The following is a 64,472-nucleotide window of genomic DNA, read 5'->3' on the forward strand; positions in this document are numbered from 1 at the left end:
TGCTGTCGTTAAACAGGCTCACTCTAAAAGGACTTGAACCAGAGTGCCAGGAAAATGCCCCAGCTGTCTCTCACAAAGGCAGCCGGCCAAAGAATCTATAAAGAATGTGGCACATGTGGGTAGCATCCATTCTGCCTCTGCAAAAATGTCGCCTCATTGTGAAGTTTCTGCTATGCTGATGTCAGGGTATAAAGGCAACCCTCTGCTTCTGAGTCAGACAAAAGGATAAACCATGGCCATAAGTTGAACGGTCAGGGCTTTGAGAAACCCAAGAAATCTGTCTGCTTGATACTTCCTGGATTACTGGTAAAACACCCCGCCCTTTTTTTCATTTTGTTTTGATTTCATTCCTTCATCCATTATGGTGCATTTAAGATGACTCAAGCTATGACTAGCTATTAGTGAGGACACTCGTATAAAATGGTGGAAATAGTCTACCAGCCATGTGGGACTTCTCAGGTCCATTATCCTGGAAAAATTATTTGTGCCTCCAGAGAACTCACACGTATTCCCTCTGGACTTTGAACAGCTGCAGATGGATTTTATTCAGTTGCTACCTAGTATGGGTTATCAATATGTTCCTGTTATTGTATGTATATGTTTGTAATAGGTTGAAGATTTCCTCTGCTGCAAGGCTGATGCCCTCATGGTGGCAAAGCAACTATTAGAAAATGTGTTTGCTACTTGCAATATAGCTTCCACAATCTCTGGTGATCAATCAGCTGCTTCCTTGGATAAATGATATTAGCCTTAACAAAACCTTGCAAACTTCTTGGAATCGTCACTGGTCCTATCACTCACAACTATGATGCAAGTTTCAGAGATCTAACGGAAATGTCAAACTTAAAAATTATAAACCCGTCCAAACTACTGGGTTTGCCTGCCCTAAGGGATTGCCTTTGGACATATGATCACTCAGTAAGCCACTTGTTTTAAAAGAGATAACTCCTTCAGCAGGGTCTTTCTTTGACATATTTAATTTTGATTCCTTAGTCTTGGATACCATGGCTTCAAACTGAACTCTAACATTTATCCTATAATTAGGAACCTTATGCCGCCTAGAAAACCCGCAATAATCTGACAGGTACATTGTCTTCTCTCCACATTTTCAGTGAATATTCAGGGAACTAACCACTAAGCAAATAATCTCCCTGAGGCTGGAACATCAGAGAAGGAATGAAAAGCATGGATGATCCAAAAATTGTGAACCTGAAATCATCACCTGTGAGCATCATAGAGGGTAAGCAAAAACATGATGACATATGACTATCACGCAAGGGATCAACAAAAGCTGCGAGAAGCACTGAACAGTAGCTGGAAGTGGCCCCAGTTGCTTACACTTTGATCACATCTCCAAGTTCAGCTGAGAGTTGATCAAGAGGGGGGAACTGTGACACAGGGCCACAGGGTCACAGGGCCATAGCAGGCCTCTTAAGTTAAGGCTTTGACTCCTCAAACAAAGACCTACTATGGAACCTAACTACAGTTTAATCCTCCATGAATGTATCCTGGAGCCAGTCACCATTGGAATTGCCTGATCAGCATGAAGAAATTAGCTGATAGACCCTTTCCCTTCCCTTTGGCGGAGTGATTTTGATGGAAACAGTGTATTCTTTACTGATGATTTCTTTCTCTCTTCCTCTAAAAACATGTCCATTCCTACAGCTCAGTGGAGCTCTTACTCTTCGCTAGATAAGATGCTGCAGAACTCAGGAGTCATTTAATAAAAACCAACCAGCTCTTTAAAATTTTCAGTTGAATTTTTTTAAAAACAGATAATATGCATTGTCTTTGCAGTGAAAGGTATTTAGGCATGAGATGTGGGTTGTCTGATACAGAAGTTCTTGGGGAAAGCCCTAATCCACTGACATCCCTGACAATCACATAATCCTTCTGTGTTCACAGGAATAAAGTTTGTTCTCCAACTGCCCTCTGAAAATGTCCCAAATAGTTAAATTCTCCAACTGGATCACAGTCATCCTTAGAAATCTGCCCCTCAGGCTATCAAGTCCACATCACCCAAAATAAGCATCTAGTCTCTTCCAGCCTTAGATATACAAATCTGTAATTCTGTTTTTAGATCTGTACTCAATCCACAGTGGTGTCTTGCTTACCAGCTCCTGGAGGAAAAGAGACTCCTGGTGTCAGAGTTGAGCTCTGAATTGTATCCCCTGGCAGCTCAGGAAATTCTGGGACTGGCTGAAGAGCTCCTTGCAGCCCACAGCGGGAGCACTGCTCTGCTCAGACTAGCCTTGCACTGGAACAGGTCCTGTGTGCTGGTATGATCACCGCAGAGATAAAGAGCTGATGGTCACCCCAAATGTCTAAACTGTGTTTGAGAAGCAGGCAGGATTTAAGTAATCTCTGGCTTCTGCTCCACCCTCACAGGAATCTGGCCACAGTAAAGAAGCAGCCAGCAGATGCAGGGCTCTACATTGGCAGGAACAGAAAGTGAAACAAAGAGCTGCAGGCTCCTTTTCTGAGAAACGCAGCCATTTTGCTGGAAAGGGATAGTAAAAGGCACCATGGCCATTGATTTTGTGTGTTTTTGGCATCATGAGTGAGAGGAGGGAATAGGACCCCAGGCAGGAGGCCTCTCAGTAACCCCCAAAGGACACCCTAATCAGGGCCTGGGCTTCAGGCGAGGTAGAATTTGAATCCACAGTCAGAGAATATAGGCCTGAATCCTGGGAAAATGAACCTTGTGCTTTCTCTCTTAACCTTGGACAGCCCACACCGTATGTGGAGTGAAGCCTAATAAAGATTCTATCTAGCCTTGTCCTTGGCTCCTGCCACAGAGGTTCAAAGACCCTGGGAATTTCCTGGGTGACAGGAGCTGACTTTGTTATGTTAATGAAGTGATTCCAGGCAGGATCTTAGATAGCTTCAGGTCAATGGCTGGTCACCAGGAAGACTAACCATGGGAATAGAGGGTGGAGAGTTTGGGTCAGCTGAACCTCTGGGGATAAGGGAGGTGAGAAGGGAGTACTCAGTCAAGTAGCCCATGATTTGATCAATCATATCTATGTACTGAAATCCCAATCAAAACTCTGCTAGGGTCAGTGGACTTCTTGGTTGATGTTTGCTTTGATGTTTGGGAAGGTGATGTGTCCTATTCTATGGGGAGAGACATGGAAGCTGAGTACTTGCTCCCAGACCTCACCCTGTGTATTTCCTTTTAGATAAAACTCTACTCCTATGTGTAAAACTTTCTTGACTCATATGAATCATTGCCATGTATTAGCAAGCCTGAGAGGCTTATGGGAACTCTCAGATTTGTAGACTGTGGGTTCGAGATTCTAATAACCTAGTGAATTTGGCCAAGTTCAGCTGGTGTCTGAAGTGAGAGTAGTCTTCTGAAACCTGGTGGGTTTTTGCTTACTCTGGGTGATTAGTGCAGGAAGAAAAAGGCAGTATAACCAGTTGGGTTGGAAAGTGAATAGGCAGTAAACTTGTGTCCCGGGGAGCCATATTATGGCTTTAGCTTTTACTTTTTTCATTTAGTTTTTGAATAAAAGGTCACTATATAGTTTGACAGTTTATAATTCAAGAGTTCTAAGGTTTATGCAATGCTGTGTCCCCCTCCACACAATGGCCCTTTGTCACGTTTCTGTACCAGAGGAGACCGTGTCATTCTTATGAGTGTGTTGAGCAAATATGTACTATCTATAGTCTGCTTTTACCAAAAATGACAGCATTGCATGAACAGTGTCCTGTACCCTCGGCTCTTTATTTGCTATTTGGTAATTGTTCTAGATGAACACACTCAAAGCTCTTCCTGCCTCTGGGCAAAATATTTTTATTAATGAGTTTTCAAGCAACTTTCTATTTTAGTGACAAGTAATTCAAGAAATAAGGCCTATGTGATCTACAGCTCAATAATACTTTCAATTTATAATATGAAAACCTGGTAAGCTCTGGTGAGTTTATAGGAATCCCTCTCCAACATGGAGTTTATTCCCCTCCTCACACCATTTTTTTTTGGAAGCAAATTAACATTAAATATTCCATTAGTGTTAGGGGCACAACATCCTGATTTGCAATGATGTGGACAGAGATAGAGTGTATTATGCTAAGGGAAATACATCAGTCAGAGGAAGTCAAACACCATAAGATTTCACTTAGATGTGGAATTTAAGAAACAAAACAGAGGGGCAGGGGAAGAGAAAAAAGAAAAAAAGAGAGGGAGGCGAACCATAAATGACTCAATGATACAGAAGAAACTGAGCATTGTTGGAAGGGAGTTGTTTGTGAGATGGGCTCAGTGGGTGTTGGGTATTAAAGAGGGCTCTTGTTATGATGAACACTGATGTAGTATGCACTTAGATCCCTAAATTCTACTCCTGAAACCAATATTATACTATATGTGAACAGAGTAGAAATTAAATAAAAACTTGAAACAAAAAGCCAAAACCATTATATACATTACTCAAAGCTCAACACATCATGTGCAGTAACCTTTCGTCACCATACAACATCGTTCCAGTATCGTTGACCACATTCTCTGTGTTGTACTATTCTCTCTGTGACTGAATATTCTTTATAACTGGAAGTTTGTACCTCTTAATTTCCTTTATTTATTTCACCTTTGCCCCCACCCACCTCCCCTGTTTCAACTACCAGTTTGTTCTCTGTATTTAACAGTCTGTTTTGTTGTTGTTTGCTTGTTCAGGCGTCACATATAAGTCAATTTATGCAGTATTTGTCTTTTTCTTTCTGACTTATTTCATTTCCTCTAAACCACCCATGTTGTCGCAAAAGCAAGCTGTCATTTTTTTTATGCTTTAGAAATAATACATTGTGTATGTAAATATATATATATATATATATATATCACATCTTGTGTATCATCTATCAATACATGTGTTGCTTCCATATCTTGACTATTGTAAATAATGCTGCAATAAACTTAAGAGTTGCAGATGCCATTTTGAATTAGTGTTTTTGTTTTCTTTCAGTAAATGCACAGTGGTGGAATTACTAGATTATATCGTGTTTCTGTTCTTAATCTTTTGAGGAATTTCCATACAGCTTTCCACAATGGCTGGATGAATTCAGTTCCCTTTGTTCCACATCTTCACTAGTTGTTATTTTTTATCTTTTTAATATTCTCCATTCGGACTGGTGTGAAATATCTCACTGTGGTTTTGATTTTCATTTCCTTAGTGATTAGGGATGTTCATCAACTTTTCATATCTATTGATAATTTGTATGCTTTTGGGTTTGTTATTGTTTTTGGACAGGAGTAATGTCTAATCAGGTCCCCTGTCCATTTTTAAATCAGATTTTTTTTTTTTCGGTGCTGAGTTGGGTAAGTTCTTCTTACATTTTCTATATTAACCCCTTATCAGATATTTTATTTACAAATACCTTCTCCCATTTACTGGGTTGCATTATATTTTGTTTCTAGTTTCCTTCCCTGTGTGAAAGCTTCTTATTTCATTATAGGGACAATAGTTTACTTTTGCTTTTCTTTACCCTGACTGGAAAGACATATTCTCCAAGTATGTTGCTAAGGGAGATCTCCAAGAGCTTACTGCATATAATTTTTTAGGAGTTTTATGGTTTCAGAAATCACATTTTGGTTTCTAAACCATTTTTAGTTTATTTTTGTGTATGTTGTATAAAGTGGTCCAGTTTCATTCTTTTGCCTGTAGCTGTCTGGTTTTCCTAATACAATTTATTGAAAAAACTGCTTTTTCTTGGGGCGCCTGGGTGGCTCAGTGGGTTAAGCTGCTGCCTTCGGCTCAGGTCATGATCTCAGGGTCCTGGGATCGAGTCCCGCATCGGGCTCTCTGCTCGGTGGGGAGCCTGCTTCCCTCTCTCTCTCTGCCTGCCTCTCCATCTGCTTGTGATTTCTCTTTGTCAGGTAAATACATAAAATCTTAAAAAAAACCCTGCTTTTTCTCTTTGCACAGTCTTGCTTCCTTTGTTGTATATTAATTGACCATATACCTGTGGGTGTATTTCTGGGCTTTCAATTCTGTTTCATTTATCTCCTTTCTATTTTTTGTGCCAATACTATTTTAATTACTACTGCTGTAAAACTTGGCATCTGGAGTTGTGATGCCTCCAGCTTCATTTTTTTTTTTCAAGATTGCTTTGGCCATTGAGGTCTTTGTGGTTCCATACAAATTTTAGTCTTGTTTGTTCCAGTTCTGTGAAAAATGCTGTTGGTATTTTGTTAGGGGATTGTATTAAATCTGTTTGTTGCAATGCATTGTATAGATGTTTTAACAGTGTTTGTTCTTCCGATGCACGAGAATGGAATATCTTTCCATTTTTATGTGTCATCTTCATTCTTTCATCAATTTTTCATAGTTTCCAGGGTGCAGATCTTTCACCTCTGTAGTTTATTCCTAGGTATTTTTATCATTTTTGGTGCAATTGTAAGTGGGATTGTTTTTTATAATTTCCTTTCTGCTGTCTTATTATTATTTTATATAAATGCAATGGACGTCTGTACATTGACTTTGCATCCTGCCACTTTAGTCTTTTATTCCTTTTTCTTGTCTGATTGCTGTGGCTGGGACTTGCAGTACTATGTTGAATAAATGTGATGAGAGTGGACAATCTTGTCTTCTTCCTGACCTTAGGGGAAATGTTCTCAGTTTTTCATGATTGAGAATGATGTTTGCTGTTTGTTTTTCCATATATGGGCTTTATGATGTTGATGTTTGCTCCCTCTAAGCCTACTTTGTCAATGATTTTTATATCAATCAGTGTTGTACTTTGTCAGTGTTTTTTTTTTTTCTTTTTGCATGTACTGAAAATGATCCTATGGTTTTTATTCTTTCTCTTATTCATGTGACATATTACAATGATTGATTTATTTTGAATTATTTGAATATATTGAACCCCACTTGCATGGGGAATAGATCCCACTTGATCATGGTGAACAATTTTTGTAATGAACTCTTGTATTTGGCTTCCTAATATTTTGTGAGGGTTTTGCATGTAATGTTCATCAAAGATATTGGCCTGCAGCTCTCTCTCTCTCTCTTTTATTTTTGTTTTTATTTTATCTGATTTTGGTGTCAGGTTAATGAGGGTTTTACAGTATGAATCTGGCAGTTTACCTTCTTCCATTTTTTTGGAATTGTTTGATGAGAACAGGTATTAGCTCTTCTCTAAATACTTGCAAAACTTCACCTGTGAAGCTGTCTTGTCCTGACTTTGGTTTTGGGGAGTTTTTTGAGAAATGATTCAATTTCATGGCTGGGAATTGGTCTGTTCAAATTTTCTAATTTTTCTTTCCTGATTAAGTTTTAGGAGGTCACATGTTTCTAAGTATTCATCCATTTCTTCTCTGTTATCCAATTTCTTGGTATATAATTTTCATAATATTCTCTTGCAATCCTTTGCATTTCTGTGGTGTCACCTGCTATTTCTCCTCTTTTAGTTCTGATTTTGTTTCTGGGAGGCTCTCTCCTCTCTCCCTCTCTCCCACACTCCCTCTTTTTATGATTCTGGCTAGAGGCTTATCAATTTTGCTGATCTTTTCAGAGTGACTTCTCCTGGTTTCATTGATCTTTTCTATTGACTTTGGAGTTGTAGTTCATATATTTCTGTAATCTATATTATTTCCACCTTTCTGCTTTTTGGGGGGTTTTGCTTGCTCTTCATTTTCTAACTCCTGTAGGTACAAGGTGAAGTTGTTTATTTGATATTTTTCTTGCTTCTTGAGGTAGACCTGTATTGGTATAAACTTAAGTCTTAGAACTGCTTTCACTGTATCTCAAAGATTTGGGACCACTGTGTATTCATCTTCATGTCTCCATGTATTTTCTGATTTCTTCTTTGATTTCTAGGTTTACCCCTTCATTGTGTAGTACCATGTTATGTAACCCCCACGTGCTTGTGCTCTTTCCAAAGTTTTTTCTTCTGGTTGCCTTCTAATTTCATAGCATTTTGGTCCAAAAAGGTGCATGGTATAAATTTGGTCTTTTAAAATTGGTTGAGGTTTGTTTTGTGGCCTAAAATCTGATCCATTCTGGAAAATGTTCCCTGTGCACCCAAAAGGAATGTGTATTCTAATATTTTAAGATGAAATGTTCTGGATATATCAGTTAAATCCGTTTGGTCCAATGTATCATTCAAAGCCATAATTTCTGTAGTGACATTCTGTTTTGATGATCCATCAATTGAGAAAGTAGGGTGTTAAAGTTTCCCATTATTATTGTATTATTACTAAGTAATCTATTACTTCCTTTATATTTGTTTTTAGCTGCTTTATGTATTGGGGTGTTCTCCAATACAATTTTTTTATCTCCTTGTTGAATTCTTTTGTTTTTGATCAGGGAGTGTTCTTTCTCTCTTGTTATAATCTTTGTTTTAAAGTATCTTTTGACTATAAATGTATTGCTACAGAAGCTTTCTATTTGTATCAGTGTTCATGATAAATGCTTCTCCATCTCTCTCTTTCTTTCTTTTTTAAATATTGTATTTATTTGTTTTAGAGAGAGAGTGTGCAAGCAGGAACAGAGGAGAGAGGTGGAGGGAAAGGGAGAAGCAGACTCCCCATTGAGCAGGGGGGCTGATATGGGGCTTGATCCCAGGATCTGGGATGAAATCAGATATTTAACCAACTGAGCCATTCAGGCATCCTTCAATCCCCCATTTTCAATCTGCATATGTATTTAAGTATGTAAAGATTCTCTTGAGAGCAGTGTATAGATGACTCTTTCATTTTTTTTAAAAGATTTTATTTATTTATTTATTTGTCAGAGAGAGAGAGAGAGAGAGAGCACAGGCAGAGTAGCAGGCAGAGTCAGAGGGAGAGGCAGGCTCCTTGCGGGGCAAGGAGCCTGATGTGGGACTCGATCCCAGGATGCTGGGATCATGACCTGAGCCGAAGGCAGTTGCTTAACCAACTGAGCCACCCAGGCGTCCCTGACTCTTTCATTTTTATCCATTCTGTCACCCTATATCTATTGATGGGAACATTAGTCCATTTTATTCAAAGTAATTAATGAAACCAGGAGGAAGCTTTTGAAAGGAAAATAAGAAATATATACATATCAAACAACTTGCTCCTATACAACCAAGGGACCAAAAGGAAATTAAAAGGGAAATGAAAAATACCTTGCAGAGGAGAGGAGTCAAGATGGCAGAGAAGTAGCAGGCTGAGACTACTTCAGCTAGCAGGAGATCAGCTAGATAGTTTATCTAAAGATTGCAAACACCTGCAAATCCATCGGCAGATCTAAGAGAAGAAGAACAGCAATTCTGGAAACCGAAAAAAAACCACTTTCTGAAAGGTAGGACAGGTGGAGAAGTGAATCCAAAGCTACGGGAAGATAGACCCTGGGGGGAGGGGCCAGCTCCTGGCAAGTGACGGAGCAACAGAGCACAAAATCAGGACTTTTAGAAATCTGTTCCGCTGAGGGACATCACTCCAGAGGCTTAACCGCGGCGAAGCCCAGGCAGGGTCAGCATGGCCTCAGGTCCCGCAGAGTCACAGAAGGATCAGGGGTGTCTGAGTGTTGCAGAGCTTGCAGGTATTGGAATGGGAAAACCGGCTACAGAGAGAGAGCCGACAGTAAGCTCACAGCTCGGGGTTACCTTGAACCAGCCACAGGCTCAGTGAGCTCGGAGTGCAGCTGGAGGTCAGGCAGATGGGAGTAACTGGGCGCTATTCTCTGAGGACACACTGAGGAGTGGGGCCCCGGGCTCTCAGCTCCTCTGGGCGGGAGACCAGGAGGCCGCATTTGTATTCATATCCTCCGGACTCTAGGGAAAGCGCTCATGGAACAAAGGCTCCTGAAAGCAAACCCAAGTGGATTACTCAGCCGAGCCCCTGGTAAGAGCAGTGCAATTCCACCTGGGGCAAAGACACTTGAGAATCACTAGACCAGGCCCCTCCCCCAGAAGATCAACAAGAAATCCAGCCAAGACTAAGTTCACCTACCAAGTAGTGTGGTTTCAATACCAAGGAGAGCAGCAGAATTCCAGAGGAGGAGAAAACAAAGCATGGAACTCATGGCTTTCTCCCTGTGTGTGTGTGTGTTTTTTTTAAAGCATTTATGATAACCTATGAACTATTAGTACCTAGGATGTTCTTCATTTTTTAAAAAATTTATTTGACAGAGGTCACAAGTAGGCAGAGAGGCAGGCAAAGAGAGAGGAAGGAAAGCAGGCTCCCTGCCGAACAGAGAGTCCGATGCGGGGCTCAATCCCAGGACCCTGGGATCATGATCTGAGCCGAAAGCAGAGGCTTTAACACACTGAGCCACCCAGGCGCCCCATCCCTTGATTTTTTTAGTCTTGCAGTTAATTTAATTTTTTTCTTTTTCATTTTTTTATCTTCTTCTGCTAAATTTTTTTTTTAACTTTTTATTTTTTATAAACATATATTTTTATCCCCAGGGGTACAGGTCTGTGAATCACCAGGTTTACACACTTCACAGCACTCACCAAAGCACATACCCTCCCCAATGTCCATAATCCCACCCCCTTCTCCCAAACCCCCTCCCCCCAGCAACCCTCAGTTTGTTTTGTGAGATTAAGAGTCACTTATGGTTTGTCTCCCTCCCAATCCCATCTTGTTTCATTTATTCTTCTCCTACCCACTTAAGCCTCCATGTTGCATCACCACTTCCTCATATCAGGGAGATCATATGATAGTTGTCTTTCTCTGCTTGACTTATTTCGCTAAGCATGATACGCTCTAGTTCCATCCACGTTGTCGCAAATGGCAAGATTTCATTTCTTTTGATGGCTGCATAGTATTCCATTGTGTATATATACCACATCTTCTTGATCCATTCATCTGTGGATGGACATCTAGGTTCTTTCCATAGTTTGGCTATTGTGGACATTGCTGCTATAAACATGGCAGAGGACATGAACAGACATTTCTTCTGCTAAATTTTTAAAAAATTTTATCCTTTTCTTTTTTAACTAGTTTATCTAATATATATATTTTTTCTCTTTTATATTTTTCTTTATTAGTTTTCTTTTTTTAAAAATTCTTTTCTATTCTTTTTTTTTATTTTTTTCTTTTTGAACCTCTTTTTATCCCCTTTCTCCCCCCTCATGATTTGGGAACCTTCTGATTTGGTTAAAGCATATTTTCCTGTGGTTGTTGCAACCCTTTTAGTATTTTATTTGCTCCTTCATATACTCTTATCTGGACAAAATGACAAGGTGGAAAAAATTCACCACAAAAAAAAAGAACAAGAGGCAGTACCAAAGGCTAGGGACCTAATCAATACAAACATTGGTAATATGTCAGATCTAGAGTTCAGAATGACAATTCTCAAGGTTCTAGCCGGGCTCGAAAAAGGCATGGAAGTTATTAGAAAAACCCTCTCAGGAGACATAAAAGCCCTTTCTGGAGAAATAAAAGAACTAAAATCTAACCAAGTTGAAATCAAAAAAGCTATTCATGAGGTGCAATAAAAAATGGAGGCTCTCACTGCTAGGATAAATGAGGCAGAAGAAGGAATTAGCGATATAGAAGATCAAATGACAGAAAATAAAGACGCTGAGCAAAAGAGGGACAAACAGCTACTGGACCATGAGGGGAGAATTCCAGAGATAAGTGACACCATAAGACGAAACAACATTAGAATAATTGGGATTCCAGAAGAAGAAAGAGAGAGGGGAGCAGAAGGTATAATGGAGAGAATTATTGGGGAGATTTTCCCCAATATGGCAAATGGAACAAGCATCAAAATTCAGGAGGTTCAGAGAATGCCCCTCAAAATCAATAAGAATAGGCCCACACCCTGTCACCTAATAGGAAAATTTACAAGTCTCAGTGACAAAGAGAAAATCCTGAAAGCAGCCCAGGACAAGAAGTCTGTAACATACAATGGTAAAAATATTAGATTGGCAGCGGACTAATCCACAGAGACCTGGCAGGCCAGAAAGAGCTGGCATGATATTTTCAGAGCACTTAACGAGAAAAACATGCAGCCAAGAATACTATATCCAGCTAGGCTATCATTGAAAATAGAAGGAGAGAATAAAAGCTTCCAGGACAGGGACACCTGGGTGGCTCAGTTGGTTGTACAACTGCCTTCGGCTCAGGTCATGATCCCAGAGTCCCGGTATCGAGTCCCACATCAGGCTCCCAGCTCCTTGGGGAGTCTGCTTCCCCCTCTGACTTTCTCCTCGCTCATGCTCTCTCTCACTGTCTCTCTCTCGAATAAATAAATAAAACCTTAAAAGAAAATGACAACAGAACCCATTGCTAAAAAAAAAAAAAAAAAAAAAAAAAAATTCCAGGATAAAAAAAACTGAAAGAATTTGCAAACACCAAACCAGCTCTACAGATAATATTGAAAGGGGTCTTCTAAGCAAAGAGAGAGCCTACAAGTGGTAGATCAGTAAGGAACAGAGACCATATAAAGTAACAGTCACCTTACAGGCACAATGGCACAAAATTCATATCTCTCAATAGTTATCCTGAATATTAATGGGCTAAATGCCCCAATCAAAAGACACAGGGTATCAGAATGGATAAAAAAACAAAACTCATCGATATGTTGCCTACAAGAAACTAATTTTAAGCCTGAAGACATCTCCAGATTTAAAGTGAGGGGGTGGAAAAGAATTTACCATGCTAATGGTCATCAGAAGAAAGCAGGAGTGGCAATCCTTATATCAGATCAATAGATTTTAAGCCAAAGACTATAATAAGAGATGAGGAAGGACACTATATCATATTCCAAGGATCTGTCCAACAAGAAGATCTAACAATTTTAAATATCTATGCCCCTAATGTGGGAGCAGCCAAGTATATAAACCAATAAATAACAAAATCAAAGAAACACATCAACAATAATACAATAATAGTAGGGGACTTTAACACTCCCCCTCACTGAAATGGACAGATCATCCAAGCAAAAGATCAACAAGGAAATAAAGGCCTTAAATGACACACTGGATCAGATGGACATCACAGATATATTCAGAACATTTCATCCCAAAGCAACAGAATACACATTCTTCTCTAGTGCACATGGAACATTCTCCAGAATAGATCACATCCTCGGTCCTAAATCAGGACTCAACTGGTATCAAAAGATTGGGATCATTCCCTGCATATTTTCAGACCACAATGCTCTGAAGCTGAACTCAACCACAAAAGGAAGTTTGGAAAGAACCCAAATACATGGAGACTAAACAGCATCCTTCTAAAGAATGAATGGGTCAACCAGGAAATTAAAGAAGAATTGATAAAAATCATGGAAACAAATGATAATGAAATTACAACCATTCAAAATCTGTGGGACACAACAAAGGCAGTTCTGAGAGGAAAATATAGAGCGGTACAAGCCTTTCTCAAGAAACAAGAAAGGTCTCAGGTACACACCCTAACCCTACACCTAAAGGAGGGGGAGAAAGAACAAGAAAGAAACCCTAAGCCCAGCAGGAGAAGAGAAATCATAAAGATCAGAGCAGAAATCAATGAAATAGAAACCAAAAAAACAGTAGAACAATCAACGAAGCTAGGACCTGGTTCTTTGAAAGAATTAATAAAATTGATAAACCCATGGCCAGACTTATCAAAAAGGAAAGAGAAAGGACCCAAATAAATAAAATCATGAATGAAAGAGGAGAGATCACAACTAACACCAAAGAAATACAAACTATTATAAGAACATACTATGAGCAACTCTACGCCAATAAATTTGACAATCTGGAAGAAATGGATGCATTCCTAGAAACATATAAACTACCACAACTGATCCAGGACGAAATAGAAAGCCTGAACAGACCCATAACCAGTAAGGAGGTTGAAACAGTCATTAAAAATCTCCAAACAAACCAAAGCCCAGGGCCAGACGGCTTCCCGGGGAAATTCTACCAAACATTTAAAGAAGAACTAATTCTTATTCTCCTGAAACTGTTCCAAAAAATAGAAATGGAAGGATAACTTCCAAACTCATTTTATGAGGCCAGAATCACCTTGATCCCAAAACCAGACAAGGATCCCATCAAAAAAGAGTGTTATAGACCAATATCCTTGATGAACACAGATGCGAGAATTCTCACCAAAATACTAGCCAATAGGATTCAACAGTACATTAAAAGGATTATTCACCACGACCAAGTGGGATTTATTCCAGGGCTGCAAGTTTGGTTCAACATCCGCAAATCAGTCAATGTGATACAACACATCAATAAAAGAAAGAACAAGAACCATAGGATACTCTCAATAGATGCTGAAAAAGCATTTGACAAAGTACAGCATCCCTTCCTGATCAAAACTCTTCAAAGTGTAGGGATAGAGGTCACATATCTCAATATCATCAAAGCCATCTATGAAAAACCCACCGCAAATATCATTCTCAATGGAGAAAAACTGAAAGCTTTTCCGCTAAGGTCAGGAACACGGCAGGGATGTCCATTATCACCACTGCTATTCAACATAGTACTAGAAGTCCTAGCCTCAACAATCAGACAACAAAAGGAAATTAAAGGCATCCAAATCGGCAAAGAAGAAGTCAAATTATCACTCTTCGCAGATGATATGATACTATATGTGGAAAACCCACAAGACTCCACTCCAAAACTGCTAGAACTTGTACAGGAATTCAGTAAAGTGTCAGGATATAAAATCAATGCACAGAAATCAGTTGCATTTCTCTACACCAACAGCAAGACAGAAGAAAGAGATATTAAGGAGTCAATCCCATTTACAATTGCACCCAAAACCATAAGATACCTAGGAATAAACCTAATCAAAGAAGCTAAGAACCTATACTCAGAAAACTATAAAGTACTCATGAAAGAAATTGAGGAAGACACAAAGAAATGGAAAAATGTTCCATGCTCCTGGATTGGAAGAATAAATATTGTGAAAATGTCTATGCTACCTAAAGCAATCTACACATTTAATGCAATTCCTATCAAAGTACCATCCAGGGCGCCTGGGTGGCTCAGGGGGATAGGCCGCTGCCTTTGGCTCGGGTCATGATCTCAGGGTCCTGGGATCAAGTCCCACATCGGGCTCTCTGCTCAGCAGGGAGTCTGCTTCCTCCTCTCTCTCTCTCTCTCTCTGCCTGCCTCTCTGCCTTCTTGTGATCTCTCTCTGTCAAATAAATAAATAATCTTAAAAAAAAAGTACCATCCATCTTTTTCAAAGAAATGGAACAAATAATTCTAAAATTTATATGGAACCAGAAAAAAACTCGAATAGCCAAAGGGATATTGAAAAAGAAAGCCAAAGTTGGTGGCATCACAATTCCGGACTTCAAGCTCTATTACAAAGGTGTCATCATCAAGGCAGCATGTTACTGGCACAAAAACAGACACATAGATCAATGGAACAGAATAGAGAGCCCAGAAATAGACCCTCAACTCTATGGTCAACTAATCTTTACAAAGCAGGAAAGAATGTCCAATGGAAAAAAGACAGCCTCTTCAATAAATGGTGTTGGGAAAATTGGATAGCCACATGCAGAAAAATGAAATTGGACCATTTCCTTACACCACACATGAAAATAGACTCAAAATGGATGAAGAACCTCAATGTGAGAAAGGAATCCATCAAAATCCTTGAGGAGAACACAGGCAGCAACCTCTTCGACCTCAGCCGCTGCAACATCTTCCTAGGAACATCGCCAAAGGCAAGGGAAGCAAGGGAAAAAATGAACTATTGGGATTTCATCAAGATCAAAAGCTTTTGCACAGCAAAGGAAACAGTTAACAAAATCAAAAGACAACTGACAGAATGGGAGAAGATATTTGCAAACGACATATCAGATAAAGGACTAGTGTCCAGAATCTATAAAGAACTTAGCAAACTCAACACCCAAAGAACAAATAATCCAATCAAGAAATGGGCAGAGGACATGAACAGACCTTTCTGCAAAGAAGACATCCAGATGGCCAACAGACACATGAAAAAGTGCTCCATATCACTCGGCATCAGGGAAATACAAATCAAAACCACAATGAGATATCACCTCACACCAGTCAGAATGGCTAAAATCAACAAGTCAGGAAATGAGAGATGCTGGCGAGGATGCGGAGAAAGGGAAACCCTCCTACACTGTTGGTGGGAATGCAAGCTGGTGCAACCACTCTGGAAAATAGCATGGAGGTTCATCAAAGTGTTGAAAATAGAACTGCCCTATGACCCAGCAATTGCACTACTGGGTATTTACCCTAAAGATACAAACGTAGTGATCCAAAGGGGCAGGCGCACCCGAATGTTTATAGCAGCAATGTCCACAATAGCCAAACTATGGAAAGAATCTAGATGTCCATCAACAGATGAAAGAAGAAGTGGTATATATACACAATGGAATACTATGCAGCCATCAAAAGAAATGAAATCTTGCCATTTGTGACAACATGGATGGAACTAGAGCATATCATGCTTAGCGAAATAAGTCAAGCAGAGAAAGACAACCATCATATGATCTCCCTGATATGAGGAAGTGGTGATGCAACATGAGGGCTTAATTGGCTAGGAGAAGAATCAATGAAACAAGATGGGATTGTAGGGAGACAAAACATAAGTGACTCTTAATCTCACCAAACAAACTGAGGGTTTCTGGGACGAGGGGGGTTGGGAGAAGGGAGGTGGGGTTATGGACATTGGGGAGGGTATGTGCTTTGGTGAGTGCTGTGAAGTGTGTAAACCTGGCAATTCACAGACCTGTACCCCTGGGGATAAAAATATATGTTTATAAAAAATAAAAAAATTAAAAAAATATCTTGCACAAACATAATGAACAAGCAACATGCCAAAATATATGTGTCACATAAAAAGCAGTTCAAAGAGGTTACAGTGATAATCCCTACATTAAGAAAAAGGAAAAAAAAATTTAAAAGAAATCCACACTTTACATCTCAAAGAAATAAAAAGGAAAAAAAACCCTAAGCCATGTGCAAGCAGAAGGAAGAAAATAAACCTTGAAACAGAAAGAGATAAAGACAAGAAAACAATAGAAAATATTGATGAAACTAAGGCTACTTTTCAAAAAAGATATTCAAAATTGACAAATTTTAATCTACACTGAGAAAAAAAGATAAGATACAAATAAATAAATTGAGAACTGGTAAAATAAAGGATTTTGTATTCCCCCAAACCTAGAAGAAATGGATGAATTCCTGGAAACACACAACTATCGAGACTGACTCAGGGAGAAAATGAAAAAATATCTGAGCAGATAATGATGAAAGAGTGAATCAGCAATTAAGACTCTGAATAAAGACTAATTCTACCAAATATTTAAAGAAGAACTTATACACATTTTTCTCCAACTTTTCTAAAAAATTAAATAGCAAGAGACACCCATTCTGCACGTTCAGAATTAGTTGTGGACTAAAGCCTGAGTGGACACTAGAAGAGAAAAAACATTATAGGCCAGTATCCTTAATGAGTATAGATACATTCCCCCCACCCCAAATGCTAATAAACCAAATACAACAGTATATCAAAAGGATCTTTCATCAGGATCAGGTGAGATTTATCCCTAGGAAGCAAGCATCTTTTCACATGTGTATAATAGATCACATAAACAGAATTAAGGATCAAAATTATATGGTCATCTCAGTTGAAGCAGAAAAAGCATTTGACAACATTAAATGTGTTTTCATGATAAAAATGTTCAAAACATTGTGTATGGAAGGAAGGGAACTCAACAAGCTCTCCTGCCCTAGTGTCAGGCTGTGTCTTTCATGTCTTTACATTAGCAGAGTTATTAGCCAAGTTGGGTTGTAGGAGCTCTCTCAGTCACCTGCTCCAAAAAACAGAAGGTGACCATGATCAGGCAGATATCAGTAGTCTCCTGGTAAGTTACCCCACCCTGGGGAAGGGGCCAGCAGAGACGGTTACCTCTGGGACCATCCTTAACTGGTTTCAGCCCAGGATGCTCCCAAAGGAAGGAAGCAAGATGTGTTGGGTTGTGGTTGTTTTAGGAAGATCCTAAAGAGAAGGTAGGAAGTGGTGCTGTGAAGGACAAGGAGATTTTGAGGGTATTCTTCTCTGGTGCTTTTCGTACTCAGACCTGTGTAATTTTCTCAAAATGGGGGTGAACCATCTTCAATTTCTTCATTCTGATGGGTAGGGCTCCTACAGCATTTGCCTGAGGATTATACAGGATTATTTTGAGGACTTTCAGTACAGAGTCCCAGAAGTGGATGGGGTGTTCTGAGACACATCCTGCTATATTCTACCTGGAGATGCTTCCTCTGATGTCAGTGCCCAGACCAGTGAGAAGTCCACATTCAGCAACTGAGTCTGGCCCCTAAGATGGGTGCAGACACTGCCTGAAAATTTGCTCCTTGTGGATGCCCAATGTGCCCAGCCCAGTGGCTAACTCACTTCCATCCATGGGGATCAGAGTGCAGATGCCATCTATGGTGGTGTTCTTGACCCAGCTGTGACCTTACCTGGTGTCAATTTACCTGTCTCAGCCAGGTGAGGGTGTGAGTCTCTGTGTGTTCACTACAGTCTGGGTGATTTGGGGTAGCCGCTTATCTCTTCAGTGATTGTCATGCCCTCATTATCATGAAGGAATAGAAGGAAAAGCAACCCAAGGTGATTGTGGTTGGGAGTGAGGCCCCAGGGAGGGCACTGTGTGACTGCCACAGAGTGATAAAGAAGGTCTGTTTTATAGTGATTCAAAGGGAGCAATGCCCCCCAATGTTTACATCAGCAATGTCCAAAATGCCCAAAATGTGGAATATATTTCAGCCAGCCAAAAATGGTGAACTCTTGCCATTTGCAATGATGTGCAAGGAACTAGAAGGTATTAAACCAAGTGAAATAAGTAGTCATAAAATATAATGATTTCAAATATATGATTTCACTCATATGTGGAAATTAAGAAATAAAACAGAGGATCATAAGGGAAGGGAGGGAAAAATAAAATAAGACAAAATCAGAGAGGGAGACAAACCATAAAAGACTGTTAATATAGGAAACAAATTGAAGGTTGCTGGAATGGAGGTGGGTCGGGGGATGTGGTAACTGGGTGATAGGAATTAAGGAAGGCACTTGATGTAATGAGTAGTGGGTGTTAAAGGCAACTGTTACATTACTAAATTCTATCTGTGAAATGAACAATACACTATACCTTAATTAGATTGACTTTAAATAAAAAAGGAAGATCTGTTTTCCAGTTTCCACCAATATTGCTATGCCCATAAAAAGTTATGAAATATTTCTCTGGCTAAGAGATTGTGAATTTGGCATTGCCATCCTTGAGTCCTCCCCTGGGGGAGAAAATGACAGCCGAAAGGTTGAGGAGAGGAAAGGCAAGGCTTATTTTAGTGAGCCTGTTTCAAGGGACATGGTCAACCATGAGGGCTGCACATGGTCTCCTTGCGTAGGATGAGGAGAAAAAGTTAGTGTAGGGTGGGAGGTTGGGGGACCGGGTGGTGGGTATTATGGAGGGCACATATTGCATGGAGCACTGGGTGTGGTGCATAAACAATGAATTCTGTTATGCTGAAAAGAAATTAATAAAAAATAAAGCTATCAGGAAAAAAAAAGTTAGGGTTGCCCTCCTGTGACCAACACCACGGAGGAGGTAGAAGTCTACGAAGTCTGGATTATTCCTGCCCCAAGATCCCAATGGGGGCATCAGCATGGGCCTTCCAGGGACCTTCTCCCTGAGAGACATTTACCACACCAGGATATCAGCTGGATTGCAAATGTCCTACCTGAGTGAGTCCTTTCCTACCTTTGTAGTTCTCCTATCCAAGTTTGTTCCTATAATGGGGGCAGTGGGAGGAAGAAAGAGAAAAGAAGCTGACTCTTTTCCTGTCCCTGCTTCAGGTGTCTCACTCGGCTGGAAGAGGAACTGAGCCAGGGCAGGGAAGATTTCTATTCTACAAAAGTCTGGAAATTGCATATTACACTAACTGGACTCTACTCATCTGAGTGGGACCAGGAGAAAGGGTATTTCTAAGGTCATTTATTTATGAAAAGAATTGATTTTCCTTTTCTGAAAAGAGGAAATATCCTCATAAATCATACCTCCTGACCTTTTAACATTGACTTAGGAGCAGCAAGTCTCACTCTGGACCCTGAGGTGGGCATACTAAGGCATCAGGCCCCCATCCACTGGTTGCCAAGGACACTGCAAACCAGAGCCAAATACACCACCAGTCCCAGAGTGATTCTCACACACTGCTGGAGAGCAGCCCACCCCAAGGATCCCCTGAGTGAGAGCTTTCTGCCACTACAAAGAACCCCATCACTGCCAGGGTACCTGAGCCTCAGAGGATTTTCCTACCTTACTACTGACAGCTGTAATTGGCTGGCTGTGTGTGCTCCTCTGCATCCATAGCCAGTTGTCAAGCTCATGTGTGAGCCTGCATCTTTGCCTTGCCATTCCTTTCACCTGGAATTTCAGTCTCTCTTGCCCAGTGCTTCCTCCCTGAATGATTTCTCAGTCTTTGTCCCATCATAGCAGTGATTGTCTCTGTATGTCAGATGTTGGACATTTCTCTGATGTCCCCAAAATATGGCAAGAGGGAGAGATTCAGGACCTAGTACATGCAGAAGAATATACACAGCAAAAATCTGGGAAGAACTGAGATATTTTTCTATTTTAAATCTTTTACTTTCTTGTGTAGTATAATGATCACCTATATACTGAAAAATCACCAGGAAAAAAAAACCAGGACATTTCTAATAACTCATACTGATCTCTGTGTTTCTATTCACTCCAGTTCTGTCCACAGCCTTTATGTATGAATTTCATGAAGCATGTGTTTATAACTGCTTTCTTTGACTTGTTATGTTACCACTTAGGTATGCTTACATATCATGTATGTTTAGTTTTCTTGAAGCTTTATTTAAGGGGTATTCTATGGGTTCTTAATATTTAATCTCAACTTATACTAAAAGAGTCATTCTTCATCATATCCCTATGTTCTTTCTTTCAACATTATGTACCTCAGCTTACTTATCCATTCTTTATTTTTTTTTAATTTTTTATTTTTTATAAACATATATTTTTATCCCCAGGGGTACAGGTCTGTGAATCACCAGGTTTACACACTTCACAGCACTCACCAAAGCACATACCCTCCCCAATGTCCATAATCCCACCCTCTTCTCCCAAACCCCCTCCCCCCAGCAACCCTCAGTTTGTTTTGTGAGATTAAGAGTCACTTATGGTTTGTCTCCCTCCCAATCCCATCTTGTTTCATTTATTCTTCTCCTACCCACTTAAGCCTCCATGTTGCATCACCACTTCCTCATATCAGGGAGATCATATGATAGTTGTCTTTCTCTGCTTGACTTATTTCGCTAAGCATGATATGCTCTAGTTCCATCCATGTTGTCGCAAATGGCAAGATTTCATTTCTTTTGATGGCTGCATAGTATTCCATTGTGTATATATACCACATCTTCTTGATCCATTCATCTGTTGATGGACATCTAGGTTCTTTCCATAGTTTGGCTATTGTGGACATTGCTGCTATAAACATTCGGGTGCATGTGCCCCTTTGGATCACTACATTTGTATCTTTAGGGTAAATACGCAATAGTGCAATTGCTGGGTCATAGGGCAGTTCTATTTTCAACATTTTGAGGAACCTCCATGCTGTTTTCCAGAGTGGCTGCACCAGCTTGCATTCCCACCAACAATGTAGGAGGGTTCCCCTTTCTCCACATCCTCGCCAGCATCTGTCATTTCCTGACTTGTTGATTTTAGCCATTCTGACTGGTGTGAGGTGATATCTCATTGTGGTTTTGATTTGTATTTCCCTGATGCCGAGTGATATGGAGCACTTTTTCATGTGTCTGTTGGCCATCTGGATGTCTTCTTTGCAGAAATGTCTGTTCATGTCCTCTGCCCATTTCTTGATTGGATTATTTGTTCTTTGGGTGTTGAGTTTGCTAAGTTCTTTATAGATTCTGGACACTAGTCCTTTATCTGATATGTCGTTTGCAAATATCTTCTCCCATTCTGTCAGTTGTCTTTTGATTTTGTTAACTGTTTCCTTTGCTGTGCAAAAGCTTTTGATCTTGATGAAATCCCAATAGTTCATTTTTTCCCTTGCTTCCCTTGCCTTTTGCGTTGTTCCTAGGAAGATGTTGCAGCGGCAGAGGTCGAAGAGGTTGCTGCCTGTGTTCTCCTCAAGGATTTTGATGGATTCCTTTCTCACATTGAGGTCCTTCATCTATTTTGAGTCTATTTTTGTGTGTGGTGTAAGGAAATGGTCCAATTTCATTTTTCTGCATGTGGCTGTCCAATTTTCCCAACACCATTTATTGAAGAGGCTGTCTTTTTTCCATTGGACATTCTTTCCTGCTTTGTCGAAGATTAATTGACCATAGAGTTGAGGGTCTATTTCTGGGCTCTCTATTCTGTTCCATTGATCTATGTGTCTGTTTTTGTGCCAGTACCATGCTGTCTTGATGATGACAGCTTTGTAATAGAGCTTGAAGTCCGGAATTGTGATGCCACCAACGTTGGCTTTCTTTTTCAATATCCCTTTGGCTATTCGAGGTCTTTTCTGGTTCCATATAAATTTTAGCATTATTTGTTCCATTTCTTTGAAAAAGATGGATGGTACTTTGATAGGAATTGCATTAAATGTGTAGATTGCTTTAGGTAGCATAGACATTTTCACAATATTTATTCTTCCAATCCAGGAGCATGGAACATTTTTCCATTTCTTTGTGTCTTCCTCAATTTCTTTCATGAGTACTTTATAGTTTTCTGAGTATAGATTCTGTGTCTCTTTGGTTAGGTTTATTCCTAGGTATCTTATGGTTTTGGATGCAATTGTAAATGGGATTGACTCCTTAATATCTCTTTCTTCTGTCTTGCTGTTGGTGTAGAGAAATGCAACTGATTTCTGTGCATTGATTTTATATCCTGACACTTTACTGAATTCCTGTACAAGTTCTAGCAGTTTTGGAGTGGAGTCTTTTGGGTTTTCCACATATAGTATCATATCATCTGCGAAGAGTGATAATTTGACTTCTTCTTTGCCGATTTGGATGCCTTTAATTTCCTTTTGTTGTCTGATTGCTGAGGCTAGGACCTCTAGTACTATGTTGAATAGCAGTGGTGATAATGGACATCCCTGCCGTGTTCCTGACCTTAGCGGAAAAGCTTTCAGTTTTTCTCCATTGAGAATGATATTTGCGGTGGGTTTTTCATAGATGGCTTTGATGATATTGAGGTATGTGCCCTCTATCCCTACACTTTGAAGAGTTTTGATCAGGAAGGGATGCTGTACTTTGTCAAATGCTTTTTCAGCATCTATTGAGAGTATCCTATGGTTCTTGTTCTTTCTTTTATTGATGTGTTGTATCACATTGACTGATTTGCGGATGTTGAACCAAACTTGCAGCCCTGGAATAAATCCCCTTGGTCGTGGTGAATAATCTTTTTAATGTACTGTTGAATCCTATTGGCTAGTATTTTGTTGAGTATTTTCGCATCTGTGTTCATCAAGGATATCGGTCTATAGCTCTCTTTTTTGGTGGGATCCTTGTCTGGTTTTGGGATCAAGGTGATGCTGGCCTCATAAAATGAGTTTGGAAGTTTTCCTTCCATTTCTATTTTTTGGAACAGTTTCAGGAGAATAGGAATTAGTTCTTCTTTAAATGTTTGGTAGAATTCCCCCGGGAAGCCGTCTGGCCCTGGGCTTTTGTTTGTTTGGAGATTTTTAATGACTGTTTCAATCTCCTTACTGGTTATGGGTCTGTTCAGGCTTTCTATTTCTTCCTGGTTCAGTTGTGGTAGTTTATATGTTTCTAGGAATGCATCCATTTCTTCCAGATTGTCAAATTTATTGGAGTAGAGTTGCTCGTAGTATGTTCTTATAATAGTTTGTATTTCTTTGGTGTTAGTTGTGATCTCTCCTCTTTCGTTCATGATTTTATTTATTTGTGTCCTTTCTCTTTTCTTTTTGATAAGTCGGGCCAGGCGTTTATCAATTTTATTAATTCTTTCAAAGAACCAGCTCCTAGTTTCGTTGATTTGTTCTATTGTTTTTTTGGTTTCTATTTCATTGATTTCTGCTCTGATCTTTATGATTTCTCTTCTCCTTCTGGGCTTAGGGTTTCTTTCTTGTTCTTTCTCCAGCTCCTTTAGGTGTAGGGTTAGGTTGTGTACCTGAGACCTTTCTTGTTTCTTGAGAAAGGCTTGTACCGCTCTATATTTTCCTCTCAGGACTGCCTTTGTTGTGTCCCACAGATTTTTCTTTTTTTAAAGATTTTATTTATTTATTTGACAGAAAGAGATCACAAGTAGGCAGAGAGGCAGGCAGAGAGAGAGAGAGGAGGAAGCAGGCTCCCTGCTGAGCAGAGAGCCCCATGCGGGACTCGATCCCAGGACCCTGAGATCATGACTTGAGCCGAAGGCAGCAGCTTAACCCACTGAGCCACCCAGGCGCCCCTGTCCCACAGATTTTGAACCGTTGTATTTTCATTATCATTTGTTTCCATGATTTTTTTCAATTTTCTTTACTTTCCCGGTTGACCCATTCATTCTTTAGAAGGATACTGTTTATTCTCCATGTATTTGGGTTCTTTCCAAACTTCCTTTTGTGGTTGAGTTCTAGCTTTAGAGCATTGTGGTCTGAAAATATGCAGGGAATGATCCCAATCTTTTGATACCGGTTGAGTCCTGATTTAGGACCGAGGATGTGATCTATTCTGGAGAATGTTCCATGTGCACTAGAGAAGAATGTGTATTCTGTTGCTTTGGGATGAAATGTTCTGAATATATCTGTGATGTCCATCTGGTCCAGTGGGTCGTTTAAGGCCTTTATTTCCTTGTTGATCTTTTGCTTGGATGACCTGTCCATTTCAGTGAGGGGAGTGTTAAAGTCCCCTACTATTATTGTATTATTGTTGATGTGTTTCTTTGATTTTGTTATTAATTGGTTTATATAGTTGGCTGCTCCCACGTTGGGGGCATAGATATTTAAAATTGTTAAATCTTCTTGTTGGACAGACCCTTTGAGTATGATATAGTGTCCTTCCTCATCTCTTATTATAGTCTTTGGCTTAAAATCTATTGATCTGATATAAGGATTGCCACTCCTGCTTTCTTCTGATGTCCATTAGCATGGTAAATTCTTTTCCACCCCCTCACTTTAAATCTGGAGGTGTCTTCGGGCTTAAAATGAGTTTCTTGGAGGCAACATATAGATGGGTTTTGTTTTTTTAATCCATTCTGATACCCTGTCTCTTTTGACAGGGGCATTTAGCCCATTCACATTCAGGGTAACTATTGAGAGATATGAATTTAGTGCCATTGTATTGTCTGTAAGGTGACTGTTACTGTATATCCTCTCTGTTCCTTTCTTATCTACCACTTGTAGGCTCTCTCTTTGCTTAGAGGACCCCTTTCAATATTTCCTGTAGAGCTGGTTTGGTATTTGCAAATTCTTTCAGTTTTTGTTTGTCCTGGAAGCTTTTAATCTCTCCTTCTATTTTCAATGATAGCCTAGCTGGATATAGTATTCTGGGCTGCATGTTTTTCTCGTTTAGTGCTCTAAAAATATCATGCCAGCTCTTTCTGGCCTGCCAGGTCTCTGTGGATAAGTCAGCTGCCAATCTAATATTTTTACCATTGTATGTTACAGACTTCTTTTCCCGGGCTGCTTTCAGAATTTTCTCTTTGTCACTAAGACTTGTAAATTTTACTATTAGGTGACGGGGTGTGGGCCTATTCTTATTGATTTTGAGGGGCGTTCTCTGAACCTCCTGAATTTTGATGCTCATTCCCTTTGCCATATTGGGGAAATTCTCCCCAATAATTCTCTCCAGTATACCTTCTGCTCCCCTCTCTCTTTCTTCTTCTTCTGTAATCCCAATTATTCTAATGTTGTTTCGTCTTATGGTGTCACTTATGTCTCGAATTCTCCCCTCGTGGTCCAGTAGCTGTTTGTCCCTCTTTTGCTCAGCTTCTTTATTCTCTGTCATTTGGTCTTCTATATCACTAATTCTTTCTTCTGCCTCATTTATCCTAGCAGTTAGAGCCTCCATGTTTGATTGCACCTCATTAATAGCTTTTTTGATTTCAACTTGGTTAGATTTTAGTTCTTTTATTTCTCCAGAAAGGGCTTTTATATCTCTCGAGAGGGTTTCTCTAATATCTTCCATGCCTTTTTCGAGCCCGGCTAGAACCTTGAGAATTGTCATTCTGAACTCTAGATCTGACATATTACTGATGTCTGTATTGATTAGGTCCCTAGCCTTCGGTACTGCCTCTTGTTCTTTTTTTTGTGTTGAATTTTTACGTCTTGTCATTTTGGCCAGATAAGAGTATATGAAGGGGCAAGTAAAATACTAAAAGGGTGGCAACAACCCCAGGAAAATATGCTTTAACCAAATTAGAAGATATCCAAAATCGTGAGTGGGGAGATTGGGGATAAAAAGAGGTTCAAAAAGGAAGAAAGAAAAAAAAAAAAAACAAAGAAACAAAAAAAAAAAGAAAAGAAAAAAATTTTTTAAAAAAGAAAACACCTGAGAAAAATGTAAAAAAGAAAAAATATATATATTAGATAAACTAGTAAAAAATCGTTAAAAAAGAAAAAGGTAACAGTTAAAAAAAAAAAATTTTACCCGAAGGCGAGAAGAAGAAAAAAAAAACAAAAACCAAAAAACAAAAAACAAAAAATGAAAAAGAAAAAATTAAATTAACTGCAAGACTAAAAAAAATCACAGGAAAAAAGCCATGAGTTCCATACTTGGCTTTCTCCTCCTCTGGAATTCTGCTGCTCTCCTTGGTATTGAAACCGCACTCCTTGGTAGGTGAACTTGGTCTCGGCTGGATTTCCTGTTGATCTTCTGGGGGAGGGGCCTGTTGTAGTGATTCTCAAGTGTCTTTGCCCCAGTCGGAATTACACCGCCCTTACCCGGGGCCGGGATGAGTAATCCTCGGGTTTGCTTTCAGGAGCTTTTGTTCCCTGAGTGCTTTCTGTAGAGTTCCGGAGGATGGGAATGCAAATGGCGGCCTCCTGGTCTCAGGCCCGGAGAAGCCGAGAGCCCAGGGCCCCACTCCTCAGTGCGCCCTCAGAGAACAGCGCGCAGTTACTCCCGTCTGCCTGACCTCCGGCCGCGCTCCTAGCTCACCGAGCCTGCGACTGGTTCAAGGTAACCCCGTGCTGCGAGCTTACTGTCGGCTCTGTCTCTGCAGCCGGCTTTCCCGTTCCAATACCCGCAAGCTCTGCGACACTCAGACACCCCGATCCTTCTGTGACCCTGCGGGACCTGAGGCCACGCTGACCCCGCGTGGGCTTCGCCCCGGTTTAGCCTCTGGAGCGATGTCCCTCAGCGGAACAAACTTTTAAAAGTCCTGATTTTGTGCGCGGTTGCTCCGCTGCTTCCCGGGAGCCGGCCCCTCCCCCCGGGGTCTATCTTCCCATCGCTTTGGATTCACTTCTTCGCCGGTCCTACCTTTCAGAAAGTGGTTGTTTTTCTGTTTCCAGAATTGCTGTTCTTCTTCTCTTTGATCTGCCGATGGATTTTCAGGTGTTTGCAATCTTTAGATAAGCTACCTAGCTGATCTCCGGCTAGCTGAAGCAGTCTCAGCTTGCTACTTCTCAGCCATCTTGACTCCTCCCCTTACTTATCCATTCTGTGTCAATGCCTTTCATCTCCTTTTTTCAAAATTATGAAGACATGTTGCTTCATGGAGCACATGTCCACCTGTCTTCTGCTCATTTTTGCAGAGTGACTCTTCAGTATAGTGTCAGGAGTGGATTTGCTGAGTCCTAAGGTATATAGATGTGATTCAGCCATATTGTTTCTTCAAAGTGATTATATTAAATTACAAACCCAGCAGGCACCTGATTTTGTCCAACTTTTAATTTTTCTGACTGAATTAATGTATGTTGTTATTTTGTAGTACACAAATATTCATTTGCTTCATTCCTAGTTAATCTCTTGTACTTTTTCTACCTTCCCCCCCCAATATGTTTCTATTTCTGAGAAAGTTCTGTTCATGTCTTTTGCCCACTTACATGTGGTATTGTTTCACTTTTTCTTGATGATTTCTGGAATTTAAAAAATGTTACTTCCACTGATCCTCAGTTGACTAACTTTATGCAAATATCTTTTGCAGATTTGTGGAGATTTTTAACTTTATTTTTGTATCTGTTTTCATGAAGAGAAGCTTTTCACTTTAATGTAGTCAAAGGTATCTCTTTGATCTATCTGTTTTATACAGCTGTCATCCTGGTGTCTTTATATGGTATCATCTTGTTCAAGACATCTTTCTCTAAGAACAGCTGTATTTTCTTGTATTTTCTTCTACAGTGTCCATTTAAGATTTAGGTCTTAAATCCATGTGGAGCTGAATATCATAAGTGATGTAAGCAGAGATTCAGTAACCTCTATCCATATGGAGAACCAGTTTGTCAACTCCATTTACTAGATGGTGGCTTCTATACCCATTGGCATTTCATGCACTTGTCCTATGCCACAGAAATCCTACACAAGGCTCCGTGTCCCTTTCTGTGGGTGAGTTGGTCTATCCCTGTGCCAGCATCCAACTTTCTTCGATACTATATCAGTGAAATAAATCTTATCTGATAACAGCAGATTATCCCATGTTCTTTTTCTTCTAAGGAACTTTGGTATTTTCCTTTTGATCTTCCATATAAATCTAAAATTTCAGGCTCTTTCCTCCCTCTCTGGGTTTCCCTCCAAGCTGCTTGTCAAATTTCCTCAGAATGCTTCCTGGTAGATTAAGGTGTTCATGAGATGTGACCCCATGACCTGGCAGAATCATCTATGTCTAAGTGTTACATTGTGGCAGCCAGAAGTAGGGCTCCTAAAAATGAACAAAACAGAAAGAGAAATGATAGAGTCCCTCTCCTTTCTGACAGGAAAGGCTTCTCTTGTATTGGAAGCTTTGGATACTTGCTCACAGCCTTCTTCCCTATCCCCAGTCTTCCCAACAGATTCATGGCTAGATGGCCACACAGGAGCCATTGGAGACCTGCCTCCCCTGGCCTCTGGTGTTTCTCTGCCCTCCCCCCAACTCCCTGAGACACTTGTGGTCACAAACCCTTCATGCTTCTTCTTTTCCTGGAACTGCTTGTTTTGTGTAGAAATAATGGTTTCACTTTCATGTAAATGTGGACCTTAGAACCATCAACCAAATCTTCCTGAGGGAGGGGCTCAAGTCAGAGGCTGTCATCATTCTTGTTATCACTCTTTACCTAGGGAGAACAGATGTTCTGTAGCCCCTTTCTTAGGGCAGTGACCTCAGGAGCACTCAATGCCTACATTTCCTAAGGCAGTATAAGCCTCTGGATTGTTCCTGTGCCAGGGGCTCCAGGGAATACTTGAAAAACACTCAGCATTTTCTGCTGTGTTACTGGAAACATTCCTGAACTCTATCATCAGAAGCCTCTCTTCTTTCCAGAACTGGTGAGTGAGCAAAATGTATACTTGCAATGATGGGATACTGGCTTTCTGCTTGCAGTGTTGAGGTGTAGGTCAGATGGGTTGAGAGTTAAGGTTTCATCCACCTGCTCATGTCATCCTCTTTGAAGAGAGAACCATAGTCTGAAAATGCCTGTTTTCTTCTTCTTCTTTTTTTTTATAGTGAAAAAATTTTAAGAAAATTTGGAATAAGCAGAGTGTTTATTGGGTGTCTCCTTTGGAAACTATGCCATCTTAAATGAAATCTAGCTTTTCATACCATAGAGCTTTTTTAAAACTCAGTGAGTTTTAATTATTGGTAGCAATGCAAAATAATTCTTTTTTTTTTTTGGAATTTCTTTGCATCCATTCATGATATAACAAAATATCACAGACTGGGTGGCTTATGAACAGAAATATACTTCTCAACCTTCTGAAGGAATGTACATCTCCCTGTCATCTCACGTGGCAGAATGTGCAAGTTAGTCTCTGCAGTCTCTTAATCTGGGGGTGTCTGTGGGATTAATGCATTCATGATCCCCCTGCCCTCACGACTAAGGAACCGCCAAAAAATCCACCAACTAATATCAGAACTTTGAGCTCATGCATTATCTATGGATTTTGTGGAGGACACGTTCAGTCCATAGCAGTCATATAGCTAATTTCTACCTGCACAGGTTCAGTTGCCTTCCTACCCTCACCTTAGAATATAGCACTCTTACATCATTTTAATATTCATTTCAATATTCTTGAACTATAAATGTCTCTTTGGGAATATCTGTTTAACCAGTAATGTCTTCTGCCTGTTTCCTTCATTAGTAATCAGATAAATAAAATCTTTAACACATGTTTATTTTATATTTCTTTGAAACTCATGATTCTTCCCCTTTTGAAAATTGTCTTTGCAGGACATATAGGAAGTGGATGAGCACTGAGCACATTCCTACTCTTAAAAACCCACTGGGAGTCCCTGAGAAAACTTACATGTATAAATATTTTTAAAATCAGGGTTTTCTCACTCATAAGAGGCCACATCATATGTAGTGATGATTTCCTTGAATTGCCATGATTTAATCAGATATCTCTATTTCAAGACTGTGCAGTATTGAATTGGGAAAATTAGAGGTCTTATTTACTTCTCCTGCCACTTCCTGTCACATATTCTAAATTGCACCCAAACTCTTCCATGAGGTGAGATAAATGGACATTAAGCTGTCATGGAGTAATTATTACCAGAAGGACTATGCGCTTGGCTATCCCTCTTATGGAACACACATCCTGGCAGAATTTTCTCTGCCCCCTGCCTCTACCAAAGCACAACCCTTGACCCTATTTGCTGAAGGTTATGTGAACTGAGGTATGTGTGCTATTCTGTGCTCTCTAATGTGCTGGCCTGATTGATTCCTCCACAGAATGGAAAGGGGTATGTCTCAGTGTTACGGTTTCAGGCATATGCAGACTGCATTAGTTTCTCATTGCTGTGTAAAAAAAGTAACACAAAATTTGTGGCTTAAGACAACAACAGATTTATTGTCTTATACTTCCAGAGGGAAGTTGTCAAAGATGAATCTTAAAGGAGCTAAAATCAAGATGTCAGTGGGTGATGGGTATTAAAGCGAGTACTTGTGATGAGCACTGGTTGTTATAAGCAAGTGATGAATCACCAAATTCTACTCCTGAAACCAAATATTACACTATATATTAACTAACTAGAATTTAAGTACAAACTTGAAAATAAAATAAAATAATAAAGTAGAGGTGTCAGCAATGTTGGTTCCATCTGAATACTCCAGGAGACAATCCATTTCTTTGTTTCTCCAGCTTTTGGAACCTGCCTGAATTCCTTATCTTGTGACCCTTCTTACATCTTTCTGGATCTTCACTTCTATCTCCATCTTCATCATACCACCTCCTTTTCTTCATTTGGCCTTGCTTCCTTCTTATAAAGTTCCCTGTGGTTATATTGAGCCCATTTGGATAATCCAAGAAAATCTTTTCATCTGAAGATCCTGAACTTCTTCATACCAGCAAAGTCCCTTTTGCTATGCAAGGTCACACATTCACAGGCTCTGAGGCTCAGGATGTGAACAACTTTGGGTACTGTTACTTTCTATTCCCCAGGCCTTGACTCTTGTAACATATGAATCATCAGAGTAGACAACAAGTAGTTTCTACTGTAGCACGAAAACAAAATTCATCAGGAAAAGTAAATCAGAGTAACGTTAGTAAGTGTGAGAGAATGGGAATGGGCTGTTGGGACCTGTGTGTTTCCTTAGCTCACACTATGTGTCTATTCTGCTTCTCCATTTGTCTTCCTAATTCACTTTCCTTTTCCCACAGACATTCCACAGTTAACCAGCATGGATTAGTTGCTATTTGACTTCCTGGCAGGAAAGAATTTTCAGCAGTTGGCCACCAACTTTGTCCCTCACTACACCACATTAATCAGTAAGGTAGGGGGAATCCTCTCTCAAGAAAATCTTGGTAGAACTCAAGCAACCCTGAAAGAGCCAAGCTAAAAGATGTGGCTTACATAACTGAGAAATCACTTGTGGCAGCAAAGAATGCTCCACTGGATGTGGCTGTGACTGGGGAATCTGGCATTGGGAAGTCCAGTTTCATCAATGCCCTGTGAGAACTTAGTTATGAAGAGGAGGGTTCTGCAAGTGTTGGTGCTATGGAGACTACCAAGAAGAGAATGCCCTATCAACATCCCAAATATCCCAACGTGACCTTCTGGGACCTGCCTGGGACAAGAACCCCCAATTTCCAACATGAATATCTAGAAAGGGTGGAATTTGCTACCTATGACTTCTTCATCATGATTTCTTTCTCTTGGTTTAGCCTCAATGAAGCTTTGCTGGTCAAAAGCATCAAAGAGATAGGCAAGAAGTTCTACTTTGTTAGAACCAAGGGGGACAATGATTTACATAATGAAGAGAGATGCAAACCCACATCTTTCAAAAGGGAGAGAGTGCTTCAGCAGATACGAGACAACTGCCTGGCTAACCTCAGCCACATTGGCATGCCTGTGCCATGCATCTTCTTGGTCTCCAACTTTGATCTGGATGACTTTGATTTCCCAACACTGGAAGAGACCCTGCTGAAGGAGCTCCCTGTTCATAAGCACTACACCTTTGTGCTTCTGTTGCCCAGTTTGATGCTTCTATTGAGATTAAGAGAGATTTGCTCAAGGAGAAGATTGGCTGGATGCCCTGAAATCATTTGCTTTGAGCTTCATCCCCTTCATGGCCCGCTTTAATGGCTTTGATTTTCCCCAGCAGGAAAAGTGCCTGAAACATTACCAGAGTCATTTTGGTTTGGATGAGAAGTCACTCAAAGGGATTGTGGAGAAGCTGAGCATGTCTTTGGAGGATATCAAGAGTTTCATCAAATCTTTGAATTTCCGGTTCCTTGTGCAGGATGACAACATAGGAGATAAGGCCATGAAATGTGCTGAACGCTATTGCTCAGTAAATGGAGACCTGCCATCCACCATCTTCCAGTTTTTTAAAACCTACTTTCTACATTTGAAATTCATCAATACAGTGGCTGATGATGCTAAATTCTCTTGCATAAGACTTTAGAGAAAGTAAGTCTCAGGAGATGCCAAAGAGATGGGTCAGACTGCCTAACTGAATAGCAAATAGGTCTCAGGTCTTTTGTTCTGTAGGTGGGGTGGAGTCCTCCCCCCTGCCCCTCGCCACACCAAGACCAGATCTTCTCTATGATAGAGAAGATTGTCTCCATTGGACAAAAGCATTGCTCCATATTGATACTCCATTGCTATACAAAGGGGATTTGCCCATGGCATTTTTTTTTGTACTCCCTAGGCTATTTTGCTGAAATTATGACAGAAATGCACCCCATAGTTTTCATTAATCTCCATGTATTATAAGGTAGTTTACATTTGCTTCATTTACTCAGACAATAAACATTTGGTACAATCAATATAACTGTGTCCTTTGTTCTTTTCTATGAGTGATTTTCCCCAGGCCTCACGTCAATGCCCTCCTCATCAAACCAAGGGAAATTCATGAGTCAGGGAAATGTTTTAAGTGAATACTGTAGTGTATAGTTTAGGGCACTATAGCAGGGAGGAGGAAGCTCAGAGAAGATCAGGGAAGTGTTCTAAGATGTCATATTGTCAGATACTACAGGAGAACACAGTATTTCTAAGACTTTGCAAACACTGGACGGGATGAGAGACCTGTGAATAATTGGACAATAGGGACAGGAGATATAAGAGAGTAAAGGTGAAATAGGAAAGGCACTGGAAAGCAAAGATGAACTCAATTAGGCAATTTGGAGGAATAATGTGTTTTGCTTTCACTCAAATTTCCACATCAAACTCCCCATCACTGGTATAGGGTAGATGCTTTATGGTGTAACAGATGTACATGGAGGTGGCTGTCCCTCAGATCCCTTATTACACTGAAGGTCTACCCCACAGAATGAACGGCACAGGGGTAAAGGGGAGGGCGCTACTGGCCCATAATTTCCCGACTACTCCTTGCTCCCCCATTGCTCAGAGTAGAGGTCTGCAGGAGGGCAGAAGAGAGTCTGTAAGGGATAAAAGATTCTTTGTACTGCCTCATAAATAAGATATGTGAAATATTCAAAGAGAAGGAACTCTTGGCCTTCTTGTATAGCCACATTGCATTTAAAAATGTGCCTTAGATTTTGATGTGTGTTCCCAGAGCAAAATTCACACTGGCAGGGCCCATGTTGCTTACCATCTTGCCACCAGATCCCATCTATTATAAAGAGCACGGGCACTGAGGAAATCCTCCTCCTTTTTCATCTCATCAACCTGGTGTCGCTGGCAATGTCTTATACAACCTTGTCCTTTTCTAGAAGTCATGAGCTTCTCAAGATTCTCTGGCCTTTTTACTTCCAATTCATTTGCCTTAAATTAAGACAGAAAAAGTTAATTTCAAAGGATCTTTTTGAGTCCTTTTGGGAAGACACTTGTGATTAGAGCAGAGTTATCAAATATTTACAGCTGTGGGGCTTATTTTAAAGTTCCTTTTTTTTTCAGATGAGACAGAAAAATAAATCTTTTGCTGTGGGAAAGAAGAACTCAGAAGAAGGTGAAAGTAGGGGAATAAGTTTTAGTGCTTTGGTTCTATCAGACTCATCTCAAGGTTACCAAGAGTGTTCATGTGTCTGGCTGGCATTCATGAAAGGACTAAAAGATTCCCCTGACAGTGAAAAACATGAAATAGGGGGCTATTAAGAGGGTAGAGGGATGTTAAGGCTTGGGAGGAAGAGATAAAACTATGAAGGGTCTCCTATCTAAGACCTGTGAACCTAGCCAATCAATAATTGTGAGCAGTTTTGGGTGCTTTAATGTCACTGTGCAAGACTCAGTTGGTTTCTGTCTGGGGACTTCTGAAGTTCCTCTAGGAGGTGTTGTGATGAAGATTGACTGTCACTTTATGCATCTGGAGTGATCCCTATCATTCAGCAGGCCTCAATATCATTTTTCTGTGTCTTAACTTTTTTGTTCTCATTGTGACCTCTCCTTGAAAATAAAATTCCTTTTCCTGGCCTCAATTTGGAGGTAGTAGCTCAGATAACCAGAGATATGATGTTGATGAAAGAGGGAAAGCCCTCCCCATTGATCTTTTTACTACTGTGGGAATGCATACTGCAGTCTTCTCACCAGCTGTGTCAGTGGTAGTACAATCCTTGTCCTAACTTCTCTTCAGTTCAAGAGATGACATATTGGTTCTCCAAAATAGGCCATTTTTGGACCAGGTAATGTGAAAAGTCCAGCTCTCAGGCCAGCTGGATCTTTCTCTCCTACTGTAGCAGCCCTAAGTCAGCATAGCAAGGGAAAAATGAAATCATTTCCTGGGAGTCATCATCAAGAAAGGGGAAGGTAAATGAAGACATACAAATGGCTATCAGACACATGAAAAAATGTTCATCATCACTATCCATCAGGGAGATTCAAATTAAAACCACATTGAGATACCACCTTACACCAGTTAGAATGACCAAAATTAGCAAGCCAGGAAACAACATGTGTTGGAGAGGATGTGGAGAAAGGGGAACCCTCTTCCACTGTTGGTGGGAATGCAAGTTGGTGCAGCCACTTTGGAGAACAGTGTGGAGATTCCTCAAGAAATTAAAAATAGAGCTTCCCTATGACCCTGAAATTGCACTCCTGGGTATTTACCCCAAAGATACAAATGTCGTGAAAAGAAGGGCCATCTGTACCCCAATGTTTATAGCTGCAATGGCCACGGTTGCCAAACTATGGAAAGAACCAAGATGCCCTTCAACAGATGAATGGATAAGGAAGATGTGGTCCATATACACTATGGAGTATTATGCCTCCATCAGAAAGGATGAATACCCAATTTTTGTAGCAACATGGATGGGACTGGAAGAGATTCTGCTGAGTGAAATAAGTCTAGCAGAGAGAGTCAATTATCATATGGTTTCACTTATTTGTGGAGCATAACAAAAAGCATGGAGGACAAGGGGAATTAGAGATGAGAAGGGAGTTGAGAGAAATTGGAAGGGGAGGTGAACCATGAGAGACTATGGACTCTGAAAAACAATCTGAGTGTTTTGATGGGGCAGGGGGTGGGAGGTTGGGGGAACCAGGTGGTGGGTATTATAGAGGGCACGGATTGCATGGAGCACTGTGTGTGCTGCAAAAATAATGAATACTATTACACTGAAAAGTTATAAAAAATTAAAAAAAAAAGAAAGGGGGAGTTAGACTTTTTAAAAAAACATATAATGTATTTTTATCCCCAGGGGTACAGGTCTGTGAATCACCAGGTTTACACACTTCACAGCACTCACCATAGCACATACCCTCCCCAATGTCCATAACCCCACCCCCCTTCTCCCAAACCCCCTCCCCCCAGCAACCCTCAGTTTTTTTTTGTGAGGATAAGAGTCACTTATGGTTTGTCTCCCTCCTGACTCCATCTTGTTTCATTTATTCTTTTCCTACCCCCCAACCCCCCCATGTTGCATCTCCACTTCCTCATATCAGGGAGATCATATGATAGTTGTCTTTCTCTGATAGACATATTTCACTAAGCATGATACCCTCTAGTTCCATCCATGTCGTTGCAAATGGCAAGATTTCATTTCTTTTGATGGCTGCATAATATATATATATATATATATATATATATATATATATCACATCTTCTTTATCCATTCATCTGTTGATGGACATCTAGGTTCTTTACATAGTTTGGCTATTGTAGACTTTGCTGCTATAAACATTGGGGTGCACATGCCCCTTTGGATTACTACATTTGTATCTTTAGGGTAAATACCCAGTAGTGCAATTGCTGGGTCATAGATAAACTTTGTTTTTTTTTTAAAAAGATGGGGAGGGTATGTTCTTTGGTGAGTGCTGTGAAGTGTGTAAACCTGGCGATTCACAGACCTGTACCCCTGGGGATAAAAATATATGTTTATAAAAAATAAATTAAAAAAAAGATTTTATTTTATTTATTTGAAACAGGGAAGCAGACAAAAACCCTACAGCTAATATCATAGCATTTTTTAAAAAAAGATTTTATTTATTTATTTATTTGACAGACAGAGATCACAAGTAGGCAGAGAGGCAGTCAGAGAGAAAGAGAGAGGGAAGCAGTCTTCCTGCTGAGCAGAAAGCCCAACATGGGGCTTGATCCCAGGACCCCTAGATCATGACCTGAGCCAAAAGCAGAGGCTTAACCCATTGACCCACCCAGGTGCCATTAGCTAATATCATTCTTAATAATGAAAGACTAAATGCTTTCACCTAACATCTAGAACAAAGCAAAAAGAGCCTCTTTCACCAATCCATAATACATGATACTTGAAGTCCTAATTTATGCAATAAGGCACGAATTAAATATATATTTTATATGTTTACATTTATATATACACTTACTATGCACACATGGCATCTTCACTGAGTTCAAACAGACTATTCAAGTCTCACTGTTCTGTTTCCGAGCTTTTTTTTTTTTTTTAAGATTTTTTCCCCTTTATTTTATTTGACACAGCAAACACAAGCAGGACTCCTTGCTGAGCAGGGACACTGAGATCATGACTTGAGCTAAAATCAGACACTTAACCAACTAAGCCAGCCTGGCTCTCAATGGGAAGTCAAACTAGTGATTTTTCCTGGGATGGCTTTTCTTCTATATCACTGTAATCCGGAATATTTATTGAAATCTAATTGTGGGCAGGCTAATGCTATCATATTTGACTCTCATAACAAGCTGAAGTATGGCACTTTTATCACCCATTTTTTTTCCGAATAATTTCTTGAAAAATCTCCAAAGTGGCTGCACCAACTTGCATTCCCACCAACAGTGGAAGAGGGTTCCCCTTTCTCCACATCCTCTCCAACACATGTTGTTTCCTGTCTTGCTAATTTTGGTCATTCTAACTGGTGTAAGGTGGTATCTAAATGTGGTTTTAATTTGAATCTCCCTGATGGCTAGTGATGATGAACATTTTTTCATGTGTCTGAAAGCCATTTGTATGTCTTCATTGGAGAAGTGTCTGTTCATATCTTCTTCCCATGTTTTGATATGATTATCTGTTTTGTGTGTGTTGAGTCTGAGGAGTTCTTTAGAGATCCTGGATATCAACCTTTTGTCTGTACTGTCATTTGCAAATACCTTCTCCCATTCCGTGGGTTGCCTCTTTGTTTTCTAGACTGTTTCCTTTGCTGTGCAGAAGCTTTTGATATTGATGAAGTCCCAAAAGTTTATTTTTGTTTTTATTTCCTTTGCCTTTGGAGACATAATTTGAAAGAAGTTTCTGTGGCTGATATCGAAGAGGTTACTGCCTATGTTCTCCTCTAGGATTCTGATGGATTCCTGTCTCATGTTGAGGTCTTTTATCCATTTCAAGTTTATCTTTGTGTACAGTGTAAGAGAATGGTCAAGTTCCATTCTTCTACATATAGCTGTCCAGTTTTCCCAGCACCATTTATTGAAGAGACTGTCTTTTCTCCACTGTATATTTTTTTCTGCTTTGTCAAAGATTATTTCACCATGGAGTTGTGGGTCCATATCTGGGCTCTCTACTCTGTTCCACTGGTCTACGTGTCTGTTTTTATGCCAGTGCCATGCTGTCTTGGTTATCACAGCTTTGTGGTAAAGCTTGAAATCAGGTAACATGATTCCGCCAGGGGATCTGGAGCCAGGCCTCTGGGCATGGTCCTTTAAAAAGCCTATCTAGGGTGAGGGTTGGGGCCTAGGATCATGGCAGGTTCAATCTGCCAGCTGTGCGCATCAGGGCATGGTCAGGGTGAGTGTCAGGCTCCAGGTTTGAGTCCAGCCAGCACTGAATGTGGGGGTTGCTTTCGGTGGGCATGCAGATTTCTCCTGCTCTGAACCATTTCTGGAGTTCCAAATGGCATGGTTTCCTTCTGGGTGGCAGGTGGAATCCTCTGGACTTGTTCAGGTGTCCTTAGTCCCTGGGGATTTGGCATCAGGTCTCTGGGAACAGACCCCTCTGAGCCCAACCTAGGGTCAGGGTTGGGGTCAAGTTTTACAGTCAGGGTTTAGGGTCACAGGTTAGGGTCAAGGGTTAAGGTTAGGGGTTTGGGGTAGGGTTAGGGTCAGGGGTTGAGGTAGGAGTAGGTTTAGGGTTGTGCTAGGGTTAATTTTTTTGCCATTCCTGTGGGACAGAAAGCACGCTACTGTATTATATCCTCCTTGCACACTGTGGCTAACAAAGGGGAAGCACACGCTCACCCGCATAAGTTCACACTTACACCTTTGTTTCTGAGCATCACTATCATGTACAGTGAATTCCTGTTGGGCTGCAGACATGTAGATGTGCCATTTAAGGTTTAAATAGAGGAGGATGGAGATGGAGTTCTGGCTAAAAGGATGGAAGTCCTTGCCTCTGGGGGTGAAGAAATTACATTTTACCCAGAAGGCGCTATGCTCTGTTCAAAGAAGTGACAAGATCCTAGGACCTTTGAGACCAGGGATCGACACAGACTTTTCCATAAGGTCTCTGTAAAAATTTTCTGTCAGGTTTGCTGTCCATGTGGTGTCTCTGAGAATGACTCCACTCTTGCACTGTGGCTTGAGAGCAGCCACAGACCATACATAACTCATGTTCCAGCCACACTTTATTGACAGAATACAGGGAGAGGTCCCATTTGGCCCATGGGTGATAGTTTCCCACACTCCAGATCTGCAACATGATGGATGATGGGGGAGAGGGCTCTTCTTTTTCAGTGGCAGAGTGGGAGTACACTGGGACATATCCTGCCTGACCCTGGACCCTTCACTTGAAAGGAAAAAAAGATGATAGTGAGATTGGCCAAAAATGAAGGCCTCAGGAATTCTCCTGCCTTTCTCTGTAGGCCTCAAGTTTGCCACAAGACGTTTGTCTGTGGTTGAATTCCATGTGGTTATTGTTTGGCTGAGACAGTCCCCATTGCCTGGTGGGTATATCTTGCAGGTTATATACCACCTAGATGGTCATCTTGTTCAGGCCAAGACCATGAGCACATTTCAGGTTCTCCTGAGTTAGCAGAGGTTGTAGCATGTGTGGGCTTCAGGACAAGTCTGATTCAGCCCTCAGCAATGTAATGGAGCATCTGGCTTCCTGAGCTCTCTGTGGCACTGGCACAGGCCTGGCTGAGGCCACTTCTGCAGTCATGATGGAAACCCCCCCTGACCTAGGCAGTTCACCCCATCCTTGGCCCTGCAGGCTAAGACCCAAGGTTCCTCCCACCTCATTGGCTGGGACCAGGTCACATGCCCATGAATGAACCAATCCCTGGAGCCAGAGAGTGGAGCCATGGAGGTTGGCACATGTTGTTAGGACCTCTGTTGTAATGACTTTTCTAATGGCTGTGGTGGCAAGATCTTATGGGATGCACCTGTTAATAAAATGAATATTAATTTCTGATAGTAAGTGGGTCCAAGGTGCTGGCTTAGCACCTAGCACCTCAGTCCCAGCACCTCAGTACTGATGTACTTCTCTGCAGAGACAATGGCTGAGGAGCAAAGTGGATGGAAACTGGCCCAGAGTGCACAAGAGAAGTGTGTGTGTTTAGGGATTGGGGATAATAGCTCTGGGCAAGCTATAGCTCCAACTTACCTAGGTTCAAGAAGGTGCAGGGAATCCGTGGTGTTTCACCATCCATCATTTTGCAGATGGAGAATATGCCTTTGCATAGAGTCTGGCAAGACTTGTTCCAAGTCTTCTCTAGTTGGTACGGAAGTCAGGAAGACAGTACCCTCCCTCTGCTGGGATAGGCATGAGAGGCTGAATGCTCTCAAGAAAGTGTCTGGCTTTCTGTGAGCCTGCACACAGGCCTGATGAGGACAGTTCACAGTTTTGTTCTGAGGAGGGAATGGTGCCATGTGTGATCCCGGGAAGAGAACAGACCTGGAGTCCACTGTAGAGCTACTTCATGGGAGTGGGGGTGATCTGCAGCATCCGCCCCATGGGATGTCTGTCCTTTATTGAGTTCTGGGTATGGTTTCTGTGACTGTGTCCTAATGGCTGGGATTTCCAAGAAGCAGGATTTTTTGGCTTTACATTAAGAGTTGGTCCACCCGGACTGGGCAAGTCCCATTCTGCTGCTGAGAATTGTGTCTCCAGTGGTTGGAGTGTGTATTACAGGCCTAGAGGTCAATGGTGGGGTGGTTACAGTGGTCAGTAGACTACTGTTATTGATGATTTTTGTAAGTGAAATCTATAGGATGATATGTTAGATCTTATGGTTAGGGATTCGCATTAGGTGCCCATAAAAGGTGCTTTTTCTGAATTTCATATTTGGTATCTTTTTACTACTTCTAATAGCCCTCCTTGTACCTGGTATTCCAAGAAGTAATGCATTACAACGTTGCCTGCATTGCATTGATGGGAATTTGAGCATGAAAAGGTTGTCAGTGCTTCCACAAATTGTACACTGGAACAGCCAAAAAATAAAATTTTATTTTTGACACTAAGTAGGAAATATCCTACTTAGTGTCAAAATATCCTAATTTGAACCAGGGGAGGGGTCCTCTTTTGGTACTGGTAATGAGTACCATAGGCCTTCCTAGGGAACATTATCAGATCCTATTGGAAACTTGGTCTTTGTTTATGTGGAAGAATCAGGAGTCAACCAGTTATTTGTGTCCTGTCTCATTTTCCATGATAGTTCCACAATATCTGGTTTCATACCTCTACCATTGTGAAATCCCAACTTTGGCACCAACTTGCCCTTCTCTGTCAAGGGCAGAGAGCCAAGTTTGAGCCAAGACAAGAGCCGCTTCTGGGTGATTGGGACTCTAGGATCAGAATGCTGTTGGTAGGGAGTTACTGGGATCCTAAATTCCAAACCAGCTCCGGACACCCAGATGAAATACATTTCTTTTTTTTTTTTAAGATTCTATTTATTTGACAGACAGAGATCACAAGTAGGCAGAGAAGCAAAGAGAGAGAAAGATGGGGAAGCAGGCTCCCCGCCAAGCAGAGAGCCTGATGAAGGGCTTGATCCTAGGACCCTGAGATCATGACCTGAGCCCAAGGCAGAGGCTTAACACGCGGAGCCACCCAGGCGCCCCCAGATGAAATACATTTCTGACTTAGAAACTTCAGATAGAATTTTTTTGTCCATGATGACAACTGAAGAAAATGTGTCATCCCTAAACCTAACCTTAACCCCTAACAACGCTGAAACCTAAGCTGACCTTAAAGCCCAAACTAGAACCCTGAATCCCAAACCTGAAATGGAACCTAAAGCCTGTACCGGAGCCCTGGATCCAAGCCCTGAACCACGAACCCAAACCCTAAACCAGACCTCCAAGTCATAAACCCTGAACCCAAATCTCAGCATGAAGCCAAACCCCAAACTTGACCTTGAACTTTATCTCATAAGCCCTGAGTCTTAAAGCCTAAATCATAAACTTAAAGCCCTAAACTATAACTCTGTTCCCTTGTCCTTCACTCTAAATCCTCACCCTAACACTAAACCCAAAACCTGATCTAGAACTCTGACTAAAACCTGAACCTGAACCCAAATTCAAACCCTTCACCACACTTAGCTTATGCACTTGCCATTGATGGATATTTGCAGTTTCTACCTTTTGATTCTTGTGAACATTGTTTGGGCTGGGGGCTAGGGTTAGGGTCTTGGATGAGGGTAGGCTCCAGGCTTGAGACCAAGTTGAGGTCAGAGTGTGGGTCTGCATCAGGGCCATGTTCAGTGCCACTGTTTGGGTCAAGGACTGTTGTAATTCCACATTGTTTCCAATTCATTGTTCCTTAGCTATATGGGGGGAAGTTGGGGGATATTGGGCTCCATGCAACTTGAATTTCCGGAATGAAATGGCGTCAGCTGGACCCCGGGAGGGAGCAGGACCTTCCACTGAAGGGTGAGCTCCCACAGTCCTGCACTGCCTTCCACCGCCTGCAGAGGGCGCCAGACCCCAGCTCCCGCCCTGAGCCCAGGCTGAGCAGCCACAGCTGGGACCAGAGCCCCGCCTCTTCAGGACCCACTGTGGAGACTTCTGGAGAATGTGGGGCGGCTCCCACCCTGACAGGACAAGCTGAGGAGGGTGTGGCTCTGCATCCACACTGACCGGACCCATTGTGGAGGATGCGCCCACACTGACAGCAGTCCAACCTCCTAAGGACCAGACGCTGGAGGAGGTGAGGAGAAGCCGCCTGAGTGGACTGTCAAGGGGTTCGTGGTCCCAGGACCCCACAGAGGAAGGGCGACCTGTGTAGACACTGGGGCTTCCGTCGTTTTGTGTGAGGAGACGTGGCCTCCTGCTGTGCTGTGCGTGGGGCTGTAGGGTCCCCCCTTTCTGGGCTCGGGTGCTCCTCGGTCCTCGTCTGTGTTTGTGTGCTCGTGGATTCGGTTCCTGGGGCTCCTCAGATGGTCTGCAGTCAGGGAGCGTCCGCCTGCCTCGGTGCTTGTGCTTCCCTCCCCCCCCCAGCCCTGCAGGGTCCTTCCTGTGTCCACACCCACTCCCGGCTGGCGCCGAGTCCAGAAGTTTGGGAGCCAGAGTGAGGACTCTGTAGATGGTTTTGGGGAGAGTAGGTATTTTCCCAGTGTGGGTTCTTCCCTGAGCACAGTGCCTCCCCATCTCCGTGTGTCCCCCTCCCTATCTGTCGTCATTGTTGCAGGGCTGTCAGAGGACAGGTCTGTCACCTTCTTGGTTCAGGGGCTTCCCGGGTATCTTGCTCTCTTGAATGCAGGTGTAAATGAGATTGTTCTCCATAGTCTCTTTCTGATGGTTCCTTCCGAGCACGTAGGAGTGCCACTAATTTGTGCATATTGATTTTGTTCCTTGCAAGTTCTTGAATTTATTAGTTCGATTTGCCTTAAACTCAATCTGCCAGTTATTTGACCAGCAGCATGGGTTTATTTGGGAAGAGCAGAGAATGGCAGTCTGGGCTGAGCAAGCTACGGTCCCATCACAGGCATGTGCGAGAAACAAAGGAGAGGAACATTATTTCATGGAGGAGGAAGAAGTTGGGAGGGGTTCTTGGAAGGAAAGTCCCCTGGAGAAAGGCAGGGTGGTGGAGAATTCTCACCAGCTGAGCTGCAAAGCTCCTACAAAAAGTCAGGAGATGAACCTCCACCTTCCCCTGTGCGGCCTGGAATTGGTGAGTCTCTCCTGTGGGGGATTGCAATGTGGGGTCTGTAATGGTCACTGAGCACCAGGCGCCCCCTTCCAGCCTCCCCTTCTGGCATCCCCAGTCCACTTTACTGGGGCTTCCCTTCCTGCTTTTGCACAGTTCTAACCAGCTTGTGGTGGAACGTTGTGGAAAACTGGAATTCCAAATCCACTGCTTTTACTGCACCCGAGATACAGGGGCTCATGATTTAATCTTCCCACGAGTCTCTTGCTAACATGTGTCCTCTCCATGTTGGGTGACCTGGATCTGGGAGGGCTTGGCCTCCATCCCAAAGTCTGATGTCCTCTCTGCTTCCGTGCCGTCGTGCTAACATGGATGTTTGGAAGAGTCATTTTCTCTGCGGTGATTTCAAAGTGCAGTCAGCTTGTTATAACAGCACAAATACGTGCTGTCTCCACACTCAGATTCCCCAGCCGTCATTTCTTTACCACGTTTGCCACTTCACACGGGATGCTTCCATGTGTTTGACCCCACACCAGGACAATGTCCTGCAGAACCACCACATAACCTGAAATAAGGAGATCATTACAGAACCCATCCAAGGGTTAGTGTTAGGGACCAGGGACATGGCAGGACTGACCTGAAGACCCCATGGAGAGCTGTCTGGGTGGCTGAGTTGACAGTGTAGGTGAGTGTGAGTGTATGGCTCTTGCTTTGTGTCCAGGAGTCAGCTCTGTGTGTCCTCAGTTGGGCACGCAGATTTCTGCTCCTCTGAATCCTTTCCATAGTTCCAAATGGCACAGTTTCCTTCTGGGCAGCAGGCTAAGTCCCCTGGGATTGCCCAGGTGTCCCCAAATTGTAGGGCATCTACTGCAAGGCCTTTGGGGTCAGAACCCTGAGAACCAAACCAAAGGTTATGGTTAGGGCCCACAACATGGCAGGCCCGATCTGCCAGCACTCTGTCCATCTTTCTGTGGGGGGGGGGGGGATCGAGGGATTGGTTCAGGGTGAGTGTCAAGCTCCAGGTTTGCATCCAGGGACCTGCTGAATATGGGGGTGTCCAGAGGTAGGAATGCAGATTTCAGTTCCTCTGAATCTTTTCTGGAGTTCCAAATGGCATGGTTTCTTTTGGGGTGGCAGGGTGAGTCCTATGGTGTTCCTCACTGTCCCCAATCTCTGAGGCTTTGGAGCCAGGCCATGGGGGACAGACCTCTCAGGACAGAATCTAGGCTTAAGAGTTTGTGCCTATGGGCATGGCTGTACTGATATGAAAGCACTGTGGTGAGGATCACAGGGGTCTGAGTTGTGAGCATGGTTCAGGATCAGTATCAAGGTTTGGGTTTGTGTCCAGGGGACCACTAAATGTGGGGGTGGTCTCAGATGTCCAAGCCGATTTCCCCTACTCTGAATCCTTTCCAGCATTCCAAATAGGCTGGTTTCCTTCTGGGTGGCAAGCTGAAATCTCTGGGATTTCTCAGGTCTTGCCCTTGCCCTTGCCCTTGCCCTTGCCCTTTTACAGTAAAAGAATTCACCAGATGAGCTGAACAGCAGAAAAGACACAGCTCAGGAGTAAATCAGTGAACAGGAATATCATGCCAAAAACTTCTTTGAGAACACACTACAGAGCAAGGGAAGATAGGAGAGAAAGCTGAGATATAAAGGACAAACCCTCCAACTTTCCAACATCATTCCCTACTCGTTTATTTCCATTGCTGTCAGCTCCTTCCCAGTCAAAAATAAGTCACCTGAGCCAGCCTTTTTTCTTCCTGAGTTTGGGGCACTGCAAAGCCCACCAGAGGGGCCAAGGGCACCCCTGTACCTGCTGAGCTGAGCCCATTTGCACCCCAACAGTGAGCAGGTACCAGCCTGGCCCTCTGGTGCTCCGGGGTCTGTGGCAGTCCTTCCTTCTGGACCCTGCTTTGTTGCTCTTCCTTCCCTAACCCTGGTCTCAAACTAGGGATTGCTCCTGGAGGAGGAAACCAGGGAGATGAGGCTCAGGAGGGCCTTCCTGCCTGGAATCTCCGTGTGGGGAGTGCACAGCCAACAGATTTTGCCCAGGGACTTGCAAAATGCAGAGAGGCAGATTTCTGTTCTCTCTTTCTCTCTCTTTCTAGCCTCATACCAACCAGGAGTTCTTAGAACTTTATTCAGTGACTTCTAGGTGTAGCTTGGCCACTGTTTCCACAGAAAGGCCACTTGAGCATGATCAAACACACGTATAAGCAATTACATTTTTTTAAAAATCAACAAGCCAATGCACACAGACCTTTGACAGCAGCACAGGACGCTCAAGGGACCAGAGTCCTACCTTGGGCAATACTGGTAGAGGCCGGGTTCTGCCACGCAGGTCCCTAGACCTTTGGCAGTTTCCACAATTGCAAATCCAGACATGCAGAATCCTGAGGGACAACCTACTAACTGCAAAAGAGCAAAAATTCATCAGGATTCAGAGAGTGGAAATCCATTTGCACTGGAAAAGAAAGAAGCAGGCTTGCTGTGAATCCAGCAGGGAGGACAGGCATAGATAAAGGCTGCTGTATGAGTCACGGAAACTATTGTTTCTCAAGGGTCATGCTGTCTCTGTAAAATGCTATGAGGACTCTCTCTTGGGGAACTGCTGCTTTTCTACCAGTGGCGCCCCCAGATTCTGCTTTGCTAGTCTCATGGATTCCTGGGGATACCCAGTTGATAAGCTATGCTGTCCTCATGACAACACTTGCTAATGGACTGAATGTTTGTGTCTTGTCCCAATTCAGATGTTGAAGCCCTAACCCTCAAGGAGTGGCATCAGGAGGTATGGGCTTTGAGAGATGATGAGGTCATGAGATTGGAACCTTTGTGAATGAGATAAAAGCACTTCTGAGAAAAGACCTGAGAGATTGTTCTGCCAGCTGTCAGCCATGCAAGGCTACAACAGAAATATGGGCATCTATAGATAATGAAGCAGTCTCTCTTGCTAGATATCAGATCTCCCAGGATCTTGCTTTTGGACTTCTCAGCCTCTAGAACTGCAAGGAATAGTACATGCTTTGCTGTTTCAGCCACCCAGCCTTAACTGAATAAGGCAGGGCCCAAGTCCTGGTTAATCCCTGCTTCTACTCATTTCCCCCTCAGAAAGAGATTCTAATCCAGAACTGACCTCTGCTTTCCATACACGTGCTTCAGACTCCTTCTGTGAGAGCCCAGACTTTGTAAAAGACTCCTCCCTCATGGCAACCAGCATTCTGTGACTCCTGAGGAATGTCTTCCCTGACTGTATTGAGTCAATCAATCTGATTTTGATTCTGGAGTCCCAGGATCAAGTCCTGCATCAGGCTCCCAGCTTCATGGGGAGTCTGCTTCTCCCTCTGACCTTCTCCCCTCTCATGCTCTCTCTCTCACTCTCTCTCTCTCAAATAAATAAATAAAAATCTGATTTTAACAGACCATAAGCTTGTTCTTGCTGGTCTTTGGAAGATTAGGCATTAGCCCTTCTGAGAAAGTTCTGAATGGCTGCTTCATGAAGGGGTGAACTGTGTCCCCAAAGTCTCTTTTTGCTGCCTTCTAATCACAGATGCTGAGACAAATCCTCCCAGGTGCGGGTTTTTCAAAGCACTTAATGCTTTGGCTTTGAAGTTCCTCACTTGACAGTACTGCTTTAATCAGTTTGTGACAAAACAGCCAATTGGTGGTGGATGCAAAGTGCACTGATAAAGTTAATATCAGAGAACAATTTTTTGAGTGTCAAGCATGTGCATGTGTGTGCACACACATATCCATGTATTAAGCATTATGGTAAATGTCTGACAAGAACTAAAACATCAAAAAGTCAGGATACCCCATTAGGCTGATATTTTTATTATTCCTACATCCTAAACTATGAAAAACAGGGTCAGAGAATGAGAAGTGGCAAAAAGAATCAAGATTTGAGGCAGTTTGATTTCACAGCCAGCCTTGATCATAAGCATGTACTCCTGTGTCTAGTTTCAGCTCTGTGTAACCTTGCCATAACCTTGGATAAGCCTTTCATCTCTCAAGTTCAGGTTCTTGGTCCAAAGAGGGAAGGAGCACAGGTTGAGTACCTCCAGTGGGACTTCCTGGCAGGCTTGTTCATCCAAGCATTCTTGTTTCAGTTTGAGTAATTGAATCCAGTCTTTGTTTTACTGAAGGCCAAGCTTGTCCAGTGTGTCCATGCCACCAGCCAGCAGCATTTGTCCATGCCATGTAACAACTGAGCAACATTCATAGGAATGGGGGAGGAAAAGATGTCCATAGGTGTTGACAGATGTTCTGCATGGAGGGACAGGAGCTGGGGCCATCACCTGCTGTTTCTAGTGGTCTTCTCTGTCGAGTTAAAATAAATGGTAATTATTTTCAATGACAGGGATGAAAGTAGAGGGTATTATGCCAAGCAAAATAAGTCAGAGAAAGACAATTATCATATGATCTCACTCATATGTGGAGTTTAAGAAACAAAACAGAATCATAGGGGAAGAAAGGGAAAACATAAAACAAGATGAAGTCAAAGAGGGAGACAAACCAGAAGAGACTTAAAAAAAAAAAAGATTTTATTTACTTATTTGACAAACAGAGATCACAAGTAGGCAGAGAGACAGGAAGAGAGAGAGAGGAGGATGCAGACTCCCCAGGGAGCAGAGAGCCTGATGCGGGGCTCAATCCCAGGACCCTGAGATCATAACCTGAGTTGAAGGCAGAGGCTTTAACCCACTGATACAGCAAGGTACCCCTCAGAAGAGACTCTTAATCACAGGAAACAAACTGAGGGTTCTTGGAGGGGAGGCTGATGTCTGGATGGGGTAACCGGGTGATAGACATTAAGGAAGGCATGTGATACAGTGTTATAAAAGACTAATGAATCACTAACCTGTACGTCTGAAACTAGTATTATATATTAATTAATTGTATTTAAATTAAAATTTTCTTTAAAAATAATTTTAAAATAAAATAAATAACAATCAAATAATGATCAGAGTTATCTAGCAGGGAGTATCTGTATTTCCCAGATGCCGAGTGATGTAGAACACTTTTTCATGTGTCTGTTGGCCATCTGGATGTCTTCTTTGCAGAAATGTCTGTTAATGTCTTCTGCCCAATTCTTGATTGCATTATTTGTTCTTTGAGTGTTGAGTTTGCTATGTTCTTTATAAATTTTGGACACTAGCCCTTTATCTGATATGACATTTGCAAATATCTTCTCCCATTCTGACAGTTGTCTTTTGGTTTGGTTAACTGTTTCCTTTGCTGGGGAGTGCAGTAACAGACGTGTCCCTTTCCTTAAGGCAGTTTCCACAAGCGCAACCACGCGTCTCTCTCAGGCAGAGGGGATGCCCGGGCAAAGAGGATTTCGCACTATGCGGGTTTCTCCCACCGTACTGTTAATACTAGGCTAAGGCAAGCAGGAAGAGCAGCCCACAGAACCAACTCAGATTTCCCAGCGTATGCTATGCGTTTGCAGAGGTGTTCAGCTTGGCATGAACCGCACTTCGCTGCTGCTTCCTAGGCAAGGCTTTGGGCGTTGGCTCTGTCATGTCAGGGAAGAGAGCTGTGGGAGAGCTAGTGCCTCTTGGGCCTTGCTTTCCTGGGCTCCATGTTCGCGCCTGGGGTTCCCCCTGCCAGGCCGAACAAAGCAGACACAGCCACACCCTGCAGCAGCGTACATGGCCTAGGATGGCACTCCATGCACACTACCATCTCCCGGTGTAGGCAATGCTTGGCCTTTGCTCTGGCACTCAGGCAGACTCGCAGACTAGGCCAGTGCCCATGTCTCCACCAGGGAGAGGTGGCCAAGGAGTTGCTGTCTCCTTGGGCCCAGAGACTCAGGACAGTCATGCTTTCTGCCCATACTCCTTCCTCAGAGTGGAGCACGCGTGCCTTCCCTAGTCATCCCCTCGTGTCTCCTTCGCAGCGAGGCTTTCGTCTCTCCACACAGGGAGCGGATGACACTTGTCTTGCCACCAGCCCGCTGTTCCTGCCAGGGCCGGCTCTCCTGTTTCGCGACCGTTTCCCGACCACAAGCCAACAGCTTCTTCTCTTCTTCCGGGGCAGCGTGCTGCACCTTCCCCAGACATGCTCCTGGGGAGCGCAGTGACAGACGTGTCCCTTTCCTTAAGGCTCTTTCCACAGGCACAACCAAGCTTCTCTCTCAGGCAGAGGGGATGCCCAGTCAAAGAGAATTTCGCTCCATGCGGGGTTATTCCACTGTGCTGTGGACACAAGTTCAGGCAAACAGCAGCAGCATACCACTGACCTGGCTCTTATTTCCAAAGAATGCTGTGCTTTCCAGAGGGCATGACTGGGCAAAGAGGATTTTGCTGTATGCGGGTTTCTCCCAACGTGCTGTGAAAAGCACAGCATTCTCCACAACACGTCTGTAAACACGCTTCCAAGGAGCAAGTCTGGGGTAGGCGCAACAGGCCACCCCGGGAAAAGAGAAGGAGCCGTTGGCCTTGTTGTCGGGAAACAGTTGCAAAGCAGGAGAGCCTACCTTGGCAGGAATAGCGGGCCGGTGGCAGGACAGGTGTCACCCGCTCCATGTGCGGGAGAGATGGAAGCCTGGCTGGAAAGGAGACACGAGAGGACGACTAGGGCAAAGGTGCGTGCTTCACTCTGATGAAGGAGTCTGGGCAGAAGGCAGGACTGTCCTGAGACTATGGGCCAAAAGGACAGAATCACCTTGGCCACGTGTCCCTAGGGAAGACTTGGGCTTGTTGTCGGAAAACTGTCGCGAAGCAGGAGAGCCTTCCCAGGCAGGAGCAGCGGGCAGGTGGCAAGACAAGTGTTCCCCGCTCCCTGTGTGGAGAGACGGAAGCCTAGCTGCTAAGGAGACCCGAGGGGACGACTAGAGCAGGGGCGCGTTTTCCACTCTGACAAAGGAGTGTGGGCAGAAAGCAGGCATGTCATGAGCCTCTGGGCCCAAGGGGACAACAGCTCCATGGCCCCCTGTCCCAGGTGGAGACATGGGCTTGCCACCAAGCGCCTGCCCTGAACATGCAGAAACAGCTCTCTGAAAGAACGAGCAGTCAGATGACGTCTTCCTCCAGGATGTGGAAGCGTTCGCGGAGGCACGGGGTTTCCGGGAAGGAGTTGGGACAGTCCCCGACACTTCCCCATTCCAGTGCACGGGTGGTCTGCTGGGATCCTGTAGCCTCTCCTCTCCTGTGGGGAAGGCACTGACTAGTCCGCGAGTCCGCCTGAGTGCCAGATAAAAAGGCCAAGCGTTGCCTACACCGTGAGATGGTAGTGTGCATAGAGTGCCATCGCCATGCACGCTGCTGCAGGGTTGTGACTGTGTCTGCTTAGTTCGGCCTGGCAGGGTGAACCCAGGGCGCGAACATGGAGCCCGGGAAAGCAAGGCCCAAGAGGCACCAGCTCTCCTACAGCTCTTCTGTCCTGACGTGACAGAGCAAACGACCAAAGACCTGTTGAGGAAGCATCAGCGAAGTTCGCTTCGCGCCAAGTTGAAAACCTTTGGGAAAGCATCCAGTCGCTGGGAAATCACAGACGGTTCTGTGGGCTGCTCTTGCTGCTTGCCTTAGCCTAGTATTCGCAGCACAGAAGGAGAAAAACGCAAAGACGAAAGCCTCTTTAGCCGGGCATCCCCTCTTGGAAAGCACAGCATTCTTTGGGAAATCAGAGTCGCGTCTGTGGGATGCGGCTGCTGCTTGCCTGAGGTAGTCTCCACAGCACGGTGGAATAAACCTGCATGGACTGAAATCTTCTTTGACCGGGCATCCCCTCTGGGAACGCATAGCATTCTTGGGAATCAGAGTCGGGTCTGTGGGGTGCTGAGCTGCCTGCCTGAGCTTGTCTCCACGGCACGGTGTAATAAACCCCCATGGAGCGAAATCCTCTTTGCCAGGGTATCCCCCCTGCCTGAGAGAGAAGCGTGGTTGTGCCTGTGGAAACCGACTTAAGGAAAGGGACACGTCTGTCACTGCCCTCCCCAGGAGCATAGCATGTCTGGGAAGGTGTAGCACGCTGCCCCGACTGAAGAGAAGGAGCCCTTGTCCTTGTTGTCGGGAAACGGTCGCGAAGCTGGAGAGCCTTCCCTGGCAGAAGCAGCGGGCAGGTGGCAAGACAAGTGTCACCCACTCCCTGTGCGGAGAGAATGAAGCCTGGCTGCTGAGGAGACACGAGCGGAAGACTAGGGCAGGTGCGCTTGCTCTACTCTGAGGAAGGAATCTTGGGAGTAGGCAGGCCTGTCCTGTGCCTCTGGGCCCAAGGGGACAGCGGTCCTTGGACACCTGTCCATAAACCAGACTTGGGCTTGCCACCAGGCACGTGGCCTTGAGCTCACAGAAACAGCCCTGGAGGAACGGGCAGTCAGAGGACGTCTTCCTCAAGTCTGCGGCCGCCTTACTGGAGGCAGGGTGTGTTCCGCGGAAGGAGGGGCTGTTACCCATAACTCGCCATCCCAGGGCGCCGGCGGTGTGCAGGGATCCCTTTGCCTCTCCTCTCCTGGGGGAAGGCAGTGGCCTAAGTCTGCGAGTCTGCGTGAGCACTGGACAAAAAGGCCAAGCCTTGCCTACACCGGGAGATGGTAGTGTGCATAGAGTGCCATCCTAGGCCCCGCACGCTGTGGCAGGGTTGTGGCTGTGTCTGCTTAGTTCGGCCTGGCAGGGTGAACCCAGGGCGCGAACATGGATCCGGGGAAAAAAAGGCCCAAGAGGCACCAGCTCTCCGAAGCTCTTCTTCCTCGACGCTACAGAGCAATCGCCCGAAGACTTGCTGAGGAACCAGCAGCAACGTGAAATTCGCACCATCCTGAAAACCTCTGGGAAATCATAGCAGTCGCTGGGAAATCAGAGTCGGTTCTGTGGGCTGCTCTTGCTCCTTGCCTTAGCCTAATATTCGCAGCACCTTGGGAGAAACCTGCATAGAGCGAAAGCCTCTTTGCCCGGGCATCCTCTCTAGGAAAGCAGAGCATTCTTTGGGAAATCAGAATCGGGTGTGTGGGAGGCTGCTGCTGCTTGCCTGAGCTAGTCTCCACCGCACGTTGGAATAAACCCGCATGGAGCGAAATCCTCTCTGCCCGGGCGTCCCCTCTGCCTAGAGAGAAGCATTGTTGCGCCTGTTGAAAGAGCCTGAAGGAAAGGGACACGTCTATCACTGGGCTCCCCAGGAGCATGTCTTCGGAAGGTGCATCACGCTGCCCTGGGTGAAGAGAAGGGGCCGTTGGCCTTGTGCTCAGAAACGGTCCGTAGCAGGAGAGCCGTCCCTGGCATAAACAGCGGGCAGGTGGCAAGACAAGTGTTCCCCGCTCCCTGTGTGGAGAGACGGAAGCCTAGCTGCTAAGGAGACCGGAGGGGACGACTAGAGCAGGGGCGCGTGTCCACTCTGACAAAGGAGTCTGGGCAGAAAGCAGGCATGTCCTGAGCCTCTGGGCCCAAGGGGCCAACAATCCATGGCCACCTGTCCCAGGTGGAGACATGGGCTTGCCACCAAGCGCCTACCCTGAACACGCAGAAAGAACTCCCTGAAAGAACGGGCAGTCAGATGCTGTCTTCCTCCAGGATGTGGAAGCGTTCGCGGAGGCACGGGGTTTCCGGGAAGGAGTGGGGAGAGTCCCCGACAGTTCCCCATCCCAGTGCACGGGTCGTCTGCTGGGATCCTGTAGCCTCTCCTCTCTTGTGGGGAAGGCACTGACTAGTCCGCGAGTCTGCCTGAGTGCCAGATAAAAAGGCCAAGCGTTGCCTACACCGTGAGATGGTAGTGTGCATAGAGTGCCATCGCCATGCACGCTGCTGCAGGGTTGTGACTGTGTCTGCTTAGTTCGGCCTGGCAGGGTGAACCCAGGGCGCGAACATGGAGCCCGGGAAAGCAAGGCCCAAGAGGCACCAGCTCTCCCGCAGCTCTTCTGTCCTGACGTGACAGAGCAAACGACCAAAGACCTGCTGAGGAAGCATCAGCGAAGTTCGCTTTGCGCCAAGCTGAAAACCTTTGGGAAAGCATCCAGTCGCTGGGAAATCACAGACGGTTCTGTGGGCTGCTCTTGCTGCTTGCCTTAGCCTAGTATTCGCAGCACAGAGGGAGAAACGCGCATAGACGAAAGCCTCTTTGGCCGGGCATCCCCTCTTGGAAAGCACAGCATTCTTTGGGAAATCAGAGTCGCGTCTGTGGGATGCGGCTGCTGCTTGCCTGAGGTAGTCTCCACATCACGGTGGAATAAACCTGCATGGACTGAAATCTTCTTTGACCGGGCATCCCCTCTGGGAACGCATAGCATTCTTGGGAATCAGAGTCGGGTCTGTGGGGTGCTGAGCTGCCTGCCTGAGCTTGTCTCCACGGCTCGGTGTAATAAACCCCCATGGAGCGAAATCCTCTTTGCCAGGGCATGCCCCTGCCTGAGCGTGAAGCGTGGTTGCCCTGAGGAAACCGACTTAAGTATAGGGACACGTCTGTCACTGCCCTCCCCAGGAGCATAGCATGTCTCAGAAGGTGTAGCACGCTGCCCCGACTGAAGAGAAGGAGCCCTTGTCTTTGTTGTGGGGAAACGGTCGCGAAGCTTGAGAGCCTTCCCTGGCAGGACCAGCAGGCAGGTGGCAAGACAAGTATCACCCACTCCCTGTGCGGAGAGAATGAAGCCTGGCTGCTGAAGTGACACGAGCGGAAGACTAGGGCAGGCGCGCTTGCTCTACTCTGAGGAAGGAATCTTGGGAGTAGGCAGGCCTGTCCTGTGCCTCTGGGCCAAAGGGGACAGCGGTCCTTGGCCACCTGTCCATAAACCAGACTTGGGCTTGCCACCAGGTACGTGGCCTTGAGCTCACAGAAACAGCTCCTAGGAACGGGCAGAGGCCGTCTTCCTCCAGGCTGTGGCCGCCTTACTGGAGGCAGGGTGTGTTCCACGGACGGAGGGGCTGTTACCCATTACTCGCCATCTCAGGGCGCCGGCGGTGTGCAGGGATCCCTTTGCCTCTCCTCTCCTGTGGGGAAGGCACTGGGCTAAGTCTGCGAGTCTGCGTGAGCACTGTAGCAAAAGGCCAAGCGTTGCCTACACCGGGAGATGGTAGTGTGCATAGAGTGCCATCCTAGGCCCCGCACGCTGTGGCAGGGTTGTGGCTGTGTCTGCTTAGTTCGGCCTGGCAGGGTGAACCCAGGGCGTGAACATGGATCCTCGGAAAAAAAGGCCCAAGAGGCACCAGCTCTCCTGTAGCTCTTCTTCCTTGACGCGACAGAGCAATCGCCCGAAGCCTTGCTGAGGAACCAGCAGCAACGTGAAATTCGCGCCATGCTGAAAACCTCTGGGAAATCATAGCAGTCGCTGGGAAATCAGAGTCGGTTCTGTGGGCTGCTCTTGCTCCTTGCCTTAGCCTAATATTCGCAGCACCTTGGGAGAAACCTGCATAGAGCGAAAGCCTCTTTGCCCGGGCATCCTCTCTAGGAAAGCAGAGCATTCTTTGGGAAATCAGAATCGGGTGTGTGGGAGGCTGCTGCTGCTTGCCTGAGCTAGTCTCCACCGCACGTTGGAATAAACCCGAATGGAGCGAAATCCTCTTTGCCCTGGCGTCCCCTCTGCCTAGAGAGAAGCATTGTTGCGCCTGTTGAAAGAGCCTGAAGGAAAGGGACACGTCTATCACTGGGCTCCCCAGGAGCATGTCTTCGGAAGGTGCATCACGCTGCCCTGGGTGAAGAGAAGGGGCCGTTGGCCTTGTGCTCAGAAACGGTCCGTAGCAGGAGAGCCATCCCTGGCATAAACAGCGGGCAGGTGGCAAGACAAGTATCACCCACTCCCTGTGCGGAGAGAATGAAGCCTGGCTGCTGAAGTGACACGAGTGGAAGACTAGGGCAGGCGCGCTTGCTCTACTCTGAGGAAGGAATCTTGGGAGTAGGCAGGCCTGTCCTGTGCCTCTGGGCCCAAGGGGACAGCGGTCCTTGGCCACCTGTCCAGAAACCAGACTTGGCCTTGCCACCAGGCACGTGGCCTTGAGCTCACAGAAACAGCTCCTGGAGGAACGGGCAGTCAGAGGCCGTGATCCTCCAGGCTGTGGCCGCCTTACTGGAGGCAGGGTGTGTTCCGCGGAAGGAGGGGCTGTTACCCATTACTCGCCATCCCAGGGCACCGGCGGTGTGCAGGGATCCCTTTGCCTCTCCGCTCCTGTGGGGAAGGCTCTGGCCTAAGTCTGCGAGTCTGCGTGAGCACTGGAGCAAAAGGCCAAGCGTTGCCTACACCAGGAGATGGTAGTGTGCATAGAGTGCCATCCTAGGCCCCGCACGCTGTGGCAGGGTTGTGGCTGTGTCTGCTTAGTTTGGCCTGACATGGTGAACCCAGGGCGCGAACATGGATCCGGGGAAAAAAAGGCCCAAGAGGCAACAGCTCTCACGAAGCTCTTTTTCCTTGACGCGACAGAGCAATCGCCCGAAGCCTTGCTGAGGAACTAGCAACAACGTGAAATTCGCGCAATGCTGAAAACCTCTGGGAAATCATAGCAGTCGCTGGGAAATCAGAGTCGGTTCTATGGGCTGCTCTTGCTCCTTGCCTTAGCCTAATATTCGCAGCACCTTGGGAGAAACCTGCATAGAGTGAAAGCCTCTTTGCCCGGGCATCCTCTCTAGGAAAGCAGAGTATTCTTTGCGAAATCAGAGTCGGGTGTGTGGGAGGCTGCTGCTGCTTGCTTGAGCTAGTCTCTACCGCACGTTGGAATAAACCTGCATGGAGCGAAATCCTCTTTGCCCGGGCGTCCCCTCTGCCTTAGAAAAAAGCATTGTTGCGCCTGTTGAAAGAGCCTTAAGGAAAGGGACACGTCTATCACTGGGCTCCCCAGGAGCATGTCTTCGGAAGGTGCATCACGCTGCCCCGGGTGAAGAGAAGGGGCCGTTGGCCTTGTGCTCAGAAACGGTCCGTAGCAGGAGAGCCTTCCCAGGCAGGAGCAGCGGGCAGGTGGCAAGACAAGTGTTCCCCGCTCCCTGTGTGGAGAGACGGAAGCCTAGCTGCTAAGGAGACCCGAGGGGACGACTAGAGCAGGGGCGCGTGTCCACTCTGACAAAGGAGTCTGGGCAGAAAGCAGGCATGTCCTGAGCCTCTGGGCCCAAGGGGACAACAGCTCCATGGCCACCTGTCCCAGGTGGAGACATGGGCTTGCCACCAAGCGCCTACCCTGAACACGCAGAAACAGCTCCCTGAAAGAACGGGCAGTCAGATGCCGTCTTCCTCCAGGACGTGGAAGCGTTCGCGGAGGCACGGGGTTTCCGGGAAGGAGTGGGGAGAGTCCCCGACAGTTCCCCATCCCAGTGCACGGGTGGTCTGCTGGGATCCTGTAGCCTCTCCTCTCCTGTGGGGAAGGCACTGACTAGTCCGCGAGTCCGCCTGAGTGCCAGATAAAAAGGCCAAGCGTTGCCTACACCGTGAGATGGTAGTGTGCATAGAGTGCCATCGCCACGCACGCTGCTGCAGGGTTGTGACTGTGTCTGCTTAGTTCGGCCTGGCAGGGTGAACCCAGGGCGCGAACATGGAGCCCGGGAAAGCAAGGCCCAAGAGGCACCAGCTCTCCCGCAGCTCTTCTGTCCTGACGTGACAGAGCAAACGACCAAAGACCTGCTGAGGAAGCATCAGCGAAGTTCGCTTCGCGCCAAGCTGAAAACCTTTGGGAAAGCATCCAGTCGCTGGGAAATCACAGACGGTTCTGTGGGCTGCTCTTGCTGCTTGCCTTAGCCTAGTATTCGCAGCACAGAGGGAGAAACGCGCATAGACGGAAGCCTCTTTGGCCGGGCATCCCCTCTTGGAAAGCACAGCATTCTTTGGGAAATCAGAGTCGCGTCTGTGGGATGCGGCTGCTGCTTGCCTGAGGTAGTCTCCACAGCACGGTGGAATAAACCTGCACGGACTGAAATCTTCTTTGACCGGGCATCCCCTCTGGGAACGCATAGCATTCTTGGGAATCAGAGTCGGGTCTGTGGGGTGCTGAGCTGCCTGCCTGAGCTTGTCTCCACGGCTCGGTGTAATAAACCCCCATGGAGCGAAATCCTCTTTGCCAGGGCATCCCCCCTGCCTGAGCGTGAAGCGTGGTTGCCCTGAGGAAACCGACTTAAGGATAGGGACACGTCTGTCACTGCCCTCCCCAGGAGCATAGCATGTCTGGGAAGGTGTAGCACGCTGCCCCGACTGAAGAGAAGGAGCCCTTGTCCTTGTTGTCGGGAAACGGTCGCGAAGCTTGAGAGCCTTCCCTGGCAGGACCAGCAGGCAGGTGGCAAGACAAGTATCACCCACTCCCTGTGCGGAGAGAATGAAGCCTGGCTGCTGAGGTGACACGAGCAGAAGACTAGGGCAGGCGCGCTTGCTCTACTCTGAGGAAGGAATCTTGGGAGTAGGCAGGCCTGTCCTGTGCCTCTGGGCCCAAGGGGACAGCGGTCCTTGGCCACCTGTCCAGAAACCAGACTTGGCCTTGCCACCAGGCACGTGGCCTTGAGCTCACAGAAACAGCTCCTGGAGGAACGGGCAGTCAGAGGCCGTGATCCTCCAGGCTGTGGCCGCCTTACTGGAGGCAGGGTGTGTTCCGCGGAAGGAGGGGCTGTTACCCATTACTCGCCATCCCAGGGCACCGGCGGTGTGCAGGGATCCCTTTGCCTCTCCGCTCCTGTGGGGAAGGCTCTGGCCTAAGTCTGCGAGTCTGCGTGAGCACTGGAGCAAAAGGCCAAGCGTTGCCTACACCGGGAGATGGTAGTGTGCATAGAGTGCCATCCTAGGCCCCGCACGCTGTGGCAGGGTTGTGGCTGTGTCTGCTTAGTTTGGCCTGACATGGTGAACCCAGGGCGCGAACATGGATCCGGGGAAAAAAAGGCCCAAGAGGCAACAGCTCTCACGAAGCTCTTTTTCCTTGACGCGACAGAGCAATCGCCCGAAGCCTTGCTGAGGAACTAGCAACAACGTGAAATTCGCGCAATGCTGAAAACCTCTGGGAAATCATAGCAGTCGCTGGGAAATCAGAGTCGGTTCTATGGGCTGCTCTTGCTCCTTGCCTTAGCCTAATATTCGCAGCACCTTGGGAGAAACCTGCATAGAGTGAAAGCCTCTTTGCCCGGGCATCCTCTCTAGGAAAGCAGAGTATTCTTTGCGAAATCAGAGTCGGGTGTGTGGGAGGCTGCTGCTGCTTGCTTGAGCTAGTCTCTACCGCACGTTGGAATAAACCTGCATGGAGCGAAATCCTCATTGCCCGGGCGTCCCCTCTGCCTTAGAAAAAAGCATTGTTGCGCCTGTTGAAAGAGCCTTAAGGAAAGGGACACGTCTATCACTGGGCTCCCCAGGAGCATGTCTTCGGAAGGTGCATCACGCTGCCCCGGGTGAAGAGAAGGGGCCGTTGGCCTTGTGCTCAGAAACGGTCCGTAGCAGGAGAGCCTTCCCAGGCAGGAGCAGCGGGCAGGTGGCAAGACAAGTGTTCCCCGCTCCCTGTGTGGAGAGACGGAAGCCTAGCTGCTAAGGAGACCCGAGGGGACGACTAGAGCAGGGGCGCGTGTCCACTCTGACAAAGGAGTCTGGGCAGAAAGCAGGCATGTCCTGAGCCTCTGGGCCCAAGGGGACAACAGCTCCATGGCCACCTGTCCCAGGTGGAGACATGGGCTTGCCACCAAGCGCCTACCCTGAACACGCAGAAACAGCTCCCTGAAAGAACGGGCAGTCAGATGCCGTCTTCCTCCAGGACGTGGAAGCGTTCGCGGAGGCACGGGGTTTCCGGGAAGGAGTGGGGAGAGTCCCCGACAGTTCCCCATCCCAGTGCACGGGTGGTCTGCTGGGATCCTGTAGCCTCTCCTCTCCTGTGGGGAAGGCACTGACTAGTCCGCGAGTCCGCCTGAGTGCCAGATAAAAAGGCCAAGCGTTGCCTACACCGTGAGATGGTAGTGTGCATAGAGTGCCATCGCCATGCACGCTGCTGCAGGGTTGTGACTGTGTCTGCTTAGTTCGGCCTGGCAGGGTGAACCCAGGGCGCGAACATGGAGCCCGGGAAAGCAAGGCCCAAGAGGCACCAGCTCTCCCGCAGCTCTTCTGTCCTGACGTGACAGAGCAAACGACCAAAGACCTGCTGAGGAAGCATCAGCGAAGTTCGCTTCGCGCCAAGCTGAAAACCTTTGGGAAAGCATCCAGTCGCTGGGAAATCACAGACGGTTCTGTGGGCTGCTCTTGCTGCTTGCCTTAGCCTAGTATTCGCAGCACAGAGGGAGAAACGCGCATAGACGGAAGCCTCTTTGGCCGGGCATCCCCTCTTGGAAAGCACAGCATTCTTTGGGAAATCAGAGTCGCGTCTGTGGGATGCGGCTGCTGCTTGCCTGAGGTAGTCTCCACAGCACGGTGGAATAAACCTGCACGGACTGAAATCTTCTTTGACCGGGCATCCCCTCTGGGAACGCATAGCATTCTTGGGAATCAGAGTCGGGTCTGTGGGGTGCTGAGCTGCCTGCCTGAGCTTGTCTCCACGGCTCGGTGTAATAAACCCCCATGGAGCGAAATCCTCTTTGCCAGGGCATCCCCCCTGCCTGAGCGTGAAGCGTGGTTGCCCTGAGGAAACCGACTTAAGGATAGGGACACGTCTGTCACTGCCCTCCCCAGGAGCATAGCATGTCTGGGAAGGTGTAGCACGCTGCCCCGACTGAAGAGAAGGAGCCCTTGTCCTTGTTGTCGGGAAACGGTCGCGAAGCTTGAGAGCCTTCCCTGGCAGGACCAGCAGGCAGGTGGCAAGACAAGTATCACCCACTCCCTGTGCGGAGAGAATGAAGCCTGGCTGCTGAGGTGACACGAGCAGAAGACTAGGGCAGGCGCGCTTGCTCTACTCTGAGGAAGGAATCTTGGGAGTAGGCAGGCCTGTCCTGTGCCTCTGGGCCCAAGGGGACAGCGGTCCTTGGCCACCTGTCCAGAAACCAGACTTGGCCTTGCCACCAGGCACGTGGCCTTGAGCTCACAGAAACAGCTCCTGGAGGAACGGGCAGTCAGAGGCCGTGATCCTCCAGGCTGTGGCCGCCTTACTGGAGGCAGGGTGTGTTCCGCGGAAGGAGGGGCTGTTACCCATTACTCGCCATCCCAGGGCACCGGCGGTGTGCAGGGATCCCTTTGCCTCTCCGCTCCTGTGGGGAAGGCTCTGGCCTAAGTCTGCGAGTCTGCGTGAGCACTGGAGCAAAAGGCCAAGCGTTGCCTACACCGGGAGATGGTAGTGTGCATAGAGTGCCATCCTAGGCCCCGCACGCTGTGGCAGGGTTGTGGCTGTGTCTGCTTAGTTTGGCCTGACATGGTGAACCCAGGGCGCGAACATGGATCCGGGGAAAAAAAGGCCCAAGAGGCAACAGCTCTCACGAAGCTCTTTTTCCTTGACGCGACAGAGCAATCGCCCGAAGCCTTGCTGAGGAACTAGCAACAACGTGAAATTCGCGCAATGCTGAAAACCTCTGGGAAATCATAGCAGTCGCTGGGAAATCAGAGTCGGTTCTGTGGGCTGCTCTTGCTCCTTGCCTTAGCCTAATATTCTCAGCACCTTGGGAGAAACCTGCATAGAGTGAAAGCCTCTTTGCCCGGGCATCCTCTCTAGGAAAGCAGAGTATTCTTTGCGAAATCAGAGTCGGGTGTGTGGGAGGCTGCTGCTGCTTGCTTGAGCTAGTCTCTACCGCACGTTGGAATAAACCTGCATGGAGCGAAATCCTCATTGCCCGGGCGTCCCCTCTGCCTTAGAAAAAAGCATTGTTGCGCCTGTTGAAAGAGCCTGAAGGAAAGGGACACGTCTATCACTGGGCTTCCCAGGAGCATGTCTTCGGAAGGTGCATCACGCTGCCCCGGGTGAAGAGAAGGGCCCGTTGGCCTTGTGCTCAGAAACGGTCCGTAGCAGGAGAGCCGTCCCTGGCATAAACAGCGGGCAGGTGGCAAGACAAGTGTTCCCCGCTCCCTGTGTGGAGAGACGGAAGCCTAGCTGCTAAGGAGACCCGAGGGGACGACTGGATCAGGGGCACGTGTTCCACTCTGAAAAAGGAGTCTGGGCAGAAAGCAGGCATGTCCTGAGCCTCTGGGCCCAAGGGGACAACAGCTCCATGGCCACCTGTCCCAGGTGGAGACATGGGCTTGCCACCAAGCGCCTACCCTGAACACGCAGAAACAGCTCCCTGAAAGAACGGGCAGTCAGATGCCGTCTTCCTCCAGGATGTGGAAGCGTTCGCGGAGGCACGGAGTTTCCGGGAAGGAGTGGGGAGAGTCCCCGACAGTTCCCCATCCCAGTGCACGGGTGGTCTGCTGGGATCCTGTAGCCTCTCCTCTCTTGTGGGGAAGGCACTGACTAGTCCGCGAGTCTGCCTGAGTGCCAGATAAAAAGGCCAAGCGTTGCCTACACCGTGAGATGGTAGTGTGCATAGAGTGCCATCGCCATGCACGCTGCTGCAGGGTTGTGACTGTGTCTGCTTAGTTCGGCCTGGCAGGGTGAACCCAGGGCGCGAACATGGAGCCCGGGAAAGCAAGGCCCAAGAGGCACCAGCTCTCCCGCAGCTCTTCTGTCCTGACGTGACAGAGCAAACGACCAAAGACCTGCTGAGGAAGCATCAGCGAAGTTCGCTTTGCGCCAAGCTGAAAACCTTTGGGAAAGCATCCAGTCGCTGGGAAATCACAGACGGTTCTGTGGGCTGCTCTTGCTGCTTGCCTTAGCCTAGTATTCGCAGCACAGAGGGAGAAACGCGCATAGACGAAAGCCTCTTTGGCCGGGCATTCCCTCTTGGAAAGCACAGCATTCTTTGGGAAATCAGAGTCGCGTCTGTAGGATGCCGCTGCTGCTTGCCTGAGGTAGTCTCCACAGCACGGTGGAATAAACCTGCATGGACTGAAATCTTCTTTGACCGGGCATCCCCTCTGGGAACGCATAGCATTCTTGGGAATCAGAGTCGGGTCTGTGGGGTGCTGAGCTGCCTGCCTGAGCTTGTCTCTACGGCACGGTATAATAAACCCCCATGGAGCGAAATCCTCTTTGCTAGGGCATCCCCCTTGCTTCAGAGAGAAGCTGGTTGCGCCTGTGGAAACCGACTCTAGGATAGGGACACGTCTGTCACTGCACTCCCCAGGAGCATAGCATGTCTGGGATGGTGTAGCACGCTGCCCCGACAGAAGAGAAGGAGCCCTTGTCCTTGTTGTCAGGAAATGGTCGCAAAGCAGGAGAGCCTTCCCTGGCAGGACCAGCGGGCAGGTGGCAAGATAAGTGTCACACACTCACTGTGCGGAGAGAATGAAGCCTGGCTGATGCGGAGACACGAGGGGACGACTAGGGCAGGCGCGCTTGCTCTACTCTGAGGAAGGAAGCTTGGGAGTAGGCAGGCCTGTCCTGTGCCTCTGGGCCCAAGGGGACAACGGTCCTTGGCCACCTGTCCATAAACCAGACTTGGGCTTGCCACCAGGCACGTGGCCTTGAGCTCGCAGAAACAGCTCCTGGAGGAACGGGCAGTCAGAGGCCGTCTTCCTCCAGGCTGTGGCCGCCTTACTGGAGGCAGGGTGTGTTCCGCGGAAGGAGGGGCTGTTACCCATTACTCGCCATCCCCGGGCGCCGGCGGTGTGCAGGGAACTTTTGCCTCTCCTCTCCCTGTGGGGAAGGCACTGGCCTAAGTCTGCGAGCCTGCGTGAGCACTGGAGCAAAAGGCCAAGCGTTGCCTACACCGGGAGATGGTAGTGTGCATAGAGTGCCATCCTAGGCCCCGCACGCTGGGGCGGTGTTGGGGCTCTGTCTGCTTAGATAGGCCTGGCAGGGTGAACCCAGGTCGGGAACATGGATCCGGGGAATAAAAGGCCCAAGAGGCACCAGCTCTCCTGAAGCTCTTCTTCCTTGACGCGACAGAGCAAACGCCCGAAGCCTTGCTGAGGAACCAGCAGCAACGTGAAGTTCGCGCAATGCTGAAAACCTCTGGGAAATCATAGCAGTCGCTGGGAAATCAGAGTCGGATCTGTGGGCTGCTCTTGCTCCTTGCCTTAGCCTAATATTCGCAGCACCTTGGGAGAAACCTGCATAGAGCGAAAGCCTTTTTGCCCGGGGATCCTCTCTAGGAAAGTAGAGCATTCTTTGCGAAATCAGAGTCGGGTGTGTGGGAGGCTGCCGCTGCTTGCGTGAGCTAGTCTCTACCGCACGTTGGAATAAACCCCCATGGAACGAAATCCTCTTTGCCCGGGTGTCCCCTCTGCCTTAGAGAGAAGCATTGTTGCACCTGTTGAAAGAGCCTTAAGGAAAGGGACACGTCTATCACTGCCCTCCCCAGGAGCATGTCTTCGGAAGGTGCATCACGCTGCCCCGGGTGAAGAGAAGGGGCCGTTGGCCTTGTGCTCAGAAACGGTCGCGTAGCAGGAGAGCCGTCCCTGGCATAAACAGCGGGCAGGTGGCAAGACAAGTGTTCCCCGCTCCCTGTGTGGAGAGACGGAAGCCTAGCTGCTAAGGAGACCCGAGGGGACGACTAGAGCAGGGGCGCGTGTCCACTCTGACAAAGGAGTCTGGGCAGAAAGCAGGCATGTCCTGAGCCTCTGGGCCCAAGGGGACAACAGCTCCATGGCCACCTGTCCCAGGTGGAGACATGGGCTTGCCACCAGGCGCCTACCCTGAACACGCAGAAACAGCTCCCTGAAAGAACGGGC

The 64,472-nt window shown here is 45.7% G+C and overlaps 1 pseudogene across 1 annotated transcript; it reads left to right on the top strand.

The window, feature by feature from the left end:
- Positions 1-1,185: 1,185 nt before the first annotated feature.
- On the top strand, positions 1,186-33,277 carry LOC309861903 (interferon-gamma-inducible GTPase 10 pseudogene; annotated as a pseudogene). Its single transcript has 3 exons — positions 1,186-1,240; positions 2,179-2,279; positions 31,815-33,277. The product of its transcript is annotated as an interferon-gamma-inducible GTPase 10 pseudogene (transcript).
- Positions 33,278-64,472: the final 31,195 nt, after the last annotated feature.

The sequence above is a fragment of the Mustela nivalis genome, assembly GCF_964662115.1.
Source record: "Mustela nivalis genome assembly, chromosome: 3".
NCBI classification, from domain to species: Eukaryota; Metazoa; Chordata; class Mammalia; order Carnivora; family Mustelidae; genus Mustela; species Mustela nivalis.